Genomic DNA, 71,054 nt, shown 5'->3' on the forward strand with positions numbered 1-71,054 from the left:
GATACACTATGTACCCTTTCGAGGAGGCAAGGCATTAGAAGCCTTCTCTGATTTTGGGACATTAGAGGAAGAGAAAACAACAAAGATTGGTTTCTTGGGTATAGAGGAGACGAGGTGGTAGTGGTGGAAAGGAGGATGCATTTTTCGAGTATTGGGACGCACCCTGAGTGTTTTTTTTTTGAGGCATATATTGGCTTATGTCAAGAAGTCACTGCGAAGTTGCTGAAAATCACGGAAAACTGATGTTTAGAAATGTTTATTATTTTACCCCTGTTGTGCGGGCAATGCCTTTAAGTTGAAATTAGGAAATACTTAAATTATTTTCAGTATGAAACTCTTCACTGGCCTTAAATAGTGTAATCAACATTTTAAATGAAAATGGTTCATTTCATGTATTTGCAAACCCCCCCTGTATGGGGATTGACCCGGGAACATTTTTGCTGTACCTAAAAAATGAACAGAACAGGAGGGTTAATTAATCAATAGATCCCATGTGCACCTGTGGGAAAACACGTGAAATAACATACGCAACGGCAGCAACAGTAACAAGTGTTTGAAATTTCAACAAAAAAAAAAAAATCAACGGGCAATTGCTGCCTGCTATAGAAAAGCCTACAAGTGAAATACATTGATAGGCTGATGCATTTACTCACTTAATTCGGTCCATCACAGAAAGAAAATGCGAGCTTTTTGCTTTAAATTTAACAGAACGTTGTTAGAAATTGCATGCTAAAATAAAACACGGTCAGCGTGTGTCCTTTTTTATCTCATTAAAGTTTGTTTTGGTATAACATGTTGTAGCCTACATTGCTAGGTTCGGTCTTTAATGGATCACCCCTTGTCACTGAATGTTACTGTATTGGGGGAAGGCGTCAAACATCTGACTGCAACTTCTGACCAGGATGGGAATCTTGAGCAGAGCGCATTTCAGAATCTGTATACAATGTTGCACTTCATTTCTTCCAGCATTTGGACATATTGTGAAAATGTGTATGCTTATAAAAATAATACTGAGTGACTGAATGGATCATAGGGGAACCCTGGCTCCACCAATGGGGAGCCAGGGTGGAGAAGCTCTGTGGTCGAGATGGGTGAGAACTATTCACACGAATGGCAGGAAGTGCAAGTCAGCCTGCTTCAGCAGAGCAGAATGTTCGAAGGGGCATATAGGGCAGTATTATGTCCTGTAGGTAGGAAGGGGCTGTACTGTTGGCTGCAGCGAAGGCCAGAGTCAGGACTTTGAACCCAACCTTAGCAGCCACCAGCAGCCAATGGATTGACCTCAGCGGGGGAGAAACATGCGAGAACTTTGGAAGATTGAAGACAAGCCAGGCAGCCACGTTCTGAATGAGTTACAATGCCAGTATGGCACAGGCTGGTAGGCTTGCGAGAAAGGAGTTGCATCTTAATGGGAAATGACCATGGCCTGGATGAGTAGTTTGGTGGAGTAGGTGGTCATGTATGGTTGAATCCTCCTGATGTTGTACAGGAGGAATCTGCAAGACCGTAATGTTGCAGTGATGTGCTCCTTGAAGTACAGCTAGTTATCCAGGACCACCCTTAGTTACTTCACAGAGGGAAAGGCAGCCACCGGTAGTACCATTGACAGTGATGGTGATCTCTCAGTAGCGGAGGACCTGTGAGGGGTGAAGAACAGCTCCGTCTTGTCGAGGTTGAGCTTCCGGTGATGCCCAGCCAACTATGTTGAGATGTCAAACAGGCAGCCAGGCAGATATTCTCTCATAAACCTGTACGACAGAGGGAAAGAAAGAGAGAGAGTCATGTATCATCAGTATAGCGGTGATTAGAGAAGTTGTGAAATAATGACTGAGCCAAGAGACTCAGTGTAAAGAGAGAACAAGAGAGACCCCAGTAAAGATCCCTTCAGGAATCCTGTAATCCTGGATGAGCTGCAGAGACAAACCCCATCCCGTTGACCTGAGAGGAGCTATCGGCTAGATAGGAAGATAACAAAGAGAGGGCAGTCCCAGAAATGCCCATCTCAGTTAGTGCGGAGATCAGTAGTTTGCGGTTGACCGTGTCAAATGTTGCTGACAGCTCTAGGAGGATCAGGGCACAGGAGAGGAATGAAGCTCTTGCAGTTGCATGGGCCTCCATCACAGCTAAGACACCAGTCTCCGTTGAATGCCTTTTTCGGAAGCTGGACCAGTGAGGGTCAAGTAAGTTCTTCTGATAGAGAAAAGATAATAATTGGTTAAGCACTGCTTGTTCAAGTGTGTTGGACAGAAAAGCTAAAACAAGATACAAGTCAATAGTTCCTGACATCAGAGGGGTCTAAGGTAGGATTCTTAAGGAACGGGGTAACACAAACCTTCTTAATGTCAGAGGGAACAGAGTCACAGGCAAAAGAGCTGTTAATGATGAAGGGCAGATAAGGAAGGAGGTCACTGGATATAGACTAGCGGACTGCTAATGGGATGGGATCTGGTGGACAGGTGGTTGTGCAACGAGTTGTCAGGTGTTGAACTATATCTGTCCAACATTTTTGACTCTTTTGTCATTAGGTTTGTTATGGCATAGGCATCCAAACCAAACTTCCTAACACCCAGAATATATTGCATGACAACGTAGTTCACCCTGACATTCCTGACCCATTTAGCTGAGAAACAACATATTTACAATTAGTTTACTTTATTCCTACTAAAATGTAATGGTTTAATGCTAAATCCATCACTAAATACTCTTTGATCTCATATGGACATAAAAATGTCAAGTTTCAAGGAGCTAGCTCATGTTTATCCGCCACATGAAGCTGATGAAATCTTTGACATGCCCAACGGCTTGAGACACATTCTCCTTTTCCTTTGATAGATGCAATCCCACAATTTCCTTTTTGAGCTTTTTCAAGATTTGTCCTAAAAAATAATATATATTGTGCTTTGGGATTCCTTTATTTTACAGACTGATACTATTTAGTCATTTGTGGTTATTCATTCAGATAACTGAAAGCACCTATTTATTTTTACAAAATTTAAATTCACCTGAACATTCAAGGGACCGTCTGTAAAGCTTGTCGTCTGCTTTTTGACAAGATGGTTTATAATGAGGATGCAGTTGAACAGGAAGCCATTGCATGTGCTTGTCCACCTTGGACTGGTAGTCGCACAGTATCCTTATGACTCTGGACTCTAGAAAATTAGCTTTTTCTTTCCTTAAGACAATATCTCTGGACAATATCCTTTTGCCTTTTTAAAAGCCTGTAGTTCTCTGTTTATGGCTATAGACTGACCATCTTCACTGCAGAAACACCCTAAAAATGTGTATTCTGTAAGCTTTTTAATTATCTGCTCCTTTTTAAAATACGTTCTTGGGATTGTAGGACTTCACATTAACTACAGGAATAATCTATACAAATTCTTGTGTTAAAAATAGTCTTGGCACCTAAATTATTTAAGGGAGCTCGGGAGGTGTCTTAACTTGGTTAAGAATTGCCAGCAGATGGCAGCAGTGTGTGCACAGAGGCGGAGACCACGCACCTTTCAACCTAGAACGGACATGTTGGAAATGTTTGGTAACAAAGCATTTGCTTGACTGTCAGGGTATTCAGTTTGTCACAGATCTTGGAACAGATGCTATATCTTCAACTGCACCAAATCTCACAGCAGAGATTACAGCTATGACACAATGGTTCTTGGCGACTGGAAAGCTGCAACAATGCACAAGTGATCAGGGCCGCCGACACGGGGGAACACCGGGTCAGCTGTCCGGGCCCTGGGTCAAGGGGGTGGGCAAAAGGGCCCTCTAACCTTTAAATAATCTGCTGTAATAATTTGTCAAAAATACCTATTAGTGAAAACTTTATATAGTATTTGTGAGTCACATAAAAGCTTGTTATAGGCAGGGTTCATACACTTTTTCACCAATGATTTTCAATGACTTTTCCATGACTTCTCCATAACCTTTAACTGAATTTCCATGACCAAAACAAATTACTCTCTCAGCGGGACGATTTAAAATTATGTATTATAACACTAAGTAAAATTAGGTCTGCATCTGAAACATATGGTGCCTCTCTAAAACAAATAAACACCAGACAGACACACTTAGATACATTCTCTCATATTTTAATTCGAATAGTTTAACATTTTTGTCAATGTCTCAAACAGGGCTCGAAATTGCGACCATTTTGGTCGCATATGCTCCCGAAATTTAATCTGTTCGACCTCGAAATATAATTGGGAGCATTTGTGCGAGTGCAAATAATTGGCCTGGTGCGACCTTTTTTTTGTTTCTTTTTCCAGTCGAACGTCTCTTTCGCTGTACATTCGCTAGCTAGTACACTCAGTATGTGCCTTGTGAGCTGACGGTGACCCTTCTAACCAATCGTGAGCTTGACATTCTTACCTTTAATGCTGATTTTAAATTGGTTAATATTAGCCTTCAATCACCCCCTTTCGCTGCACTCCACTGTCACGCGACACAGAGAGCTAACGCGTTAACTAATGTTACCTGAAGACAAAAGTTTATGTTCAATTTATTAGCGTTATCGAAAGCTGAAAAGTTGAAGCGAACGATTAGGCTACGGCATTTTTTTTTTTTTGAAACGTTAACGTAATGTTTTGTGTAGCGACCCGGTTGAAACAGCTAATTTCTCCGATGCAGTTTACTGCTATTGAATGTCTCGTGATTTAATTAGCGGTATTAATGTGACGAGAAACGCTTTGTAGTTTGAATGCATAACACGCAATTCCTTGAAGAGTCGACACATTTTAGGCGTGACAGTTTAACTGTTACTTGTAAACCGTACTGTTATATTGTCGTTTATCAATAAAAAATCTATTGCATATATTGTTGGTGCTCCTTACATTTTGGTGGGTGCTCCTAACTTTTTGAAGTTGGGAGCACCAGTGCTACCAAGTAAAAAAGTTAATTTCGAGCCCTGATATATTATTGAAGCTGCACTTCCCTGGCATATTGTTGGCACAGTAGGGCCTACGTTTACTAACTGCTACATTAGCAGAAGCGTGCCTGTTGGGCGTGCCTGTAAACAGACTGAGCCAGACCGAATTAACTTCTCACACCACCAAAATACCGTGCCAATTTACGTTTTATTACTATACATACTATTTTTATGCTTGGATTAATTAGTAATTATATTTGATGCAACTTTAGCTATATTTCCATTACTTTTCAAAAAATATAATTTTCCATAACTTTTCCAGGGCCTGGAAATTGCATTTTAAATTTCAATGACTTTTCCAGGTTTTTCATGACCGTATGAACCCTGTATAGGACTATGGGGGGGGGGGGCTTTTGAGATCATCTTGTCCTGCGCGCGAGCAAGACGCATCGCGGGCCTGCAAGTGATGACTCAGTCCCATCACAGCCAGCAATTAGTAGAGCCATAGATGCTGCTATCAGGGCTCTGACAGCAGCAACATTGTCAGGCAGTTCACTGATTTCCCTACCAATCAGAACCATCGGTCAGAACAAAGCTGCTTTTTAGGAGGATTGCAGGGTTGCTGGAGTTATTGATGGCACACACATGCTTGCCAAAGCTCCTTGAGAGAATGAGGAGATATGTCAACTGGAAAAGGTACCACAGTATCAACGTGCACTTCGTGTTCAATGGCCAGTATAGGACACTGGACCTTCAGTCTAAATTACCGGGATCAACACATGATTCAAGGGTACTACCCGAGAGTGGTCTCACTAATTTGAGCAGAATTATGTACCAGTTAATGTCCCACACCCCTCCTGATCTCATTTCACTGGCTATTGGTTACAGGTTGCATCAAGTTTAAAACCATGGTGACAGCATACAGGTAGAGAATAAAAAACACAGACCCAATTTGTACAAAAAGGGTTTATTTTAAAATGTTAAAAGCAAGATAAATGGTAAAATACTGTAGTAAAACACAGCAGACACCAGTCACAGTCAAACAATGGGCCCCAGTCAACTATTGCAGGGCGGACTGGTTAACAGAATTCCATGGGTACACCAAAAGGCTCAATGTTCTCACACACAAGCCAGCCTGCACAGCTACACACACACACACACACACTCACTCATATGCACTCACACACTCATTTCACAATTGTACTGAGAATGTTTGCCTGTGGAGAGGAGGTGGAAAAAAAGATAATTAGACACAGCAATCTGGACAGTTTTCCTTCATCAAAATTAATTGATTTCAATAAGAACTATATTTATCCCTCAAACAGATCGGCCAGTCATAATTACAACAAAGCAACCCAAACCTTGACCTCTTAATCTTACCTTGATAAAGGAGGAAAAGCGTTTGGCTGTGATTCCTTCAATCTTCTGCAAGTCCTCCACCTGGCAGAGAGAAGACTTTGAACAAGGCTGTCCAATGACCGTACTTTAGCTAATCAGACAGTGTGAAGACACAGCAGTAGTGTACCTGTGCAAACTGGCCGTGGACCTCTCTCCAGCCCATAATAAGCTTGGCCTTCTTGTCTCCAATGAGTTGCAATGATTTCACGTCCTTCAGGGTGCCAGAGTTGAGAATTTGCAGGATTTTCTCTCTAGACTTTTCCAGTACAGATGTGTCCAGATGGGATTCCCAATCGGTGTCAGAGACAGAAAATTCTTTACCCATGTTCTCTTTGCCATCCACAACCTGAGTGAGAAAGCAAGAGCCAGGTTAGGAACATCACAGTACACCGACAGTGGTCATTCAAGTACACACCAGATAAGAGTACAGTCCATTTCCCTTACAGGGGCAGTTCACCCAAAAGTGAAATTAAGGCATGTTTCCATTTACCCAGAGTAGTATCTGTCAAGTTTTTCTGAGATTTGACAAGTTTTAGATATCCGCACCAGCTCACCCCGATACAACGGCGCTCAAAAGATCCCTAGATTTTGTGGCCTCAAAGCGCCAAAAATTTTAATTCTAAAAACTCAACTCATTCGTCAATCTCTTTTCAAATATAATGCTATGATTACAGACGAACATCCACAGAGCGTAATTCAAGCACTGTTTCATCGAAAAGCATTCTACGAAGTACGTCAACTGTCTATATCTACATGAAGTCTACACCAAGTTTCAACCAAAGCACGCAAGCATTCTGGGGTGGTGTCAACATTGATAGTGTGCCTGAGTGTGCTGGCTGAGACTTTGTAACCCTTTCCAGACAAATCTCTCTAATACTTTTCCCCTCATCTGTTCTGGAATTTTTTTCATCATGACAGTGCGCTTGTAGAAACTCTGTGATGACCACTTCACTCTGACTGTAAGGTTCAATGTGAGTGAGGTTCAGATTCAATAGTGCAGACCGCAATCAAGCCTGGCGGTGTTCAATTTAATTATCGATTAAATTTGGTTGATCGAGTAACTAAGGGGGCAATTACTTGTTCCCATGGGTGAAATGGATGTTTCATAACTTTTTAAATTAAATACATGAAATAATAAGGTGTCTTGGCTATTGTCTTATTAAATTAACAGACATATTTAAAACAACATTGGGAGCAAACCAGGCCTGAATCTGGAAGCAGACCCCAGCCTTTGATCGCCACTTCCGATAGGACTCTTGTGCCATCATTCAAAGAAAGACACCCAAATTGACAACAGTTTTGCATAAACACTGCAATCAGCAAAACCCTGTGGCCCAAAACATACTAAACCAAGGCGTTGCTATGTCATCAACTGGCTGATTTACACAATGCCAAACCCAACAAAGCCAAAATATTTACAACAAATGCTGAAAAGCACAAGTTTGTCTAGTAACCACATACAGTCATACTGAAAGTTAAGTGAATTTTCTTAAAGCCTAAATGTATAATTATTTTCCAAACCACAGTTTTGCGAAATACATTCAAGAGTAATGTTTAATCAGCAACTTCTTAATGCATGACAGAAAACTGCAATAAATGTTCGGTAAGAGTTTCAACCAGCATTTACAAAGTTATAACTTCACCTTTCTAAAAAGAAAAGAAGGTATGTCTCAAGGATATTCAACAAAAATATTTATCTGATCAGTTTATTACATATTAAATTAATGCAAGAGATAATTAAACTTCCGTATTGCCCACGTTACTGTTAGGGGACATTTAGTAGGAAGAGGTTATTAATAAAAGCAACTAATGACAAGCATTGATGATAATATAAAGACCCACAAGTGCGCAGCCAAACCCAGTGGGGTATTTTCTGCTTTTGGATTACCAGGCTAATCGTGCACTGGGGAGATGGCACGTCTTTAGGGACTGCACAGACATGGTGCCAGAGGGCAATGAATGGAAATTATGTTTGCAGCCAATGCTGAAGTCAGCATGCCTTTTCTGGGATTGCTAGGGAATTTCCTTACGCTAAATCAACATGAACAGGAACGTGCAATTTATAAACATTCAGCATTCATCATCTGATATACCTGCGATATGCACAAAACTGAAGGACTCTGCATGTTTCTTGAATGTGATGTTTTGGGAATGAGGCCCATTCAGTACAGATTCTGCTTTTCAATTAGCAAGGCCTCAACTACAACAGAACATGAAGGCAAACTGCATTTAAAGTGACCCAAAGCAAGGCCTGACCTTAGCGTTTTGCTTATGCTTCAGGCTGGGACAGAGGGATGGTTTAAACACCACAGCACACTGCTGAATCGGCTGAACTTCGGACACTGAGAGAGACAGGAAGAGAGGGAGACATGCAGTATCGGAAACATTAGGCACAAGTTAACAGAATTAAAAATGCATGTATTAAAAAAATGAAGAACTACACCTATGAGCAGATGGTGCAGTTTTAATGCTTTATTGTAAAAACATTTTACAGATATTTCTAAATATTGTGCCTGCATCCTTGTTCCATCAGTTCTTCTGATATGCAATATTATACCATCCATAAGGGGCGACATAGCTCAGGAGGTAAGACCGATTGTCTGGCAGTCGGAGGGTTGCCGGTTCAAACCCCGCCCTGGGCATGTCGAAGTGTCCTTGAGCAAGACCCCTAACCCCTAACTGCTCTGGCGAATGAGAGGCATCAATTGTAAAGCGCTTTGGATAAAAGCGCTATATAAATGCAGTCCATTTACCATGCAACAAACAACCCAGAGCATGGAGAAACAATAGTGTAATTTGCTAAATGTAAACGAGTTAGTGGGGTTGTCTTCAAAGGCAGATGTACAATGTATGGAGGTAAGGCAGTTTTAGTTCTTGTGATATCCAGAGTTTACAAGAACCGATTAATTACAATTAACCGTTTTCAACTCTGCTGTGGCTTTACTGATCATAAACACAAATAAATAAATGGTCCTGTTAGCTGGCAAATTCTAACAACAACCTCTTATCACCAAACTATTCTTTTCAGATCAGACAAACATGTTAGTATTGGCAGGAAGATCACTACAGGCATACAAAATGCAGTTCCATTCAGCGGTAAAGCACTGTAGAGAATAACCACGTTGGGTTACTCACCCTGTAGAGGAGTCACCACTGCCTGCTGTCTTTTGGGCTTGGCTGCAGTGGACTGCTTCCTGTGCAGCGGAGGCAGATTGGTCCTGAACAGTCCTGTGTCCTTCATGGGCTCCACCCCCTTCTTAGGGTGCACCAGCCCGTCTTGGTCTTGCTCCTTTTGATCCACTGGAATTGCTTTGAAACCTTGCGCCTTTTTCTCCAGCTCCTTCTGTTTCTCTTTCAGTTTCTGCATGTAGGGAAAGTGCCACGTTTTAGTCATCAGCATTTTGAGAGTGACGAGAACATCTATCAAATGAATGGAGACACGTTATACTTCGGCTTGTAGTAGATTGCCTAACAATTGCTTGAATGTTACCACTGAAAAAAAAGAATGGTACCACCACTCAAATTTTTAAAGAGAAGTTACAGAAATAAGACAGTCCAAGCTCCCAGTTTTGTTCCCACAGCCTACGTATGCAGTCATTACTGTACCTGGATCTCTTTGCGGGACTGGGCAACAGTCTTTAGCAGGTTGAGTCTCTCCCTCTCTGGGGATCCCATCATCAGCTTCTCCAGTGCTAGCAGCCTGCTCAACACAGAGGAGCCTGTAGGGCTGAGACGAGGAGGGGGAGTGGTTAGCACAGAGCAGACACGTCAATCAACTGCACAACACTGCATGTACACACACAAAAAAGCAGTGCTCAAAACAGTACCAAAACAGACTAAGAAAATGACAGATGGGCGTCCGTCCCTCCACCCTCAGTTTTGGATCTAGAACCACTGTGAGCCAGCACTGGGGAGCAGGGACATTGCTTACTGTCGGCAGAAGCTACTCGTGCGAAGGCCACAGCATCGGCTAGTAGAGACAGAGGAGGAGGAAGACTAATGTGACATGTACAGTGTCCAGCTCAGAAAGGCTGCAGAATGGACCTTTCCAGTGAAAATGAAGTACTAGGCATAAAATAGTGTGGGGAATTCCAGAGATGGACCGTTATACCTGGGTGGCTGTGATGGCACAGGGTTTTCCTCTTGTTCTTCGTGCTGCCTCTCCTTAAACCTCTTCTTCTGTGGCTCAGTCGCTGCTTCGGAAGCCGGTTCCTGCCTGGCCCTCTTCCCAGATTCTAAGACACAACACAGCATGTAAGAGGTTAACTAATATGCTTTATTATGGCCTTGGGCAGCACTTGAGTGGAAAAAAATGAGTTTGGGATGTTTACTGTATTTGATTTGTGTTGTCTGGATGCCAGTTCAAACAATATTCAAACTTGGCCTTAAACAGACCTCATTCCAAACTTAAATATTGACTCAATTTAGGCCGGAAACATACCCATATGCAAGTACGTGAACGCAAATGACAACCCCAGACCAGCACACCACAAATGCATGTCCTGGTTGTGCATACTCAACTTGCGTTATGTTCATGTGGAGGTAATAAACCCAACAACTGAGCGGAAGACAGCTTCATCCTGATGTTATCTGCTATAATGCCCCTCTCTGCGATGCTTGACACTGCAGGTCTCGCTGGCGTTGCATTAAGAATTTCAGATGACACATTTAAGAACGCAACTACGTGTGAAACCAACTTAGCTGCGTAGCCTGAAGAGTCTGCGTTTGCGTACATACATAGGGTATGCTTCCAGCCTTATACTGCAACATGGAACTGCAACACTAGCTAAGCATGTGTTAATTACCTACACAAGTCAAAACTGTGTGGTAAGAATAAGCCGCATGCACTCAAGGAACAAATGACAGAACTCCACAGCCTTACTAAATCCCACCTCATAACAGTACAAACATGCTCCTGTGTGCATTCTGTGAACCTCACCATTGCTGGACACAGTCTCTCTCACAAACGGCTTGTTGACAATGAGCTTGGACTTGGCAGCGAAGTTGAGGGCACTGAAGGTGTCGAAGTAGTACTTCTGCTCAGGGGCAATGTTGGTGATCATGATGGAGTGGGCGGAGCCCCCCAGGGAGTCCTGCAGCAGGCGGGTCAGTTTGCTGTCCCTATAAGGCACACGGCCAACGCCCAAGTTGAGAGAGTCCACCACTTTGCTGAGGGTGAAGAGGGACAGGTTAATGGCTCCGCTCTCCTTCAGCCGCAGACCCTGGTTGCCGGTGCGACGGTTGTCCTCGGAGCCGGCCAAGTCCACCAGGTACAGTTTCCCTGTCTGCTGTCGGTGAGGGGGAACACGCTGGGACTTCTCCACCTTGAGAAGAGAAAATGGAACATTTCATCAAGAGTTGTTTCTCTCTGACAAAGTTTATCATGGGATTTGCACAACACGGCAAGAACAATATGCATCTCTGAGGTCCTACTGTACGGTTAATTGATTGGCCCTGACAGTGTTTGTGCAATTTGATGGGTATTTCGATAATTACAAGATGATCTGTTGGCTCGTAGTAGCTGGTGTGAAGGTCATTGAAAATACTTCTAAACAAAAAAATAAAAAAATTAAAAAAAAATAAAAAGTTGTTTAAAGAGAAAACTGGTAATGTACACATGTACATCATCTGGAGGAATAATGTTGCAGTACTGGCTGCTTTGGAGTCTATACAGCCAAAATATACTTAGTTGCACATAAGAACTGTCTGGGACAATCAACATACAATAAAAATGAAATACAAAAAGAAAAAACCAGAAACTGGTTTTAAGAGTACAATTTGGCCTTACTGGACACCAAGCCCATATTCCACATGTACATCCAACACACTAGTTGGACATTTTCTTAATAAGAATGTGGGTTTGGATTTGGTTCTGAAGCTCACCACCCATCTGACTGGGTCTTCAGTTATAGAACCATCACAGATTATACACCATGTTCAATTAATACAAGTTATCCATTAGCACTAACAGAAGGTGAACACTGCTGAGCACCGAGACAGAATGGTGAGCCAGGGGCAAAGGGGGCAGGCACCTTGATGAGGAGGATGGCGTGACTGCGGCTTGACCGGTGATTGAGCTTGGTGGAGGCAGTCGTGCGATTTAGGCTGGCAGGGATGAAGTGAGTGTGGAAATCCGAGAAGGAAGAGAGTGTCGTGTGGGTCAAGCCGGGGATGAAGATATTCCTGTCCTTGTCCTCACGGATAGGCAGGTCCTGTGTGCTTGGCGATAGCAGGTCCAGCACCTGGAAGAATGTTAATTGTGAAACTTATATCAATGTTTTTTTTTTCTTTTCTTTATTGCTGGGCTTAAAGGATGCTCATGTTCGTAATACAAGCCACCAATGCCATCAGAGAATAAGCACCTTCTCGTTGTAGATCTCAAGGTAGGACATGCCAATTGTGTAGTCCCAGTCATCTCCTGCTTTCTCCTGCGCTCTCACAAGCTGGAACACCTCCCTCACAGCTCGTGGAATAACCCCTGGCTGCTCCTGAGTGCCCAGCATAGTGTGGGTCTTACCTGGGACACGACAGTGGAGGCAAGATAAGAACAGTATATGTAGATTGAAAATTGGGGCAGACACAGAGAGGGTGCTGGTATATTATTCATCCCATATCCTGTCAGTTTGAATCAAAGGCATGCTTTGTCACGCTTGCTATATATCTAGGTTGAGCACAATGCACAAGACAAGTGACAACTGACTGGAAACGAATAGTCCATATTCAAGAGTATCACGTTAATTCATGACACCTCATTGGTTAATTATAAACACAAATTTATGTGGGTGCACAGTGGTAACTCAAGAGAGGGGATTTGATAACCGATGCATTTGGATTCAGTACCCTAGAACTGACAGGACATTACAGTGCCTCTTCATAGTGAGACAAGAGAATGGGCAGGGACACACTAGGGCGGGAACAAAGGTTCAGAAATAAACACATGAGCACATAAGATTGGAAAGCAGTACCAGCTCCAGTGGGTCCATAGGCGAAGACACTGGCGTTCTGCCCATTCAGGATGTGAGGTAGGATGGGCTTCACCGAGGTCAGAAACACCTCCTGCTGGGTTGTCTGCTCCCCATAGAACACATCAAATCTAAAAGACATTAGCTCACTTTTTAATCTCCTTTTCAAATCCGGTTAATTTTTTTGTACACTTGTTTCTCCTTTAACAACGATTTAACATGATCAGGATTTAAAGTGTCATGTGGCCTCTTCTTGCTGCTAATATGTAGTAGATACATTCACTCAATTGCAAAATTCAAACAGCAATATTCAGACACATTCAGGTTTTAGTGATAGTGTGTATGAGGCGTTAGACTACAAGATTAAACGCTATGTATTGCTAATAAAGTTATGACAAACGAAAGCTAGCACAAGTATACATCAACTATTGCCATCTATGAACTTTTGTGAACAAATGGCAGTAGGCCTCCTATCAAATTTACCACGAATGAACAGACTTATGAATTATTATCACTAGTGTTGAATCATGCACACAAGTTGACAGGGGTGAAGGTTACAAATTCAATGTTCTTCCCAACTTTTACATCAAATTAGAAATCATAACAGTTCATCTCCCGTTTTTACAGTCTCCCATTGCCAAAGGAAAATTTACTGGCAGTTACACAGACCAAGACTGACACTACAGGACAGCAATGAAAGGAAATGCAACAGCTGCATACTTAGGCAATACAACAAGGACAAAAGACACTTACTGGTATTGCAAGGTCTCTGTGGAATTTCTCCAGTTAATTATCTCCAGACTCTGTGGCCCCAGGCCCCTGACACAGGCCCCTTCAGCCTTCTCGTCCTGCTTTTCCATGTAGGGCCTTAGTCGAACCGCTACCCTCACCCTGGACGTCCGCTTTGAGCCTCCAGCAACATCACTCACAGCCACACGCTGTGCCATGGCTGGGAAGAAAGGAAGGCAGGGGGGAATCTGATACATATTGCTAAGCAAAATGAAATTATAATCACCTTCCCACCGGAGGGGTAAAAAAGGCACTTCAACTATATAACGTTAAGCACTGAATAAACAACATATAAAAGCACTCAACTAACTTAGCTAGCTGTTGCTAAAAAATAATGACAGAATTAACCCTTGTACTAGGTGCATCCCTAAGTGCAGTTACAGCATTGACATAGCATAAATTCACCGCTGTCCACATTTTTTTCCAATAGATACAAAATATTGAGTGGGGTCTGTGGGATGCACAGACAGAAATGATGCACACTGAATGAGCACAAAGCACATACAAAAAAGCAAAATAAGAAAGATAAATTGTTTTGTTCATTAAAGAGACTTAGTAAAAGTACTGTAAACGGTTTAAAAATGCTAACATCGCATGCAGTGTTAACAATACAAATTAACACGACTTGAAAAATGCAACCAATTGTGATGTTAACACAAATTTCATTAAAAACAATATGCCTGGATTGTTAAGCAAGTTCCTGAGCAGCCCAGAAGAATCCGCTGGTGGACTGCGCATAGAGGAACGCTTTTTGGGTTAATTGACATCCTGGCACTTCGGTGGCGCTACTCGTACGCTCCGGTTCTGATGGGACTCCAGAAGACTACCTCATTGCTCCAGTCCTCCAAGTCTGCCAAACAGATACAGCTACTACGTGCTACGACTGCGGTTCGCAGTCAACGGGCCAAGTCTTCAAGAAACTAATTTGTCCACATATACTGTGCGTTTTTTATGTGGATAAGTGCAACGCGATAGTATCAACGTAACTTCATTTTGTATACCCTAAATTTTAGAATAATATTAGATATATCGCCCAGTCCTAGGTGAAGTGTGTATAACTTTTGGGTGAAACTTTATTTTAAAAAACTATATTTAGCTAACTAGTTAGCAAGTCAACTTGCTATGCAATGTAATGTAATGTCAACGCCATAGCGTTAGCCACGTCGAAGAGTGGTTTCACTCAAGCGCTCTAACTAACCCACTTTTGATGCGTTTTGCTTATATAGCTTGCTCTGTGAACCATTAGATTTCCGTCACGACAATTAGTTTCCATAACAGTTTTTCCCGGCTTACGGTGCTTTGGTCTTTGATGGGCCAGTGTCCGACCTTTATCAGAACGTCGTTAGCGAGTTAGTTAAGCCGGGCACCCACCGCACGCGTCGCGTATGCGTCGCGTAAACAGCAGGGCGAAGCAGCACGGCGCGACGCGTAGGGTGTCTCCACTGGTTCCGTTTGTGTCGCGCAAAGGCTTGCGTAAAAGCTATATATTCCTAGTAGCTCTCGCAGTCTGCAGTGGGCTTTTACATCGTGTATTTCACGTTTGTTCACGACTGTTGATTATGGGTTAAGTGAATACTTTGGTGAGAGACCTTTTTCAGTTTGTTAATTTGGTAATATTTCGTTAACTCGTAAATAGCCTACGTGAGAAAGTAAACGCTTTCAAGAAGTACCATAAACTTAAATCGCAACGTAGCCTGCATAACAATCAATCTCAAACTGTATTAATTTATTTGCTTGGTTAACAAGCGTGCCAATTTCATGAAGAATATGTAATGATCATAATAATAATAAATAATCCGTAATCAACCATTGGGAATTCCCGTGTTGTCTTGTCATTCACGTCAAAACATTTATAGGATCATATTTAGTAAAATCAGCTAATCATGAAAAAGACAGTAACAGTTTAATCTTGAAGAGATATGAACACCACAACGCCATGAACACCGGAAGCTTTGAAGTACAAGTGCGATAGGCTACGTCTTTCTGTGGTGTATTTTCAAATTTACCCCACCCCCTCCGCAAAATAAGACAGCGAAACTAAGTTTGCCTTTTCCCCAGGTTCCAGTTATTTATTTATTTTTACAAAACGAAAAGGCTTGTATTTTTTTTTTTGGTGCTTATAAAATATCTGGGAGGTAACTAGGGACACACCCCCAGTAATATAAGGATGAAATATAAATCAGAGCATGTATACCTAGCATTTTAGAGCATATTTCTGTGTATAAACAGGCCATCGTGACGCGCGACAAGCCGAAAAAATAGAACTGAAGCGAAAAACTACGCTTCAGTTCGCTTGTGTCGCGCGAGCTTCGCAGCCGGTACGCGACGCGTTCGCATCTGGTGGAGACGACGTCGCCCGCTGCCGTTGTAATAACAGTACTTCAACTACGCTTCAGTTACGCGCGTAATACGCGCGTAGTGCGCTCGCGGCCGATACGCGTGCGGTGGGTGCCCGGCTTTATACTGATAGGAAAGATAGCTCGTGCCGTGACAGTGCTGCGATCGTAAACTGGGTAGTCATTCAAACAATTCAGTAGACGACTAGTGCAAGTTATCGAACATTTCCAACATGCCCGTAACGTTACAACCTATTTTTATACAGTATGGTTACAACTCAAATTGTTCGTATACGCGTGTAATCTAACGTGTTATAGTAAACTAGCGTCTCTCCAGTGCAAGTGTAAACACATTGCATTTTATCCAACGAACAACCAGGTACTTAAAAGGGTTAAATTAGTCTAACCTACGTTTGTTACTCCGCCATTTATTTGAACAGCCAGCCTAGCGCATATAAGGAAGACGCTTACCTTAAAGTTTGTCTGAACAGCTGATAACTTCAGGGGTTTTAATTTCTGTCGATGTAAAATAACAAACTTGGCTATCGTGCAAGGAACAAACCTTAATCATTTATATCCACCGTTGTTGCGCGAGGGCCTCCCATCAAATATTTTTCAAATGTTGGAGCGTCAAGCGTCGAACGCTAAACTAACCAATAGACTCCCACGATAGAATACGTCAGGACGTACACTTCCGCCTACATATCTTAAATTCTAATGTAAATGGCATTAAATAATGTTAAATGTTCATATACAATTGTAATAGAATAATTACACATGTCCGCAAATTATATGGTTTAAAATAACGCAAACAAATTATCACAGTTAGTCAAAATCACACAAATATCACAGAGCATAGCAAGGAAGGCCAACTTCACGTATATAAAATGGCGCCATGTTTACATTTGTTCGGACAGACATTCTGGTGCTAGCTAGCTAACGAATAAAAAAAATTGTACGTAGACAGTATAAGTGACTTCTAGCTACATACACAAACTGCGAAACAAAAGGGCTGTACTCCTAACGTTTAAAACGAGGTCAGTTTTCAAGATTATTTTAAAAAGCGAATGTTACAGTAAACCGAATGAAGCTCTACTACTAGCAAACCAGTCACGGCAAAGTTAACGTTAGCCAATTTTAACATGGATTACAACGTCAGTTACTGAACAAACTCGCCATGTAAGCAAGACACAAGTTTGTGTGTTTATAGTGAAAGTACACACGAGTAATTAGCTAGTTGAAAACTGCTAACACGTAACTGTCTAGCTAATAACCTAAATCACGGGGAATGGGATTCGCTAATGTTACATACGAATGCGTTTTGGTCGCTACTCTTAATTTTTAAGATAGTTCGTAAAAATTTAAAAGCAACCTAACGCGTCAAAGCTTAATTTGGTCTGTGTCATTTATGGTACAGCAATGTCGCGTAATCACTATTATAATACTTAAATTGGTCGCTTGTAGTTTTTACTCTATTTTGCATGAACTCTTGATATTTATTTTAAGTTGATGCAGTGCCAGAGTGCAGAAGCAGCAGACTCTTCCCTGAGAGATGGAATGGAGTCTCTGGGAGTTAAGGAGGAAGATAAGGCTGCGGTTATGAGACAGGATGAAGATGATACTAAGGGAAAAGAAGGGATGGATGCAACAGCTGGAACAAATGAGGACAGAGCTGAAGATAAAGAGAAAGGTATGGTTTTATATTGATGGTTTTAGATCGATGGTTTTTTGTATCTGCAAAACTAAATTCCCCACTTTCTCACCCTCTAACCTTTTTTCTGTTAGATGGTGACAATGATGAAGATGCCATGGAGGAAGAAGAGCATGAAGAAAGAAAAGAGGAAGATGGGACAGAGGTGGAGAGAGATACCGAACAGGAAGAGGAGGATTGGGAGATTCCTTGTAGTGATGAAGAGATCGAAAACCCTAAAAACTGGACACCACCACCTGCTGAAATTAAGCGACTGTATGAAATTTTGGCCAAAGGGGAAATGCTGGAACTGAACTGGATTCCTCTCCCCCGACGACCCCCTACCCCACAGCAAACCCCCTCCCCAGAGAGAGATGATGATTCTGAGGAGGAGAGGGAGAGAGAAAGGGAGGAGAGAGCACGCAAGTGAGTAATAGACTAGAGGTTTTTTTTTGTTTTTTTTTTACTTCTTTGCAATATGTGATGAATTTGCTTACATCAGGGGTTCCTAAACTTGGTCCTGGGGCCCCTTGTGTATGCTGGTTTTCGTTCTGGTTAAATCGCAATCCCAGAATATTAACAAGCTGTTATTTTTTTCTTAACTGGGTACTTTTCTCGTTCAGAGGGATTATTTACCCTCTTAAGCCAAATTATGTCAGAAATAGCTATGCATGCCAAAGAATAAAATTCCCATGTACATATTGTGCTTATTGTGTTATATTGCAAACAATTGCATAAAAAGAGGCAAAACTTCAAATTAAAGAATCAGTAGGCTCCTAACTGGTGAATGTGTGGACATGAAGTCAGAGACAAAGCAAATGATTATGAGTGAAACCTGCACATATGTTTAAAGAAAAAACAAGAAAGAAATTAAACACGTGTGTGACAACCTAATTAGGAGCCTGTTGATTTCCCTCTGTCTTTCTTTTTTTTTTTTTGGTTCAAAAAAGTTACCTCTTTTGATGTGATTGTTTGCAATGTAGTGCAATAACATAGGAATTTTATCCTTTGTGGAGCAAAACTATTTCAGACATAATATGGCTTAAGAGGGCAAATAGTCCCCCTAAACAGGAAAAGCACCAAATTAAGAAAAATTAGAAGCTTGTTAAAACGATGGGATTGTGATTGTGGTCGGAACAAAAACTAACATTGGGAGGAGGGGGTGGGGGGACTGAGTTTGGGAACCACTCCCCTATATGTATGTGATTAAATGTAATTTTGCTCTCTTTCATATCTCAAAGCTTGTTTTGCGAGACACCATACTCTGCAGATATGACAATACTGCACTTGTACATAGTTAAAATATAGAAGGCTAGTAGACAAATTACATGACCACAACCTCTTCTTTTTAATGTATTCATCACAATGTTTTTTCCTCTTCTCTCAGAGCTCCTTCCCCCACTGAGTTTGATTTTGATGATGACCAAGCTTCTGTGACACCCAAAACCAGCTACATCCATTGCCGCACAAAACGAGGTGATGAGCTCTATTTGTCAGTCGGGTCACGAGTCCCTCTGTGCACGGCAGGAGTTTCCATTTCTGCCTCATCAACATCAGGTGTCCAAAGATGTCACATACGTTTGTGTTCCTGTATTCTCACCCAGAAAGATGCTATTGTGGCTGACAGGGTCTGTTTCCCAGTACTGAACGCGTAAGTTAGTGAATGTGCTGCGGTGTCCTGAGTGCACGCTGGCTATGGATGCTGATGATCTCGTTTCTCCACCGCAGGGTCCTCCGCTCGTTCCGCGGTGCGAAGGGAGGCCAGGCTGGACAAGGTGCTGTCTGACATGAAGAGGCACCGAAAGATCGAGGAGCACATCCTCAGGACAGGCCGTGACCTCTTCAAAAGCGAGAACGGGAGGGCAGCCGGAGGAGGGGAGAGGCAGGCCCTCTCTCCCAACTCCCAGAGAGAAAGGGAAAAGGAAAGGGAGAGAGACAGTGACCCCAGTACGATCTTTTCACCCAGACAGAGGCGTTATTGAGGCTGAGAGACAAACTGAGGGAGTCCTCAGGTCTTACTTGCCAAACCAGTGGTTTGTACTTGTAAATAATGTTTTAATTATTGATAGTTAAAATAAACCTTTTACTGAAATTGGTTATCTTGTCTCTTATCTGTCACAATGTGCTTGAGTCTGTGTTTGGGTATTTGCGTTCACTGAAATCCAGTGATGCTTTACATTCGAAAATGGTCATTCTTGAATGAACAATTGTAATTTAAATGCAACTTACATTCAAGTTTATGTATAAAAAATAACTGCCATGATTGATCAGCCAAAATGTTTTTATTTTGTGTTTCAGTGGAACAAGGATATGTATTTAGAGAAGGCATGTATTGTTTTTTCCCTCCAATGTTACACCAACAGCTATAGCTCTCAAAGCAGTCTAAAAAATGAGCGTAACTTGCATATATGGTTAGTTCCTTCCCATCTGATTGCATTAACATGATTTGGCATTTATTATAACAATTCATTACCCATGTTTGTATTATGTATATAGGACGAGTGGGACAGTGGGTAAGAACTGCATGTAACCAGTCGAGGTTCATCCTCGTAGGCACACTTGCGTTGTACCTTGAGCAAGGTACTTAACCGCATGCTTCAGTATATATCCAGCGTATAATGATACAATGTAAGTGCATGTAAAAAAAAAAGAAAAAGTTGTGTAGTCTCGGTAAGAGCGTCTCAATGCTGTCAATGTAATGTAATAATGTAATTGGACTATACGATTCAAGCTATACTGATGAGATCCCCTGCTTCTCTCTTTTCTATACCAAATCAGTCAAACCACTTTCATGTGTACTGGCTATTATAAATTAAGGCTTAAAGAGATATTTGTTCAGAGTTTGGTCTTCCATCTCATTTCATGTTGATCTCACTATCCATTTCTCCTTTCCTTCATGTGTTTTCACTGCTGTCCCTCCTTTTCTCCACCTCACCAGAGCCCCAGCAGGCCATTAGCACACACTGCCAAAGCACATCATTATTAACAGTGAAAGATGAATATAGGCACTTCCACAAACTGAAAGCCAGACTGATGACTGGAGGGAGAATATTAATGACATTCATAGGAGTTGTACATTTCATTTTAAATGGCAGCAGATAAATCATGTAGGAAACGTATGAAATGTCTGTGGATACATGCGTAATATTGTCCGGAGGTCAGTGATTAGCAGAGAGGTGGACGCGAAAACAGACTAATAATGACTATAGCAATGGTATGACAGTTCTGTGAATCGAACTTAACCTGCCTGGACTGAGATGCCATGGGAGGCCTACCAGTAACTGCATGTAATTAAACATGCATCATTAAAAATACATCATCAATGCGGGATTGTATAAATATAAATATGCCATGTGTGTGAAAAAGAAGACATTGTTTTGTGTTGTGTTATTTTTACACATTGTGTAACAGGCGAAGTTAGCACTTACCTTGCTTGTTTGTATTCCATTTTTTTCAATGACTATAGAATCCCAGAGGTATCTTTTGACAGTGTAGTCCTGGAATGAGCATTCTAACTCAACCAGTGAAAGCTAGAGGACCCATAATAAGGGTGTAGCTTCCATGCACTGAAATTTATGTTTTCTTTTTTTGTGAAGTATATTGTTTTGTTGCACCGTGAATATTATGCTTATGAGCGGAGTCAGCACACATCTTGAAAATAAACCTTGGTGATGGGAATTCCTCAACTCTCAGGTGCTTATTTACTCCAAGTGCCGAAATTCTAACTGGTACATTGACTCTAAAAAGAAAGCATGCTTTCTCTTCCCCAGAATTTCCCAGCAGATACATTTACAGCCACATTTAGCCATGGGCCCAAACCAATTTCCATCAGCAGCAGCTGAAAAGTATTCACATACTGCACTGAGGCCGAGTCATGTTAGGCCACCTTGCAGCTAAGTATTATGATGTATGAGGTTGGACGTCTTTGTAAAGGTCGACAGTGCCAAAAAGAAACAAGGCAAAAGTCTAGGTGGTAATGTTAGGAGTGGACAAATGCTGTTAATACATATCCCTCCCAAAAGAGAGGGTTTGAATTTGGTTGGGCATTGGAGTGTCGCATTACCTGCGGCTCAAGTCTAGCTCTGGCCACTTCCTTAAGTGTGTCACTGCCCAAACTAGCCACAATTTCCTTGAGGTGACCAATTTCAGTTTCTGTCAATTTCTCCTGTCACTCCATCTCCAGCGTATTCATTTTCTCCTCGTATGACAGCTCCTGTTCCCTTGCCCTTGAAAGGTGAGCCAGCTCTGCGTCCTAGGAAGAGGAGAAAATGGTAAAAGCATATGCATACATTGGCTGATGGGACTGACCACTAACAAATGCAATATTACTGAAAGAGAATCCAACAAACACTAAAGACATTATAAAGCTATTGGAGCATGGTGTTTCAACACATGCATACACACACAGATTATAGTATTTATGCATATACTCCCACCATGCTCCATGAACAGAGAAGTATACTGTAAATACCACTCATTTATAGCAGTTTTCCAGGGTCAAATGAAGTGTTGTGACTCACAGCCTCAATCATCTGGAGCCTCAGCCTTCAGCTTGGCCTCATTCACAGCTGCCTCTCCCTGAAAAAGGTCCACCTCAGCTCTGCAGCTCTTTCCACTGCAGTGCTGAGAGAGCGAGAGATACATTGCTCTGACACAATGTTAACACTGTAATACAGAGCAAGATATGCTGAGGATGCTCAGAAAATCTAGTGTGTGAGTAGCATTAGATCTCACATCTCTCCCTGGTACCCTCTTAGCAGCAGGGGTGAATTATTTCTGGGTTGTAACGGAGCAGCAAGTGCTGCAGTTATCCCTGAGAGCCTCCAGCTCCAGCAACTCTTTCCGGGCCCTCTCAGCCTCGGCCTGATCAGTGATCTTCTGACTCTCCAGATGGCCCTTGGTTTCAAATGCACTGCCTCATGGCTGGAGGAGAGGGGAACAATATTATTACGATTGTAAAAGAGAGAATGATAGTAATGGAAAGGCAGTGTGAGCAGCAGGTGCAGAGAAAGAAAGCAAAATGGGCACAGACCGGGCAGCAGTCTCCTGTGAGTTGGTGGTGATCTCGATGGCCAGCTAGTCAGTCTTCTGCAGGGCATACCAGGTTCTCTGGTCCACTGGCTCCTCAGATTGGATGTCCACACTGCTGATAACCAGCCTATTGAGTTGGAATTCTAAAAAGAAAGAGGGGTTTGTGCATGTTATAAAATGGTAGTGGTGAATGCTTTCGATGGTGCTGTACATGCCTTTCTCATAGGGCTCGTTGATAAACCATAATGATAATTATGGAATATTTATTTTCCTGATACAGGAGTAAACCTCTAAACTTCAGAGGCCATGTGAAATGCTTTCAGGAAAAACATCCCCCACTATCTATTGGGCATTGATATGACAGCTATTCAGGAGCAAGGTCATACAGCTTCCATATGATCATGTTATGTGTTTTAGTTGATCACATGGAAGCTGTTTTTCCATGCCAAACTGAATTTAAATCATGTTTAAAAACCTAGATGGTAGTCTAGCCAGCTGCCAGTTTATCATTAAAGCTACATTTTTAAATGATTTGTCTTCAGTAGCCAGCTCTTTGCCTATATGGATCAGAGTCAATCATTAAATCTCTTTAATGATACAATCCTAAATAGCACACAGAGGCACCTTGTATTGTACTGTTCAGGTCTGCAAAAAAGTCTATTCATTAAATGAGTGCAATGATCAGGAAAGGTCAAAGTGGCATCCATTATTCTTATGGTGAAAAGGTCATTTATTGACACATCCCTGAAGTCTCACATGCATCACACATGCAAGTTCAATCCATCCTTAATGAAACTAAAAAGAGCAGAAAGAATTGTGGGCAATGTAGTGCCAATGCGTCAGATGCAGGACCCCACAAGTTGGATATCTAGACAACCACAACTCTGTTCAGACTTCAGCAAGTCCAGTTCTGTTTTTTCCCACTTGCAACATAGCTTAAACGATTTAGAAGTGTGAACACCTAAAAATGACATGGAATTGCATCTTCACTTCTGATCTGTGCCACATCTAGCAATGCAATTTGCAAGGGATTTGCGACTCAAATCAGAATTATTCAAACCATGTGTGCATTTAGATTGCCAGTTGTGTGGGGTATGCTCTTAATCAAAGACACAATTAGTACATGCCCTGCCCAGCCAGAAGTACAGCAGCAACAGCGTAATGTATTCATAATTAAGCGCAGTGGCAGTATTGTTAGGTCACTTTCAAAAATAAATATCAAAAGTAAAACAATCTGATCTGAAAACCAATCTAAATGGAGGATTAAAGCCTGAATTCTGAATGTAGTCGTGACTTTTTACAAATTCAAGAAAAATCCATAAAAAACAATAAGATTGACTTATGTTGAGGTTCCCTCTTAAATGTAATTACATGTGGTAGCACATAATGTACATGATATCTATGATCTTTTCATTCATTGAGAAACTCCACAAGTAAACAGTCCCCTATCATATCAAAACAATACAGACTGGAAAACATTTTCCACAGAAATAAAGAACCTTAGCTACTCATATATAGTAACATTATATAAATATGCCCAGATGACCCCTGAATCAAACTTTTGGAATACTGGACTTGAGAAGGCTAACATTAAACTAATTAAAACTGCTCATCCAGCCTAACTACAAACTATAGCTACATATCTTACTACGTTTACAAGTTGGCTTCCTAATTGCCTTGCTATGTGCACCCGAGGATGGATAAAATAATTTAGGTATGTTCATGCCTTCTTTACTATTCTGAAAGTTTGTGTCGACAGTGTTGCACTCTTCCCAGGAGTTAGGTTTTGTTCCCGTTTCCTTGTCTACCTCCTAAATCAAATGTTATTGTTTGGCCAGTTAACACATCCGAACACTGAACCTGAATCAGAGTTAGGCTTTGTGGAATGTCCATCACTCTGATGAGGGTTAAAATGGCTGATCATGGCACATATCGCATAAAGCCTACATTTTCCAGGCATGGTTGTGATCACAGTAACCTGCAACTGCAACTTTCAATGGCTGCTTCATTGTGGTATGACTCACTTACACACAGTGCTCGCAAAAAAAACCGTGTTTCACAATTGATTGTCTCTCAATGTTGTTATTACACAATATTCACCTTGGGGGGAATTTTTTTTTCTTTTTTTCCATTTTAACTACTGTAACTTCAAGACAGTACCATGAAAACTCATGAAACTTTTCAGGCTAGTAATGATTGGCAGAAACTGATAACCATATGAATGACGCTGATGCTGTGACACTGGTACAACCACATTCTCTTAGGTATATAGATTTGAAATTTTGCACATATTTCCTTCTCCTCATGACCAGGGTTACCATTTTTCCACAAAGCGGTTTTCTCACCTGCATTTCAGTCATCCTTCAGCATGAGGTCAGTGCCTTCTTTGATCACAGGTGTACATTTGGATCACATTACATCTCCACAGAGATCAGCAGAGGAGGTCGGTAGAGCCTTTTTTGATCACAGGTGATAATTACCACATTACACCGCAGTCATCCATGTTGATAAATCAATTGCCTCTTAAAAATGATTGACAGCAATGTTCCCATGCTGACACATGCTGCATTCAGTTTGGTGATTAGAACTGTAGGACAAAGTGTACTCCTTATCAGACCCCCAAAGGAAGGCAGACTGTGTTTACAGTGCTGACAGGGAGTCAGCAGGTTTTGATAAAGAGACAGTGCACAGTCACAGAACATTTGTACAGGATCAGCATTATGTAAACCTTAGGTTCTCCATAATATAGCGTAATCATGTTTGGTATTGTTGGAAAGCCGATGTTATGAGGAACAAGCTAATGTCTTTGGTGGTGTGGTATAGTGGGCGCTGACTAAAGATATTGATACCCATGGGTCAGCATCGAGCCAGATAACAAAGGTTAGCGTAAGCAGGATCATTTATGTTGTTTTGTTGAGATTGTATCTCTTTTGATGACATGGGGTTTTTATTTCACCCTTGGGTAAATCAGGGGAACAGTGGAATGGTTCGAGCAGACTCGTCAACACGATCTCCTGCGCACCATTTGTGTATAGTCCTCCCACTACACACACATTTTGCACCATTGTATATGGCATTATTGAACACACTGTGCAATAAACTGCATTCACTTTAACCTGGCATTCCTTTGACACTTACCACTGCATACCTAGCAGTGTTAAGGTCCTAACATACACATAGAACTCAGGATATCTGCTCCCCATAGTCACTAGCCTATGCACTAGTGTTGCAAGGTACACAATTATATCAATGCAGGCTACACAAGCCAGAGGCTTGATCTGTGTCTTCCAAAATAGATAGCGATCTGTATAGAGCCACACTATTGCTGGATCATTTCCAGTCTCCTTCTATGTAAACCTGTTAGCAGAAAGAAAAGGTTCATTATTTTGGAGTCAGATAACCAAGATATCTTTAAATTAATCCCGTTCCAGTCGTAAGACTACAAGAATTCCTTTGATGCACAGATACTATACTGCTGTTGGGTATACCTGAGGGGATTCTTACAGTACCAGACATGTGGCAGTGGCATATTTTTGTAGTGTAGTAGTTGTGGTATATTGCTTATATCACCTGGACAAAAAGATAAATAGAAGATTATTTATAATACATAAACATTCAGTGTAGTTAGTACATTTGCCTGTCCGTCAGTACCAGGAAGCCCATCATTGATCCTTTAATGTGTCGGACAACCACCAAATCTAAATTAGTGCAGCAAAGTGCAGTGTGTGAGTCAGGGAGTCCTTCAGTGTCAGCATTCTGTGCAGTTAGATTTGCAGTGGCTATCTCAGTCTCTGGACTTAACCCTTATGAAAAACCCAGAATTGAAGAGAACAGACAATAACTGCAAGCCTATGGATATATAGAGGAAAAAGGTGTCAGGGGATGTTGAACCAAGAACCAATCTAACGTGAACCCAATCATTTTTTTTGTAAATAAATATGTATTAACTAGTAATTTCTTCAGTGGTCAGTCATGGTCTGTCAGTTAGTTTCAATCACACGTGTCATCAGTCAGCAATTTGGACCACCTGTGCAACACCCTCCACACAAAAAATGAGTTCACAGCCAAAGGGAGGACATCAGAGTATATTTTTGCCAAGAGAATAAGAGGTACAGTACAGCCTTTAGGTAGCAATCAAGGAACAGAAGCAGATACAGTATATTCAATAAATATGTATAAATATGTACATTCAGAACCTTCCAAAACAAATAAATACATAAATAGATTATGGAAGATACAGTATATGCGTTTTAACACTTTTCATGACAAGCACCAATTATCATGGTAACTTGGCAAAATTAGGGGATTTTTTTTTTCTCCAGAGAAATACAGGTAGAGCAGTCTCAATGTCATCGTGCAAATTGCAGAGTGCAAAGCAATAATGGGCAGTATTGTACAGTAGGTTATTATTGAGTTAGCTTTAAAATGGAGGGTTCCCTTGTTTCTCAGAGGGCTGCAGTGTATTCTTAATCACATCGACAACAGTCGGTACCTTGGCTATAATAGTATGCACCTGATGGAAAATGATTCAGATGTGCATTATGTCTTGAGGGCAGAACAAATCAATCAATAGCTTTGGCTCCATAATCAAGATAATGAAAAAATCCACATACTGGGCAGCTTGCACAGCACAGTTTTAGTATTCAAACAACATTTTGTTTAAATGTAAGAAAACACTATTTTGACTCGCAGTGTAAGTCAAATTGTGAGTAGTTCTGTGACTTTTCAATGCTCCAAGTGTTGCATGATTTATGTACCGGTAAATACAAAGTAATGTTTCGATTATCCAGTTATTGGGTAAGTGGAATACAACATCATTTTATAGCTCTTCAAACAATACCTGACTTTGGGAAATGTAGTTTTTGTTTTAATTACGAATGCTCAGTTGAATCAGGTGGTTTGTATGTACCAAGCTGGAACAAAGCTTTTGGACATTACAGTCATCGAGTACAGTTTCTGATCTTTTTCAGCACACTGCAGTCCACTAAACATAGCTTGTGAACTGTATTTACTGCAGCAACTCATTTAATCTCATTTGCTACATAACACTGCATTATGTTACAATGACATCCACTGTATCAGAAGTTTAATCATAGTCTTTGCCCCAGATTAGTTATAGCTTTTCCTGAGGGAGCCCATTATAACCCCATAATTTAGTACAGTTTTTCTGTGGAAAAGCTGCAAATAATCCATGGCCTCTAAGCTAGAGTCCAGTTGAAACTGTTCATCATTCTGCCTTATTCCTCCCACTGAATGGGTTCCCTTCCCTCTTTGTCCCTACCGTGTATTAAAGTAACTGGGAGCAGGGGCATGGATAAGCCTTGTGTACGTAAATGACTACCCGTACTAAAATCCTTTGAATCCATAAAAAAATAAAAAATAAATAAATAATGAGTATCGATCAAACATCACATAAAGCTTTTACATTAATAAAACGAATAAAAGCAAGGGACACAAACAATAACTGTACAATAAAAGTGGGCATACATTATACGAGTTGCGGTCTCCTGATCGGTTTTTTTCCCTGATCGGGACCAAATCGTAAGAAAAACATTATGTCAACTGGCCTACGGGCTCCTTATTGTTTTTTGACATGTCACAAAAAATTCAGGCACAATCGGCTTGAATTCGTCAGGTGTGAGAGGTCATGTGAGCCGATTCTGAGTTTTAATTCCCGTCGACCAATCAGGAGGTGGCACCGTATATGATGTTCCGCCCGCCGTGCTTTGCCGACTGTAACGTCATCTGATCTGGTCGGGAGCTTGTATAGTCTATGGCTATCATCCGACCTGTTGCCACAATCTGAACCTCGTTAAGTGCGAGAGGGCATCCGATCTCCTGATATCATAACCCGTGAGAAAATCGTATAATGTACGCCCGCCCTAACAAATGCTATGTACACTTGTCACATGCCCAGAATAGTACACTTCAGCCCCCTTCTGCAAATGAAACAATGTAACAGCCAGACTAAAACAGAGAAAGAAAGGGTGAGGAAAATATAAGGAGGGATAAGGCAGCATAATATGGAATCATTTGAGATTATCTTTTTCCTGCAGAGAACAATAATCTTGACAGCGACTGACATTATGAATGATGGTGATTACATCGGAAATAAACACTAAAATGATGAAATACTGTTTGTTTTCTTCTTTGTTAATTAAGCTGAATTGGTCATCTACAATAATTTACTATCATATACAATATAATACATTCCTAAATCCTGAAACCCCTTACATCCCCTAACAGGATTTTATCTTTTAAAAGAATACAATCTGTTGGCTATTCTAGTGTTCCTTAGACCATCTATCATACTCATCGACTCACTTGCCTTTCAATCATTTTCCTCAATGTAAGCACTCTTGTACTTTATCACCCCATTAGACCCTGCAACTGACTACCATAAACCTCCCAGTTGGCAGGCTCAGCATAGCATTTAACAATTAGGCCATTTTGTTCTGCTAACCCAAATTTTCTTACTTTCAGTTGCATGATGAGCATCACTATATCATCAGTAGTGCTTTACCTCCTCTCTGAATCTAGTCTAACAGTGATTGCTAAGAAGAAAGAAGAGTGAGAGAAAACATTTTCTGCTTCTACTTCTCTACCATTCATTTCTTCTCCTTACTTCTATTAGTGCTATGGCCAGCTTTGCTTCACCTGTATGGATACAAGCTGCAGTTCCAAAACCCAAAATACAGTACAACCCATTCACCCCATTCGTCCCTCCTCTCCAGCCCCCACAGTCCTTTGCTTTATCCCACTTCCACACCTCCCTTCCTGCCCATCTCTCTCCTTTCACCCCCTGCCTCCCCCGGTCTCAGTGTGTATCTGCCTCCTGCTCCGCCTCCCGGGTGCTGTAGCCGTTGGCTGGAGGGGACAGGGCATTACCATCCCAGTCGGCCTTGGCCGTAGGGGGGTGGCGGCGGGACCGAGAAGAGCCGGTGAAGAGGCGAAAGGCCCCCCGGCAGATCAGAGAGAACCAGTAGACTTGGGGGGCCATCAGAAGAGCGGCTCCTAGGTTACACTGCCAGGGCACTGAGAAAGGGACCATGTAAAATGGGATTGAGGCGTACCTGGAACAAAGCAAAGAGAAGCCTGTTGTATGGGGTACAAACCTGCAGTTAAAGTGAACACTCCAGAGAGCAAAATACACTCAAGACTCTACAGTCAATTAGTATTTATACAATGTCGGGACATTTAGTCTGTGCAAGATGTTTGTGCTTTCACAAATGCATATTCATTAGTGGTTTGCAGAGAAAATGTTCTGCAATCGTTTACTGCACACATTAACTCACTTGGATACGGAAAACATTCTTATGTAAATTTGTGAATATTACACACAATTATGAGTGGGAAAATTCATGGTTGATCCCATGCAATTGATTTGTTAATGTGAGAGTACACAAGAAATGATCATTTAAATAAGTCACAAAAATCTCCAATCTTATCCTGATCAACACTGTTAATCATAAGTTAATCATAGCACTAAAAATCTAAATTGCTTTTTATTTTCAGCCTTGTACAAATTCACATTCACAGCAACCCAAAAATGTATATTACATCACAATTGTTTATAAAGAAAAGGATACGGACATAAAAAATCTGCTCCATATAATACCTGTACAAATAGTACATTTATAATGTTGTTGTGCCTGTATTCTTTAAAGTGTATTTTTAAGTCCACCTGATGAGTTTTACTGATGACTTAAAAATAAATGATAAAGCATGTCCTTTAAGCATTACTGTTAGCTCATTAGTGCTGTAACTCACAAAGACAACGGTAGAAAAGAGAGAAACAGTGTGGGGGAAAAAGACTGGTCTCTGAAAGTAAAATTCCATAAAGCATTCCCTCGAGGCAGCCTGTGGAATTGAGTGGCTATAAGTATACAACTATGCATGCACAAGTACTTGCAGAGAAAAGAACCATTCAGTTTTGTAGTGAAAAGCAATCAAACAGAAGATTTTGCTAAACCATCATGAGTGTCTTCCCTCGGCAGAGATGTCACTAAAATTCTACATGGAGCTTTCCTTTCTTTGGTTCCTGACAGTTAGCCTTGTAAGTGAGGTCATAGATAACATTCAGCTGGATAACAATAGCTGGAGCAAACTCAAAATTGTGTAAGCCTGGGTTTATAGGCTGTTGAATCACTTTGCTGAAATGTGGCTTGCACGAATGGCTGGACACTGAAAGAGTTGTGTGCTTCACAAAGCTATGCAATTTGAGCAGCAGAATTGTAGTACTCCAGACCAAGTCTTGAATCGATCTCAGATTCATATTCTTTGTAGTCATAGATGAATAGTAGTAATTTTGAGACCATATACTACAGTGTTTCCCATACATAAGTTTTACTTGGACGGGTTGCCCAAGTAAATTAACGGCCACCCAAGTATATTTGGAGACTAGTGCTGAGCAAATAACTGACATGACTGTGTTTTTTCAGTGTTTAAATAATCAATGTCAGTTTGATTATTTGAATTGCCTTAATTTGTGAATAAGCATTGTTTTTCCCAGCTACGACACAGTTTGCGCAGAAAAAAGCTTGGAAATGACTACAATGACCATAGTCCATTGCGCCTACAGTCACAAAACACACAAAAACTAGTGCTCACACAACACAAACGACATTAGAGCTGGACCAAACAGGTAGACTGTGCGAATGTACCCAACAACACTGTATATTCCATAACAACACTTATAACAAACAGGTAGTTTTTACTCAGCAGAATGTCACATCTGTCTCAAAACTGGTCTAATGGTTTTGTCAACATTACTAGTTAATTTTCTAATGTGTCTAATGATGAACACTGAAAATAGTAGGCTGGTAACATTCAATGGTGATGGAGAGATACATTTAAAAAGGTAGATAAATAAAAAAATAACACACACTTGCAATATTCTTTATTCAATAATATGCTAAAGATTTTACAAAACTGAATAGCTTGCTAGCTTTAAATGTATGTTTAAATAATCGAGCGAGTTAGCAAAGTTGTCATACCTGGATATAGCAAGACAGTTTACAGAATGAGTAACAGCAACACTCACCTCCTTCAAAACCATGGTTCATGCATTACTAATATAAGGTAATGTGTAACATTGTCATTATCATTGCCAGGGATACCATATTTTACATGCTTCTGCATTTGTACTTGAAGGCTAATTGCAAGTCCATATCAATCCGTCAGTTTCCCAGCTCAACACTCAAAATACTACAAATGCACGTAATGTGTTCAAGCTACATAAAAAGGTCGTAAAATGCCAAGGATACATTATACTGTATTAAATGGTACTAGACAAATATGTTGTTTGGTGGTGTTGCAGTGTCTGGCCCTATCAATATATATTTAAAGGTAAATATACATATTTTTTTCTTTTATAAATTTGGCACCCAACGTGGTGCTAAGCATGTCCAATTACCACCCTGATTTGGAATGGCCAACTTTCTGCAACCTCAGCAGCATTCATGCACAAACCCCACTGTCGATTTGGGAGAGATTAGACAACCATGGTTCTTTTCACACTGCAGACCACAGCTAATTCGTACAAAGTGGAGTCAGAGGAACACCTTTCATATGTGGTTTCAGCATGCAGTCTATGGGTGCCCAGTTGACCAGTGAGGGGGAACTATATAGTGATAAAACATGGACCCCAAACTGACTGAACCCTTGAATACCCTGGGCAACGCAATCGATCTGATCTGAGTCAAATATACATATTGTATACCTTTTTAACGTACAACTTCTACTCAAGAAGGATTCCCATGCCACAGTGTAAACTGCAAGACATTGTTTTTCCTTGAAGACACACTTATTTGTCCTCAAATGTTAGGATGTAGGCACCATACTGAAATATGCATATAGAAATACTGCAAGTCATACTTTGGGCATTATGGTTGCAGTCTTGAAAAATACACAATTACATTCCATTTCATATCACTCAAATTGCACCAGCCTCAGTCGAACGTGAATCAAACTTGCTTGAGGCAGTCTAGATTACAGCTCTGCTGAGCAGTTTCAACTCCATAAAGTACAGCACATCTCAAAACTGTACTCATCATAGGTGCCCGTGGTTCAGGATGGCGGTGTAGCTGATGCGCATTTTCACAGTGAAAAACGCAGAGACACACAGATTAGTGAAAGAGAGCCAGGTAAGATGGACAGGAAGAGATAAGAAGGAACATACCTGCCATAGGCGTAGTAGAGGTAGGGGAAGAGAAGAACTCGACAGATGAAAAAAGTGACCAGCATAAGACCTCCATTCACTTTATGCAGGAGAGTGTGCTGCTGCTTGTACTGAGAAAGGACGAGCAGGATTGTATGCGAGAGAAAGAGATAGAGCATTAATACAGTGCTAATTGCCAAATTAAAAGAGAAAGTGGGAAAGGGTTAGTATAGTAAGTGGGTAAAGGACATGCTACCCTATGCGGAGAAATAGATAATATTCAATTCAGTATGGTCTTCTTATCTGAATAGTTTCACAAATTACATGCTGAGTCACAAATGCTACATGAGGCAGGTGGACTAAACAGTGGTTGCACAGCAGGTGTCATAAGACACAAAGTTACATTTTTTATTTGTATTGTACCCTTAAAACTAAAGTCATTTAAATCAAAATTGTAACAATTTTTGCTTTTATATACATTTTTTGGTGGGACACATATGTTAAGGATCTCAATAGCATACACCTATTCTCCAAGCCGAAGACAAACTTGGTAAATTGTCCGATGCGGATAAAACTTTTTGACACTTGCAGTCAATGGTGTTGACACACACTACTCGCTACTTTTGCTCCTAGGTTAACTGCATTCTGCCTATTAAATAACATTAAATAACACGTCTAGTCTATTGACTGAAGTTAGTGGAGTGATCAAATCAAATAAGTGTTTATTTGTCAAATGCACCGTTAACAATACAGCAGACTGGTCGTTGTTAGCTGGCAATGAAATGCTTAAAGTTAGCCTGCGAGCACTGATGTGTAGCTACGCAAAGAGAAAACAGTGTTGAAACAAGAAGAGAAATAATAAATGAAAATAACAAAAGACAAGATAGATAAAAAAGGAAGTATGAAGAGAACTCCCAGTAGGCAGGCTAGATACTGCATGTGATTAATGTTAGGCTATGTCGGTGCAATCTTCAAAAACAGTGTAGAGTAAATGGGGCATACGTCAGCCCTACAAATACTGAAAGTTACTCACGCTTGGTCAAACAGCTCTAAGCTAACATTAATAGGCACTTGTTGAGCTTTTTTTTGCAAATCTTGCCATAGTATTGCTATTCCAACCAACTATTCAGTAATGTTAGCAAGCTAGGCTAAATGGCAGATAACCTTCTGTAGAACTTCATCAATGAAAGACCAAACAACGTCTTCATTTTTCAGTATTTACACAGATTAACGCATTTCCTATTTATACATTATTTACAATTGTATCAAGCCAAACTACTTGGATTATTAGATACTGGATTATTCTTTCAAAAACCATCTGTAATTTCTTGCGGCAATTCATTCAAGCAAATGCTGCCAGCTGACTCCATCTGCTTCCTTTGTCGTACATAGCAACAGTCTCTAAGGAGGGCAGGTCTTGTGGAGATTTTGCTAATGGCCAATAGAGTGTTACAGTGATGTTGTCTTTCTGTAGGCCAACTTGGAAGTTTCTTCCACCATGGGTTCCCTCTGCAGATTTCCAATGCTTTTTTCCCATAGGGATTTTGTTGTCAGCAGAAAATAAGGTCTGCGGTTAACATAAGCCTAAGAAGGTTTCACATTTTGTTGCAAACAAGTTGCTATATTGAAACTACAATGGTTGTCAAGTGCAGGCAGACTAGTATGGAAACTTGAGTGGCGGTTGCTAGAATGTGAGCGATGTTGTAGTTTCAGTGTAGCAGCTTGTTAGCAACTTACTTTTTTAAAGCACATAACAGCTTTGAAATTCACGGTTGAGATATTAATGGGTGCAATTTATCTCAAAGAACAAAACGTGAAACTCCTGCCTGTTTCCAAACTTGGTCCTGGGGACCCATGGCTAGTTATCATTCCAGTCATAATTGCACCTGCCAAAACCGAAAGAGCTGTTAATTGTTCATAGGCACTTTTAATGTCCACTAAAGGAGGATGTACTCTCTTAAGGCTATATTATGTCAGAAATAGCTTTGCATGTCATCAATAATAAATGTCCGCAATTCACATCCCAGGACTTCTCATTTATCACTTCAACTGTGTTCATTTTCTACAATGTGCTACATGAAAAATGGTTACTTTAGGAAGAGGACATGTGGTTTCATTGGATAAACTATAGACAGACAGTAAAATCAGTTGGATTTCAACTGCTGGAAGTGCGCATACCTGTTCACTGAAGCAAAAACAGTAACGGACAACCATTAACTGTTTGTGCTTTGTGGAAAATTTGATTAGTGTAAGTGGCAACTTGCCAAACCTACATTGCTGCAGGGCTAAAAATAAGCAGGAATACATTATAGCAGACCGTAAATACATTTTCTACAAACTGATTAAGAGACTGGTTGTATAAAAATAAATAAATGAATCCCAGTTGGATGTTTAATTGTAAAAATCTTAACAGTGAATCTCAGTACAAATGGTCAAAGAGTAATAGCTATGAAGCAAAATTCATGAAAACATTATAAAACATAAATATAAACCAAAGCAATTAAAAGAACCCAAAATATTGAGGAGTGATCACAATGTGTGACTGATTTTGTGAGATTTCTTGAGATTTTACGCAGTTAAAACTTAAAACTGAACAAACTGAGGAGATAGCTCGTGTCCACAGTTCTATAGCCAAGCCCAGCAGGCTTTTTCATAACAAAACAGTTCTTTGATGGAAAAGCAGGTTAGGTGATGGCTCATTTGAAATTCATTGCCGTCTTTCCATCCTTCAGTCATTGACTCACTTAACTGCTACACAGGACAATGTCCAGTGTTAATTCAACTCTAACAGAGCACATACGAGCCCAACGGGGACCATATGTACGCTGTAAGAGTGGATTTAACACTGAACACTTTACTGTGTTGCTAGTTAGCTGGGATTTCCTCTTGCCTTGCATACTCTTTTAGTTCTCCATCGGCACAGGGTACTCAGGCTCAAAATGTTCTCACTGAAATCATACATTACTAAACGTTTCACAGGAAATGGTGGGAAAGTTGTCTATACGAGCACATGATCACTTTCCCTGGAGCAGGAGGGAGGAGCTCTGCCTTACATGGTCTAAGAAAAGTTCAGTGCTTTTTGGGAATTACCAGCTCCTGAGTGGACGTTGCTGCTAGTAAAATGCATTACTCAGGCAAATTCTTTAAAATGTGGAGACAAATATCTAAAAACAAGTATGGTTAAATATTGACATTTATTAGTCATATTAGTTCCCCTCTAAGTGTAATCTCAGGGTAAGTGTGATCTTGCTTTGTATTGTTGAAAAACACATGGCTACCCAACCCTGTTCCTGGAGATCTACCATCTAGTAAATTTTCAGTTTAACACTAGCAAATAACACCTCATACAACAGCCAGACATCTCACTGAACTGCAAATGAGTAGAATTAGGTGTGTCAAATTAGGGTGAAATAAAAACTTACAGGATGGTAGATCTCCAGGAATAGGGTTGGTCATCCCTGACACAGACTATGTACGTGTGTATATTATACATACAGGAGATATGATGCAAAAGAGAAAGAAGTCTTCTGTACCTGAATAAGAATTTTTCCCAAACAAACAGATGGTGTGCTGAGTTCAGCCAGGAACATGACACCCTGAAAATAATCTCCCTTTCCCTGGCGCCAGAACTGAAAGGAGACAGACAGGGCTGTTAGGACAATATTTTGGACATATTAATGTTATGCAAATGAAAGTAGTCATGTTTAGTGCTTTGTCGCATATCTTTTGCATGCAATGACTGCTTGAAATCTGTGACCCATAAAAATCACCAGATGCTGAGTATCTTCTCTATTGATGCACTGTCAGGCCAGTACTTCAGCCATCTCAAGCCTTCTGTTTGTTTTGGGGGCTAGTTGCCTTACGTTTTCTCTTCAGAATATGAAATGCATGTCCAGTTGGATTGATTGGGTGAAGATCTTGGCCAGTAAATAATTTCCCAGTTTCTGGAACTCCTCTTTTTGCCTTAACAGTATGTTTGGGATTATTTTATTGCTGTAGGATGAAGCGCTGTCCAATGTTGTGTCGCTATTCCCTTCAATTTCATAACCATTTCCAGGACTACAGGATCAAAAAGAAAAAACAGACTGCCTATGGGAGAAATGAATGGTGTTTTCCCAATTCCTTCAAAATAATTTATGACATTTGGACATTTGTTTGTATATGACAAAAGAATGCTTTTTACCATTTCAAAATTTAAAAGGCAAATAGCAAACGGCTAAGTGGTTAGCAACCCGTCGAACAATTACAACATCACACAAAGGGCTATATTTCCAGCTACCATTCACACAAGTTAGCAGTTTGCCCTTGCCTGTTAGCGTAATAAATCATACATTTGTTTTGTACAGTTGTATATATGTCTGTAAATATCTTTGTTGTTGCTATCGCTGCTGTTCTCACTAGTAATTTATTAGTCATTTGAGTATTTTTTAAAAATTTTATGCTGGCAAACGGTAGCTTTGACCAGTTTGACAAGCCAGCAGGCCAGCTGTGATGCAAATAACGTTCCCAGCAGTGTCAGCTTGCTGTTAGCAAACTAATTATATCAGTTGGAAAGCAGCATCAGAGGTCAGTGGATCCAGTGCCATTCAAGAGAAATGTGTCTGGATAAAAACGTCCAGGATTTAAACGCTAGTTTAAATTACAAACTGTGACAGCCATAGGTATGGGAAACTCCCATTCATTTTCTCCATAGAGAAAGTATGCTTTGATCTGGAAATCCATGTATGGGTAAAGGTTTTGCTCAGAATTACATCAGACGTAGGCCCATTCAAATCCTGAATTAAAATCTGTATGTCTACCTAATGATCGAATATTTGAATAGTAGGGGCCAGCCCTAGTTGGCCAGTATCTGTGGCAGTCATATGTATCCAAAATTACCCCAAGATCAGACTGTATGACACTCATGAAAGAGTAGCCAGGAGAAAACCCATTCTCTCCAAAAAGACAATTCCAGCAAGTTTACAAAACAGCAACTGAATGAACCACAAGGCTTCTGGATCACCATCATCTAGACAGATGAGACCAAACTGGAATCGTTTGGCTACAATGCACAGTACCCAATACCGCCTGCCACCTCAAGAACCTCATGCCAACCGTCAAGTATGGTGGTGAGGGTGCGATGATTTGCTACTATTTTGCAGCCAAAGGACCTGCACACCGCACAATCAAGTCCACCATGAATTCATTTCTATATCACTGAGATGTGCATAAATGAATTCCATCAAATATCATTGAGCTGAAGCAGTTTTGTAACAAGGTGTGGGCCAGAATAAACTTATGATAAACTGTCTGATAAACTAACATAGAGAAAGATTACTTCAGGTTACTGCAAGCAACTAAATCATGGGGTGCACTTACCGTTTCAGCTTTCTGCATGCTGGCTTTTTTTGTTTGAATAAATAATTACAGAAAAATCTGTAAAACCATACAGGGTGTATTTTCTGACATCATGCACGCACGCACGCACGCACACACGCACCTTTTCTTTTTGCTCATTAACCTTATTCATCAATTCTCACACCCTCTCATTATCTCACCCTTTTCCCTATCTATTGAAAACACATTACACATTAAAGTCATGCTGATACTTGGTTGCTATGCAGCCACTAACAGCAACAGTTACCACGGACACAGGGAAGCAGATGGCGACCATTATGGTTCACCAAGGGGAGCAGACTATGGCTATGTCATGCAGACTCTGCAGTCTGCATCTCTAATAAATAGGACTCACTGCATGCACTTACATTGGACAACATATCTGCCATTTACCTCATCTTCTCCATATGCAATCTTTACTTCGCACTACATTCCTTATCACTGCATTCTCATATACACACATGGGGTGTAAATATTAACGTAATTATATCAGGCAATTAGAAAAACAGAAATTTTATCAAATAATGATTGCAAAAACTCAAAATATCAAGGGTGTTTAAGATATATAGATCAGGGGTTCCCCACCCTGGTCAAGGAGCACTGCTGTATATTCTGGATTTGGTTCCAGTCAATCTCTTGACACACACGCACACACACACACACACACCTGCTCATGTATTTAGTGCGCGGTCCCTTGCTGTTTTAGTGACCTGGGAGAGCTATAGGACCTTAAATAACATCAGTCCTACGCAGTCACAGGCATGGCAGCAGCTGTGCCAAATTGCCAATCAGGGAAGCTAACACCAGTATTCTAATTATTAGGCTCTATAAAAGGCCTAGGGCTCAGGCACACAGAGACCTTTTTTCCTACAACTGTCTGAGCTTGCTGCTCTGTCCCTCTAGACCTTCTCTTGCTGTAGCCAGAACCATTTTGTTCATGTTACTATTATCTTCTGTTTGCTGTTCTTTAAATAGTGAATAAAAAGGCAGAAAGCCATACAATATAAATGTATACAAAAACACACACACACACACACACCAAGCCTAATAAAGATTATTTTAGAAATTCCATGTTGATAATTACCACAGAGACAGGGAAGCAGACAGTGACCATGACAACATGATGTAGGACCATGAGGAATTCTCTTCGTAGATAGCTGATCAGGGCTGCACCAATAGGCTTGGGGCCATGGTCATCTTCATGACCTTTGACCTGCAGTTTGTGCCAATAGCACATAAACATGGCATAGATGTCATAGACGAAGTAGGGCACTGCGAATAGGATGTAGGTGCTTGTTAGCCAGTGTCTGGAAGAGAAACAGATCAAGAACGTGAATATATAAAAACATAGTTATGTTCACGAACATATTATATAGAAAATACAGTTGAGTTTACTACAATATTTGTTTCACTGCACATAATCAAGGGTTAAACACTGCTCAAAATACTTCGATGACAATCAAGAAAATAAGGCAAAGCAAACAAAGTCAAAGTTCATTTACTTTACTTTTTAATTCTGCATAGGAGATGGCAGGGTGAAGTTAAGGGTTGAGGGTACACGTATTCAGTTAGCCTAATCCTGTTTGCAGGGATACATTTTCTTCCTTACTTGTCTCCCAAGATTTACATTAAAAAGGCTATATCTACAATGTACAAAAAGAAAAAAAAAAAAAAACTCAAGTCGCACAATAAATACCCTTTCACCATTACCATATGTTCACAGATTTTCTCAGATATTCAGATGTAAAAAAAACGGAAAGTACTAGTATATCACCCAACGTTACCGCTTTAGTAGAAATTAAATTCACATGCAAACAATGTCTCATTTTTGCCTCCGGCGTGAAGTGGTGATTAGAACCCAACATTCACGTATATGCACTGTTAACTGAAAAAACCCTCTCATTTCATTGGTTTGTGTAATTAGCTAGTTTACGTTTCTTGACCCCAGTCAGCTCAGACAGACATTACCTGTGGTAACTGGAGACACGTGGTTTCAAAATAGGGATGCAAATGAATATCCAAATTTAACACTGATAATTCTTATTCCCATGGAAATTTGTAGTCAATGTTAAAACTTGTCTGAAGGAAGAATACGCAGAAACTATACAGTGTAGCAATGCATTTAAATATAGCTTTACTATGCCATTTTCAGGTACACCCACAGACAATTAATTTCGCCAAGAGTGGTTTGTAAATGAACAGCAACAGTAACTTATCAAAACACATGTTAGTGGGTCCAGAGGAAAAAAGTAGACTTCAATTTTGAGCTGAAGTAATGTAGTCTTGTTTATGGCTACTCAATGTGCCTGCAACTTCATTAATTTATTTAAATGCCTCCTAAATAACATTTTAGTGCTACAAACACTGTATACCCGTGCAAGTAACGGCACAGTGGAGATGTCAGTGGGGTAAATTGGAGCTTGCTTTAGACCAGTGGTAACCAACAATGTTTCTGGACATCTGCCATCCTGTAGGTTCTCATTTAAACCCTAATCTGGCACACCTGATTACTAATTAGCAGCTCAACAAAGATCTCTAGCTGTTGAATGAGGTGTGCTTTGTTAAGGTTACAGTGAAAAGCTACAAGATGGTAGATCTCCAGGAACAGAATTGGTTACCACTGCTTTAGAGGAAACATGGGCTTGAGTCAGCCTGTCTTGTTTGTACTGAGTCAGAACAGTCTCCACTGAGCTCCCTTTTACGGCATCTCTCATTCACCCTCTTTTGCAAAATGCAGACAGACAAAATGAACTACCAGGCAAATACAGCTACAATTCATGGACACCCTCATTGGCACCCTTTTAAATCCAACAACCAAAATCAGGACATGATATCCAATGTCAAAAAACCAAGCAATAATAATGAATGATGACAGCGTTCTTACTGGTCCTCGATGATGTCATCACAGGAAGTTGCAATGATGTAACCTGCTGAAGAAGCCATGACTGCCTGAATGGAAGAGACCAATCTGAAATGAAAACACAACTGAAGGGTTTAAATAGGTTATATTGTCACATTAATATACCATCTACAAGTCAGAATAGTTTCTAAACATAGCACAACTATAGCACTGCTACAGAAGGAGCTGGAATTAATGTTACACATAGGACACATTTTCTAATGGAAAAGGCATTATTAATTAAATATTCTGTTAAGTAAAGAATGCACTTAACATAGAAATGCATGCTACATTTAAAATAAAAAATTCTGTAGTAGGCAGAAACGGTAATGCTCAGAGGCAAAAAAGCTGCCACACTCCCTCTCAAGTTATTAAGCAATAGATTAAGGTTTCTTGGAAATGAAACACCTAGCAGTCTGATCTAAGAAAGGCTTCAGTCAGCTTAAAGTCCTTTAAGATGTGTAAAATGCACAGCATTTCTGGTCAACACACAACTCATTTTGATATCCAACTAAATACAAAAATAACAGTGGCGTCGAAAAGTATTAGCCCCATCCTAATTTCCTTAATGGTTGCATATTTGTCACACTTAATGGTTTCAGATCTTTAGACAAAATGCTGAAATAGACAAAGGGAAACACAGAGTGCGTTTTTTTAAATTACGGTTTCATTTATTTAATGAAAAAGGAAAATCAAACACCCATATCACCCATGTGAAAAAGTAATTTCCCCCTTAGATACTCAATTAACCAAATTTAATTTATAATTATATTCAGCTGACTGAATGCAGCCAGCACAGAAGAACTATAACCTCACTCATACTGAACGTTACCATCAAGTGAGGTAGTCACCACAAAGTTTCTACAAGCACACTACGATCAAAGAGAATTCCAGAAGAGATGAGGAAGAAAAAAAAGTTGTTGAAATATATCATCAGCCTGAAAAGGGTTACAAAGCCCTATAAGGATCTGAGACTCCACCGAACCACAGTGAGATCCATTATCTCCAAATTCAGAACACTTGGAACAGTGGTGAATTTTCCCAGGAGTGGCTGGCCAGCCAAAATTTCTCTAAGGGTGCAGTGACATCTCTTCTAGGAAGTCACAAAAGATCCCATAGAACAAAGAACGGCAGGCCTCTCTAACCTCAACTAAGGTCCCCAAGCCTTTTAGGATAATGTTCTATGGACAGGCGAGTCAAAAGAGTAACTTTTTTAATGACACAGGTCCCATTTTGTCTGGCATAAAGCAAATACAGAAGTTCACAGTAAGAACATCATACCAACAGTCAATCATAGTGGTGGCAGTGTAATGGTGTGGGGATGCTTTGCAGCCTCGGGACCTGGACGACTTGCCATTATTGGAGAAATCATGAATTCTGCTCTGTACCAGAAAATTCCGGTCATCTGTCCATGAGCTGAAGCTGAAGGCTGAAGCGTAACTGGGTAAAGCAGCAAGACAATGATCAAAAACACAAAAGCAAGTTCACAACTGAATGGCTGAAAAAATTAAAGTTTTGGAGTGGCCTAGTCGAAGTCCTGACTAGAACCCAATATAGATGGTGTGGAAGGACCTGAAATGAGCAGTTTATGCTCGAAAACCGACCGATGTGAAAGACTGATATCAAATTACAGGAAGAATTTGGTTGCAGTTATTGCTGCTAAAAGTAGTGCAACCAGTTAAGTTTAAAGGGGCAATTACTTTTTTACATGGGTGTTAGATAACTTATTTAATTAAATAAATGAAATAATAATTTAAAAAATATTTTCTACGTTGTTCCCTTTATCTAATATGACATTTTGTTTAAAGATCCGATACCATTCAGCACGAGAAATATGTAATAATAGAGAAAATCAGGAAGGGGTAAATACTTTTTCACTGCACTGTAAATTCAGTAAATTCTTTAGGACCATGTCCTCTATTCATACCTGGCAGAAACAATAACAGCATCCCCTTCATTCCATCTTAGTCCTGGGATGTGTTTAAGACAACGCTTCGACAGCAGGAATAGTCCTGGGAAAAAGATGGATCCCGCGGCTAAAATACTCAACATGGTCCCACGGATTTGCTCTTGATAGGGAAGATCCGCAACAGTCCACCGGTGCCAGACTAGGTCGTGCTGTTCCCTCTGAAAACAGTGGCACTATGTCTTCAAAAATCCTAAACTCAACTAAACTGCACTCTATTTTTAAAAAAACAACAGTTACAAACATGTTTCCAAGAGGTTAAAGAAACCATCTTATCGTTTTATCCTTTTATGTTCACAAATTGGATCCTTATCAAGTAGAGTTTATTTAGGGATGAGAGCATTATATGGTAATAAAAAACATAACATATAGGCCTAATTGATATAAATGCGTACTAATGAATGGGAAAATTACATTTTCCATTTTGTCTTAGAAACTCGGGAAATGTGATAAATTAGATAAAATGTGATCTCTCTAAAATTAATTTGTTTGGGGGAGGTCATTAATGCTTTTATAATGGATTAAGAAAGCCATAATATTTTCTGCTTTCTTTCCTGAATATGCTTACTTCACAGGCCCTCCCTCTCCACTATTAACCTGATAATGAATCCTTATTAAAGCCAACTACTGTTTTGTTCAACCTACAGAGCAAGAGACAGAGGAAGGAGGGACAGAACAAAGAATGGAGAGGAAAGAAAATTAATTAGACAAATATTGTCAGGATATACTTGAAATGCTCTAAACCCTAAACAGCTGAATATTATTAGAAATCCACTTTAAACAAGACTCATAATATGTATAAGCAAAGTGAATGAATTCCAAAAACACACAACAAAGAGAATGTCAAGAAGTGAAAATTAAAGTTTCCCACTCCTCTCTTTTCCATCAAACACAACAGGAGTGAGAGAAAGGGAAAGAAGTGAGAGGAGAGGGGGGAAGGGGAAATGTTAAACCAAAATAGATTTGGCACGGATTAGAGAGCAGGAGATTTAGAAAGATTACAGGGAATGAGAGGGAGAGAGGGAGACAGAGAGAGAATGATTACATGCATGGAGAAATGAATACCGAGGACAGAGAACAAGGGCCTGACGAGAGAAATAGTTACAAAAGAGACAAGCAGCAGAATAGTTTTGTTGTCCCAAGACGGTCTAATTAAATCACTGGGCCTGTGCTGTGCTGCCGACTGATATTTATGATATGACTAACAAAACAAGACTGATACAATAGGTCGGACGGCACATACGTGCCAGTTTAAAGCACAAATTAAAACATAGCACATGCAAAACGGCACTACCATAGACATATTTAGGAAACAATAACTGATCAATTTATGGGCCCCAAACAAGCCACTCAGTAAGTGCTGTATTGGTGAAATGCGCAATGCGCTAATACCGCTAGATGGATACTGTTTGTAGAATGAAATAACGGCGCGCTCTTATAAGGCAACCATGCAACGTAACGTTAGCCGTAAGCTAATAGGCAACAATTATACCGCTGGACCTGCATTTTGTCTGTTCGCTAATACTAAGCATGAATATATTTAAGCTACGAAATTTGCTTACAATACGAAATCATTGGCAAATATAGAATTGCCTACACAGCGACAGTAAACTAACCATCTACTAGTAAGCAAGCAAAATGTTTGGGGTTTAAAAAAAATAATTATATCATAGCTGGCTCATATTGTCCTACTGATGCAATTTGAATTCGTGAACTAAAGGACGCTATAATTTGTTAGCTAGTTAGCGAACCAACACATCTGGGGGAACTACCATAACCAGCAAGCTAATAATAATGATAACGTTATAGCGTTACTTAAACTGTTACCATGAACGCTAGTTAATACATGCATACCATGGGTCAGACAATGCAACATACACAACTAACAAGCCAAAATAGCTGAACAACTATGATATCACTGCTAACCAAGTGGTGAAATCAGGCCCCTCGCTGCCCTGTCAATATTAGTAGTGTGAAATTTGTCAGCAAAATGCCAGTTACCTTTCAAAAACACATAGAAGCACAAAATGGGACAGAGGATGAAAGGATGACGGGGAAGGTGGGTCGCCCATAGGGAAGAGGGGTTTACAAGTGAGACAGTTAGAAGGAGAAATTTACGTCGGGGTTCCGTGGCGTCCGGTCAGCGGCCCGAAGAAACTCGTACCCCAGGGAAGGCGATTTGCAGGGTCCGGGCGGTATCCGCTAAGGTGGTCCACATGGTTTTTGTTTTGTATTTTCAATAGCTGGCTAGACAAAACGAAGAAAACCTGGGAGGCGCATGAGGCAACAAAATGTGTGTTTCCTCTCTGCGCTTTCTTACGTGCACACCGGTCTCTCGTCGTCAGAATTCAGTCTTTTACTAAGCTCGCAAATGCTTTCTAATGCTTGGCCTTAGGTTTAATTTGCATGGTAAGCGGTCACCTTTCAGTTGACTGCTAGACTACGTGTGTTTGCTGCCAGCCAATTGCCTATGCCGCTTGCATGCTTGCTTGCCTGCCTGTGTGCTAGATAACTAACGTTAGCTAGCTGTAATTCCGCGTTATCGATTGATGGGCTAGCAGCCAGCAACCTAGCTTGCTGTATGAGATTAGCTAGCTAGACTATTTAACATAGCTAGCCATGTTAGCAAATGTTTCACCTATAAAACATTTGCATTATTTGTTCTATTCCGTTGTAATCTGTATATGAAAAACTGGTTTTTTTTCTGTGGGGGAAAATCTAATCGTCGCTTAATGTTAAAGCCTCTATCCAGTTAGCTAGCGAACGTGCCCTGCTTTTGCCGTCCTCCTCCCTCTCTCTCTGTCCCCTCTCTGACTAATTCAGGTATGCTTTATAGAGATGAATGGATTCTTGTGTTACCAAACCTTCCATATTTCACCTCCTAATAAAAAATTAAATTCAACGTCAAAGCGGGATCAACTTTAGTCAAAACGCCAATGTGTGTATGAATATGGAATATTCCATTTCCCATTCAGTCATTCATTGGAGAGGTGCCAGTGGTGACTTTGTTTCTCAGCATGTTTGCTTCTAAGCTGTAAAGGTAGGTTTTTTCTTCCCACGGCAGATTTGTAAAACGTGAGTCGAGCTCTTTGATATTTAGGGGAAAAGGGTTTCCATTGTGTGAATTTATTCTCTTTTTGCTAACAGGTGTATTTATTAAATGCACATTTTACAGAAAAATAATAAGCTACAACACAGTCAGTCACAAGGAGAAAGTACAAACGGCAAAAGCAGTGTCCATGGAAAATATCTAAATGCAAATACAGAATTGTGTCTAAATATCCATTTAATTCCATCTATAATTTATTTAGCTAGTTTGAAATTGCAGTAGCCTACAGTCTGAGAGATATTTTGAATAGAAATAGTTATATAACTGAATATCGTAATGTTATGGTCTGTTTCACCATAATAAGACTTGCTGAAGCTAACTACTCTAAAACACTAAAAGCAAACCATACTAAAAACCTGGTTTAAAGCCAATCAAACATGTAGTCACTTACTATGGTCTGTGCTTGACCTGGTCTTTAGTGCACATACTTTGGACAGTTTTTAATTTTGCAACTCTACACATTTCAATGTCTAGTGTTTCTTTTCATTGTGGCCTAGTATTATGTGTATCTGTATTTGATTTTTTTTATTGTGCGGGTTGCATGTATGTATGTGTACATACATACACAGTATGTACGTAAATAAATAAATAAGCATACTCTCCCAATGTGGTTGTTTTGGTCCCGACCCATGAAAAACTGTTGGCCAGAGTGCCATAAAATAAACCTTATAGATTACAAGGAAGGAGTAAATAATACATGAATAGAGCACAGCGGGTTGTTTCCTGCAATAAATTTGACCAAATAAAGTTGTGTCAAATGATTGCTCCCTGTTGCAGTTTATTTTTTGAGTTGTAGACAAGTTGATGGCTTGTATTGCAAGTGGATAAGTGAAGTGGTGGTTATGGGGAGCTGGGGAGCTATTTATTAAATAGAAATAAAAGATTTGTTCTGTTAATTTCAGCTCAAAAGATCTAAGGAGATAAACCTTAAATATGTGGATGTCAGGGCCCTTGTGTGTGTGTGTGTGTGTGTGGACACGTATTACTATCTTTGTGAGAACCAAATGTCCCCACAAGGATAGAAAGATGAGGAAAATTACGCAAGGTGGGGACCTTTTGCTGGTCCCCACAAGTTCAAGAGGCTGTTTTAGGGTTAGGACTTAGGGTTAGGGTTACAATTAGGTTAAGGTTAGGGTTAAGGTTAGGCATGTAGTGGTTGGGGTTGGGGTTGGGGTTAGAGTTAGAGGTTATGGAATGAATGCAGTCAATGGGAAATCCACACAAGTATGGCAATAAATTATTGTGTGTGTGTGTGTGTGTGATGTGAGAAGTGATTTAAGTGTGGCTGTCAGTGGCACTGGGATTGTCAGTGTTCAGCCTTGATAATACTTATGTGTAACTCTGCACTCACTAACACCAAACAGAATTGCATTACAGTTTGGTTTAATGCCACTATGGGGTTTTCTGTGCTGGGGAAGACAGTTACGGTTTTGGAATGAATGCACAAATACATCTTTGATGTTTTATATACATCTGTCACTATGGTTGCAAGGCCCTTGGCTGCTCTCAGGACACCTGCATCACTATAGGTTCTTACACTGTAAAAATTATTCTGAGGTTATACACAAATCACAAACGAAATTTACTTTTAAAAATATTGTTTTTGTATTCTCCAGATATTATTACATTCATTAGACATAAATTCCAAATACTACACTCAACACAGTAAGTCTTTAAAAAATCAAATAATTAGAGAGAGAATACGACAAATAATAAAAAACCTTGGATTAAATCTTATTTTTATAGAGGGGTTATAGGCCACAATGCTAATTTTGCTTTAAAAGCATTCATTTTTTTAAAAAGTTCAACTAACCAGACAAAATCAGGCTTGAATATTAGCTTCACTTTCACCACAGCAGGCCTTGGAAGGATATGGAGTGCATAAATTTAACTTGCATGACAAAAACATCCTTCACACACTGTGTAGCAGCTGGACCAGTAAGCAGCCTGAAAAAACGAAGAGAAAGCGATGTGCTGAAGTGGGTCATTGAGAGTGCAGAGAGGCATATTAAAAACCAACCTGCCTGTGGAGACTAACTGGATTTAGACTGGCCACTAAGCCAAGCTAGGCTATTAAGAGACTTATCAGAGTGCCACAACAATAAACACAAGGAATTTGGTTTATCTTTGTCCAGAAAGGTAGGTTACCAGGCAGCTTGGGTGCTATAACTTGCAGGCATTGCTCTGTTCAGCAAACAGAACTTTTCCCATCTGGTACTTCACCATGTTGTTTCAGCTGAGCACTGGGCCAGATTTACTAGGCCTTCTGCGACAATTTTCAGACGCAGATATGACGCACTGTACCCCAAAAACGTGTCTTACTGTATGTCTCAACGAGGCGCATGGGGCTGGAAGTCCAGTATGCATGTGATCTATGTGAGTCATTGCAAGATGTGCTTCTCTCCTTAATACATATGCATTTAATGAATGAATGGATGAATCATTGCATATATACAGCACTTTTCCAAATGCTCAAAGTGCTTTGGAGTGATTTAGGTTTAGAGTCGGAACTTATCTCGCCTGCTGCCAGTGTGTAGCATCCACCTGGTTTTACCTGCGTTTAATAGTGGATTGCGCAAACAACGGGGGGAAATATTACAGGTGTGGCTGATTATGTATTACACCAAACTTAATAAAGTCTGCACAATTAACAAGGGTCGATTTTTGCTTGAAATTTCTCCACCTGGAAAGAGCTGGCATAGTAAATCATGGCACAAACAAGACAGTGACACAGGTACAGTCCTCGAAGATGCATGGAGAGAACCTTTGCAACAAATCATTATTTCAATTCCCAAGCAAGAAATCATTATTGATGTGAATTATTATTAATTACTTATTGCAGCCAAGCAAGAAAGGCTGGGTGGTTAATTTACACTGGGAGTTTATGCATGTAAATCTAGCCCATAGTCTACCCCAGATGGTAGGTAATTGACAGTTTCAGTGTGAGAGGTGATGGGTTGGTTGGTTGACAGATGGGATGGGAAAAGTGGCCACCAAGAATACAGTTACACCAAGCCACCAACTCCGACCAATGCATTTCGCTATCTCATTTATAAATCAAGCTTATTCAGGTACATTCATGTTTGTGTACAAACTTACTTGTACAGTTTGGTTCAAACTGCACAGGGAGTCATGAATTCTTGCAAATGAAACAGACACAGCAAAATGCTACTCACTTGCTAAATTTACTGTAGAACAGGTGTGTCCAATCTTATCTGAAAAGGGCCAGTGTGGGTGTAGGTTTTTGTTCTTGCTGAGCACTATGACACCTGATTCTACTTGTCAAGGTCTTGATTGAAGACCATGATTAGTTAATTAGTTGAATAAGGTGTCGTAATTCTGGGCTGAAACAAACACCTGCACCCACCCAACGCTTTGTATAAGATTAGACCCCTGCCGTAGAACAATGCACATTATAATAGCGCCAGACAGCCAATTAGTGCATCTATAGCATTCAACTCCATCCTGGAGGAGGCCTTTTGAAAACACTTTCTGTTGTTCCAGATAAATCTTCAATTTCTCCTGTTCTTTACATTCTTGTAAATAGGGGAGACCTAATTTAAGCCTGATCTATGAACCCATTGGAACTACAGCACATACAGAACGTAGAATGGCCAGGACCAGGGAAGATAAATTTTTTATAAACAATGTGCACTGTGAAAACGAAGTACAGTAGTCTACTGCAGAGGGCAACATTGTGCATTATAGCTGAGTGTAGTATGCAGTAGGACAATACAGACAATATAGTATGCTAAGGCCATAAGACAGACAGACTGTACAGAATTTAAATGAAAATCAAACACTGTTAAGTGGTTTCACTTCTAAGTGCATTACATTTTTCTACTTTAGAATGAAGAGTAAGACTAGACCAACTTCTCTGTGATACCTGTATTCCTGTGTACAACTGGATTTTTAGTTTTAATGTCTCATTATTGCATAGTGCTTGCTGTGATACCATTTACCTTAACAAGATCCCCAGGAGCAGTAGACACAAAAACTGATAATACCAAAGATCCACTACCATCTTTCACTGTAAGTATGATGTTATTTTTAACATAAGCATCCTTCTTCCAACACCAAACCCACTACTAGTGTGTGTGGCCAGAAAGCTCAATTTTGGTCTCTGCTGACTTTTTAATGCCCTCAATAGAGGCCTTTTCTGGCAACCTTTCCAGAAAGCCTATTGACATGGAGGTAGCATCTGATGATAGATTTGGAGAATTTGAGAAATTTGATAGGGTCTGCTAATTGTTTTGGAACAATTTGGATTTGGCAATAACTTTATCAAAATGATGAACATATTCTTCTCCCAAAGCTGCCATAAACACTAACAAATATATAAATCCTTTCCAGTGGCCTGTGTAAGGGATGTTCATTGTCACCTCTATTATTTGCAGTATTCATTGAGCCACTAGCCTGTGCCATATGGAAAAACAACAACATCTCTGGCATTAATGTTGATATCAGCAACCATAAGATTAGTTTATATGCACATGGCATATGTCTATATGTTAATCTTCCACAATCTTCCCTATCTCAGATTCTGTGACTCATAGATACTTTTGGAAATTGCTCTAGTTACAAGATTAATTGAACCAAATCAGTTATACTTCCTCTCAATTAAATTCAAGTGGGATTGCTGTGCACAACCCCAATTCAAATGGACCACCTCCTTCTTTAAATATATTTGCATACACATCCCATAGAATATAAATCCTTTTAAGCTCAGTTCCTCTGAATGCTACAGTCTATCAAGGATGACCTCAACTGCTGGAGAAACCTACCAATATCACTAATGGGGCACATTTCACCAGTTAGAATGTCAATCATTCAAAAAATAAACTCTCTATTAATCTATTTTCTATGATTCCTCTGATACCCAAATCCAATTCCTCTGATATCAAAGAAATGAACAGTTTTCATTGGAAAGGCAACCCCACATATGACACTTCATACTCAATAAAAAAAATAAAAATAAAAAAACAAGGTGGCCTCTTCTCTCCAAATTTAAATCAATATTACATATCATTTCAGTTCAAGTTCATTACATATTGGCTAAAAGATGGCTAAAATGATGGATCTCAGCAGAACAATTTACATCCTCTTCACTCTCCCTCCGTCACCTGCTGTTCATTGAGAACAAAACTAAAACCTTTATTTTAGAGGGTACTGTATGCAAGGAAATATTCTAATTATTGATGCTTTCAGATATTTTAATATTTCATAAAATAAATAAATTTATCACATCTAAAATAAGATATTACAGTAAACACAACTCCATAAAGGAGGGTCTTAAATTTATATTTTGGTGGGCCAAATAGCAATTATTGGTGAGTTTTTACCAACCAAAATATTTGTTCTTATCACACATGAATTGTTTCAGCATTTACTTGGCTTTCTCCTCAGCAGTCCATGACTCTTTGCTGATTCCTAAAAAATGTATCAATTTTTCTCATATGAATATTTGGTGGTGATACAAGGCTGTGTTACTGCCTATTTTTTATTTGGCAATTCAGTTGTGAGTTCATTTTCATGCTTTGGATTTTCAAAAGAAGTGATTCCACAGGTGCCTATATCAAAGGAAATGGAGATGCTTTGAAATAGTTCAGAGCGCATCATGCTCACAATCACACTAGCAGGGCACCACAGAGCGTATAAGCAGAGTCCTGTACAAACTGAATGAGTGACATGTGTTCTAAGCAGGTATCAAAAGAACTGCAACAAGTGACCTGCCAATGTGACTGACAAGCTTGACAGAAGTAACCTAACCTAACCCCATTTTACATTTCTTCTACATTTGGTGAGCAGCTGGTTTATATTTCATATTCTGCTCATTTCCAGGGTCAAAATTCACACACTTCATACGAGCAACACTAAAAAATAAGTGATCTCATAAGTGATGTTTTCAATGTAAAAAAGCCAAGTGACATACAAATCACTCAGTTATACACACAAAGCATTCTGCCAAGTTATTTGAACAAATGTTGAAAAATATCAGGAGCATTGTTTTTGAATAAGCAGTATTTAGTTTCTGTAAACACACTGATAAAAGGTTGTAGCTTCATTTTGATACCACTAATAAGATATGCAAAAATATACACTTTTTAATAGATGTATTGAGTATGTATGCAAGTAACATTTTTAACATTTCAAATATTTTTAGGAATTGGCACCAACAAGTATATACATCACAAGACACATCTGTCTTAACTGTTGTAATAACACTAGGTCAGTCCCCCATCAGATGGCAGTGCTATTTTCATGCCCTGAGTGCCAATGGCTATGTTCCAAATGAAACAATGCTGGCTGCCTCTTTCCTAATATATTCTACATACTTTAAGCCCTCCGTTTGTTCTATTTTGCTCTAACCATATCCCATTCCTGTTCACCATGTGGCAATATAACATGAGCATTTATTTTAGGCTTATGAGAAACAGTTGATGGCAGCTGACATCACATGCTCTTTACATCCCAGTTTAGCCACATTTTTATTTTGTGATCAAAATAGCATTTAAAATGTATATGCTGAAATGTACTTTTACAAAAGGATCTCCTTATCCATATGGAGTCATCATTATACCACCAAATGAAGAACGGCCCTCCTCTGATACATTCACGCACAAGCCGTTGACCATTTTCGACATTACAAACATACAGTACAACAGAAGTGCTATTATAAGAGATACTTATCATCATGCTTATCAAGAGTGATGTGGCATGTTGGTGTTGCAGGCAACCAGAGGAACTCTGACTTAAAGTAAAGCCACCCTACATCTTTTTATTTATTTTATTTCACCTTTATTTCACCAGGCAAGTCATTAAGGACAAATTCTTATTTACATCTAGGTGGATGAAGCCAACTCCTCCAATTCCTGCACTGGTTATGTCTGGTCATCGTTGCCCAATGACACAGGGCCTTAAGTCCCTAACATGTGACTTGGGAAAATGTAAACTGTGCTTCAGCCCTAATCTTCAAGGTGGTACTGTAGGCATGCTAAATACAGTATTGATTGGAAAGCAGTAAATATGACCAATTATACAATTAAGGACAATCTTGTTGGCGCAAGGGTGCAAGTCTCTAAACTAGCGGTTCTCTAATTTCATCTGAAAAAAAGGGCTGATGTTATTTTGTTGGACCTCCAGATACCTTCAGGGATATGCAGGGGGGCATTCCTCCATGCACCATCCCCCAGTTGTTTCTGTACTACTCTTTCTACAATTTAAGTTCATCATGGCTAGCTAACTTGCCTAACTATCTGTCCAAATAACATTTCTGTAAATGGAGGATAAACTTCAGTTATAAAGAAACTATGGAACTATTGAACTATGGAACTAGCAATGAAGTCCAGGGGGTTAAGAAAACTGAAACTCCCATTGCCTTTCAATGGGGCTGTGAAGAATGTGTTTGTCTTTATGTCGGTACTCCTCCAATATAACATTTACAACAGTATTCACCCATTTGAGTAACACTGACATGCAGCCAGGGAAAGGTGAACCACTAAAACACTTGCACAGAACAACTAATCTCACCACAGAGAATGGCACGCTCGCAGTTCTGCACCTAGCTGCATTTAACCCATTGTCTTCTTAGATGACAAACGAGGCAAAACCATTTGGGGTGTGTAAGGGGCAGCACCAGACCCTCTTTTTTGTGCCCTCTTTTAAAGATGATCCCAAAAATAATTCAGGACTTTGTAAGTGACAGGTCAAAAAAGGAGTGCCTCAAGCAACCCTAACCTCTATAGCTGCACCTGGAGATACAAATAATCAAGGTCTACAGACGCTGTAGAGCCGGGCCAGTTCCAAAGCTTGATCCCACATTAGCCCTCAGATTGGACATCTCTGCTAGCTGAATGCATAATTGAAATGATTAAAGTATTGTAAGATGTTTATTACTTTACAACGGGCTTCAAAATATCCTATATCAACCTTTAGATGTTGGGATGGATGGAACAAAATCAGGAAAAATAATCCATGGTGTGATGTAGTTCTATTTAAAATGTAGAATCCTGGGTCCAAGACCCTATATTCCAAGCAGGAAACGAGGCATACCAATGGCTGCCAGTACCATTTATATTTCCATGGGACACAACCAAAAGCAGTTAAAAATGTTAAAATCACCTTGCCTTTGGGCTGAAACCTGTCTCCTTCAATACAATGTACAAATGGACAAAGAGACCAGTTTAAGTAAATGTCATTCTTATTGATGCAGTGTGTCTGTACAGGAATTAATGGAGCATTGTATTACAGCAACACAAGCACTGGGGCAGTGAAAAATAAGCTTGAAGACAGACCGACAATTATGGTCACTCTCCCTCAGTCATACCATCTCACACAGAGGTATTCACAACATTAGAATGTTTAGTTATCAGCTCATTTCAACCTTGTCAAAATTACAAAATAACATCATTATAATCATGGTCTTAGGAAGCATTAAAACAATACCTTTTTCAATCTAAGTGTTTCTAGATACATACTGTTGAGAAATATACAAATATAAATATATATGCATCCTATTAATATTGTCAAATAACCCATAACCTACAGTGTAAAATAGTTCAGAGTAAAATATTATATATGTATTACAGTAAGGCATTAAGATGTGTTTTCAGAGGTGGAGAGGCTCCTAAAGGAGAGGTATTTCATAGTTTGATCTGATAACAGCATGGCACGAACATTCCCTTCTGGTCACCTTGTTAGCCCACTCTTTTTTAAAATTATTTTTACTTTACTGAACTGACTAAATGACAGAGTTCATTCAGATAAACAACAATCCATACTTAACACTGTAACACTGACCTAATTCAGATCAAACAAGAACACACTTATTGATATATTCATAAAAATGTATTTTGTTGGGAAAATATTAGCTGGGTTGTAGCAAGTTAACAAGTACAGTACCTCCTTCAGGGTTCAGCAGTAACATTCTGCTTACATTTGACCAATACACCCTTCAGCCTTCCAGTCAAATTTAAAACAACTGCAAAATCTTTGCTACATTAAAAAAAAAACAACAACACACACACACACAAACAGACAAACTGAAAGGCATTGTCGATGCAACAAATTAATTTGGCCCTTATTTCCTCTTTTGGCTCCTTATATTCAAGAAATAGTGTAAAAAAAAACTCATTGTATGCTAAACATCTGGTGTCCTTTTATGTGGTACAATGATTTACATGGTGGAAATATGCATGCTGAGGATAAAAATGACAAAGACCAGTTGCCTGATCCTTTGACGGGTCAACAATATTATGCCAGTATCGATACTTTGAAATGGGACCTATGAGTCAATGACAATAGCCAGGATAGCCATGCATCGCAATCCCTGTCAGTGGTTGCGTTTACGCAGGACTCTGCAAAAGCCAAAATGCAGGGAAAAACACGCAGTATTTTAAAAACGCAGACAGACTTTTTTTAAGTTTTTTTTTTTTTTTTTTTAAGATAACAAGGGCTGATGACCCAGACTTGAACCACAACAAAACAAATTGTTTCTTTGAGCCAATCAGCTTTCAGTGACTGACATTTGTGTGGTTTATTGATCATAATATTTACACAACTGTTGGAAGCATTGCGAGATTCAAAGAGAAAGTGCATAATTTTTAATGAAAAGTCAACTGAGATGTCACACTCTAGGTAGCCTGCTCAGCATGAGTGAATTAAAACAGATTTCGCTTCTCTGGTTTTTAAAAAATATTATTAACCTGTGGGGCAATTTTATTTTATTTTTTTTTAAATGCAGATTTGGAAATCTATCTTGCGTTCCAAAGTTGCAGCAGTCCAGGGGTTAGCGCGACCACTACCTGTACAATTTCCAGCCAAGGCATCTCCAAAATCCACATATTGTGCAATCACAAAGACAACTGGATAATACCAGCTCACAAACAGCAAGACTGCAGCTCTGGGGTAAAGGTACGGAATCGCGCCTATGCTGTCTGGCGTAGGACAACACAGCAGGGGCCTGGACACTGCAGTACAAACTGACCACATATTGGCACAATACTGGGTTCAGAGATAAGTCAATGTCAGCCCCAAAGAGACAGGAAAAGGTACCAGTCAAGCTGTGTTGTGCAAGTTGACCGATTCTCAGGTGGATGTGTGATAGCATGGGTTGCAATAGTATACCCATGTAATAGTATGCCCACCAGCCACATTACACCTTACGTTCCACATATGTGTGCGCACCATTTTTATGTGACAGGGCCCAGTCATACATATGTCAAGCTATTCTGGCAAGAAAATAAATTCACATATGACATGGTTATGACATCCAAAAGGATACATACAAACCTCTCATTATTTCACATTTGCATGTAATGTTTCCTTTATTACTGTATCTGCCTAATAGAGAAATAAGATATATTGTCTTGGCAACAACCTGCTAGAGTCACATTTATTTGTTTCATTAATAATGCCTTTCAGAGTATATATACATACAGATATACCCCATTCAGTGCTTCCCCATACAATGCTTCTTTCTTATGTTTCCTTGAGGGAAAAAACACTAATAAATACATTTTAAAAATGAAGAAAATCCATAATCCAAAGATTGAGATTTCACTCACAACGCTCACCGCTTGCTGACAGCCACCAGCTCAGTTTACACGTGCAAGGGCTATGGACCTAGTTTTTTATTGCTAAAATGAAAAATATTAAGAAGTGAAATGAAAACCTCTGGTGCGTCACACCTCAAGAATGTTGTTTTGCCAAAACAAATGGTATGTGCTGAAGCAACATGTGGTACTCAGAGACAAAGCAAAGTTGGAATAAAGGAGCAAATCCAGACTCCACATGATCCTAGTGGTTTCTACTAACATCTGATATAAGCCAGAGGCACTGTGGGAAGACATGGTGCCAACCACAAAAACCTGGAGGTCTCCAGAAAGTCACGGGTGTGGAAGCCATGCACAGGGAAGCACACCGTAAGCAGTCTAATGTGTCTCTCCAGCAAAGGTGGGATGAAAGATCACACCAATTGGACTGATTTTCAAGCAATACATTAGACTCGGAGGAAAACACAGGATACACAAAGGGGATGTCAGAAGCAGCTTAAAGGAAGAAGGGTTAGGGACATGGCACAGAAATAAGGTTTGAATCAACAGATGCAACAAAGGGGAGAGATACCTTGATGGTGCAAAAAACAGGCCAGAAAGCAAAAAGAAAAAAAAAGCTGCCTCATAAGGTTCAGGAAGACCATTCACATGTTAGAAAAGGGGTGTACCAGGGAGAGGAAGGTACTGTAGGAAAAGAAGGGTGACCAGCAGAGCAGAAGGAAACTGAGGAAGGAGCGATGTCACCCAAGGCAAAGGATGGTGCTGGAGTGTGTCTAGGATATGGACATGGATAAGCACAGTAAAAAGTAAAAGCACAGTAGAAGTGGAAGTTTGATTCAATGGAAAGAATCGTATATTGAGGTAACATAAAAGAGAACTGGGGTTAAGTGCCACTTAAGTGTCTGGATACATGGCATTACGCAGACCAGAAAGACAGAACAGTGAGAGATGTTGCAGAAGGCAAAGGGAGAGATGTACAGTAATGTATTGACAAAAGTGGGTTAAAATTGAACCTGTAGATACAGATTAATCAATTATAGGGTCCTGGTGTTACAGTGGGATATGCCTATAACTGCGGCAGAGAGACTGGAGTCCTACATCTGTGGGGCTCTGCATCAAGTCAACAATGCTTTTCCTGCCTCCCACAGTGGCCCCGAGTTTAAAGTGAGCTGTAATGACTTTCCACAGCCAAGAAATGAGGCGGCGCAAGGTGCAGCAGTAAATTAGTCTGGCGGAAGGTGGTCCACACACAAAAAAAAAAAAATACCAGGTATGATTTGATAGGAAGGTTGGGCTAAAAAATTACTGAACTGAAAAGTGGAGCGAACTGAAAACACAGAGCGAAAAAATGGCGTACGCTGTGGTGGCAGCAGAGAAAAGAGGATGTGTGCCTGGGCTGCTTGGATGGCTGGCAGCATGTGGCAGCATATATGGAAAGAGATCTGGAAGGAGTCTACAGGGACAGAATTTATGATTAGACCTTTATGTTCCCTACATTGATGAATCGTAGCTGATGGGGGCTGCAATAGGATACAGCTGGTATAGAGGAGGGGCAACACTACAGGACATTCTCACAAGACTCCAGGTTTCAGGGGGATGGGCTGAATATGATAAGTACGAAGGCCAATGGCAGTAGCGTTGGAGACCCGGAGGAGGGAGAAAAATAAGCAGAGAGGGGAAATACAATGGATAGTTTTGAGAAAGGTGTTGGAGAGTGAATGGAATGAGGGATGAAAAAGTGTCTTAGTGCTGGACTAAAACAAAAACCTGCACCCACATCGGCTCTTTTCAGGTAAGATTTGACATTTCTGCCATAGATGTGCTGAAAATGTAAACATGATTTCAAAAATGCACCTCAAGCGTCTGCTTTTAATAGGTAATAACGGTTTAATTTTACATTTACAGTTTTAAGAATGTTTTGAAGGATATACAACACTAATAGTCCATTAGCCTTCACTGAGGTGGATCACAAGTCCACTATGGAGCACAGTTATTTTATTCAATACACTATTCATTAATTTTGGACTAAATATAAGGCCCTACCAATAGAGGGTATGCATTGACGTCACTTTCCCACCGGAATACGCCCCCTCAGTCGGGACTGAGTGGCAAAACATGCTGCCACATGGCTGTCTTTAGTAGAGGAAACTGCAAAACCAGGAGTAAAACAAATGATTATCTGCTTAAATTAAAGGCAGTTGGACAGTGATCCTTACAACTTACTAAAGAACCAGTGGTCCATGGACATTCAACAAGAAATCGGAGCTATCTTTTTACAGACTGCCGAAAGCTAAAGAAAAGAGAAGCAAATGCATCGCTGCTATTCGCAGAAACAGCTTGAATCCAGGCACCAAAACGTGGATTTGCGGTTGTTATTTTGTGTCAGGTATGTTGGATTTTTGGGTAAAATCATACCTTAATAATTTATACGCTTGGCTAGCTAACACTATCTAACCATCCCCCCTTTGTTTGTAGAACACAAGGCTCATCATGGGTGTTTTTTAATAAATGCTGACAAAAACTTTACAGTTACACAGAATATAAATGAAAGATCCTAAATATTTAATTGATGAGTAGTCAATACAGTAGCCTACATAACTTAAGGCATGATTTTACCCAAAAATCCAACATAGCTACCTGACACAAAATGACAACCGTAAATCCACGTTTCGGTGCCTGGATTCCAGTTGTTTCTGCGAATTGCAGCAATCCATTTGCTTGTTTTCTTTAGCTTTCGGCAGTCTGTAAAAAGATAGCTCGGATATCTTGTTGAATCTATTTGTACAGTCAATCGCACAACAGCTCTTTCCCATTTTAGGTGTGTTTTTTGTGTTTTCACGGCATTCAAGCTGAACGCTAATGCTGCCACTGATAGTCTTTCTGCCACTAAGTGACTTCCACTTACTGTGACGTCATGTGCATACCCTCTATTCACTGCTTTCACAGATAACCAGAATTGGCTCCCACTAAGCAATAAGCCAGTCTGAGACAAATGCAAATCCCTAGTCACGGTTTGGCTTTGTCAACCAGCATCCACTGATTGCTGCTGTAAGATGTGTTTGGGAAACATAACATTTCCAGGGAACGCCTACTTTCATTTTATCCTGCAGAAGCTTGAGTCTGAGAGGCTGGGGGACAGTCAGCAAGTGAGTGAGCAAGAACAAGTGAAGGTTTTGGAAAACTTAAACGCTTTATTGCAGATTCTGAATATAGATTGGCTGTTTTTTTTTTTACTCCCAAGTTTTAAAGAATTCTAATTACTGTGTTTACATAATTTAATGTGTTCCCGCATTTATACGCTTCTATGACGATTTGTAAATTTTTTTGATTCATCGTTCACCGATATGCCACAATTCTGCAGGGAACACATCACCAAAGTTAAAATTATGCCCTTATGCTCTGTTTCGGTTAGTGGTTCTACCCACTGGAATGCATACTAATTGGAATACGGGGTATACCTGCATACAGTATATAGCATTGCAATACGTAGTTTTGCTGTTGAACAAAACTACGCAGGTACCTCTCCAGAAGGATCAAGTCCCTTTCTAACACACCATTCTAGTAGTGTGATTTTATTCCATATAACAGCATATTGTTTGTTTCTTCCATTTCCATAACCAAGTTAGCTACTGTATTTCATGGTCAGTGACTGAGTTCAAATGATTTTCTACTTTCTGAGTCTTCAAATTCCTGCCTTTTCTTTTTCTGCAAGAGGTTGGCTGAGGGGGGTAGGGTACAGCAAATAGGATTCCATGTTGGATCCTCTGAACACCCTACCCTCTACAGCTGGCTGAGTGATCGAAGTGAAGGACATCAACAAACTGAGGACAGAATGAGAGAACTGGTTAGTATGATTCACACAAACTTACAGGACACATCAGTACAGTAACACTGACAGAGAGTGAGAGAGGTAATAGCACGTACACACTTGGGTAGACAATAGTTTCTCTAAACAGGGTGAAGAGAGAAAAAGAGGGGGTAGACAGAAATTCATACAGACACAAACTGACATAAAACAGATGGAAAAGCAGAGAAAGGACATGCCCTCCCTCACCTTGACTGTGGCCCATGGTCTCTCTCGCCCACCGGCTCTCTCTTCCCTATCCCCTTAGTCCTTCCTGCTAGCTGTGGGACTGGGGGGCAATGCCAGAACAATCAGAAACCAGCAGCCCCACCCCTGTGTTCCCACTGACGAACACACTGGGGCCAGAAACCATGTTGCCCAGGGAAATGGAGCTGCTGGATACCGTGGTGGTGGCGATGGGGCTGGGGGTGGTGTGAGGGCTGGTGTGAGTGCCCATGTGGCCTTGCAGTTGGGTGGGGGTCTTGCAATGCACCCCACAGAGTTGACACAACAGGACACCTCCCGGCCCGGTTCCCCCAAATCCCCCTCTCTGACCCGCACTCTCCTTCCACTCCTGACCGTGGTGCTTCTGTGCATGGACACGCAGGTACGTAAGAGTAGTGAAGCCTGGGGAAAAGGAGGGGAGATGAAACATTATACTGCATGCAGTGCAGACCCACTGAGAGAGTTCTTCCAGTACACAGTACTAAAAGGACTGCAATTATCTTGGCGAAAATCAAAAAATGGAGTTGTTCTCCTCTAGTTTTAAATTAAATACTGAGAGCCACATATGTAAAACAGCCAAAACTATAGATGGACCTGAATCGTACATCCCTTGACCACAAGTGTGCAAAATCTGAGGGTGATATACAAAACTACTGAAGATCTATGAAGCAAAATGTAAACGGTGTACCCTTGTGCCCTTTAGTGTCTCCATATCTATCCAAAATGTCTGAACTGTGCATTGCTGTACATTAGAACAATCATATATTTCACTACAAATCAACTGTCTTCACTCATGAAACTAACTTCTGCATAATTTTCAAGTGGGAATTACTATCATTTCATCAGTATAGGGGTCTATGATTTCTAGGGGACCAAAAACATCTCTGAAAATGAAATGCTTTTTGTCTATTATAAAGCATATAAATTTGCCCCTTATGATGGGTTAAGATGAATCATTGATGTCACATTGAAAAATAATGCAAAAACATTGTGACACACCGTGGTACACATGCCTAAATTACTATTTATGATCACTCCAAGGGAAATTTTACATTCATCAACCACATATTAGCATACAGTAAATTTGAACGAGTATTTTCCATGCCCTTGGTGTACAGTATAGCCCATGGAGATACCAATACCCTACAATATGAACAATAAGATTAAAATACAATATTACACCGTCAGAAAAATGTTGGTGATGTTCTGGCTTGACAGTAAACTAGCGCATCAAACATAACACATAACTGAGCCACCCATGAACGCTTACCCACATTAGAGAATAGCTGTGGTAAGGTCTGTGGTTATGTATGCCTAAGACAGTTTCACGTTTTGTTCTACGAGATAAATTACACCCATTAATATCGCAACCATGAATTTCAAAGCTGTGCTTTAAAAAAGAAAGTTACTAACAAGTTGCTATATTGAAACTGCAATGGTTGTCGTTGAAAAAATTGAAATCCCAGTTTTTCTTCAAGTAAGGTAAACAAAACAAACAAGTGGGGTGAAAGAATAGTGAGCAAAGTTTTGAAATGGACAGAAGCACTCACTGCGGTTGCAGAGGTGGCAGGCGTGGTGCTGTGATTGGTTGTGCACCCTCATGTGATCAGTGATGTATGCGGCAGACAGCAGCTTGCCACAGATGTGACATGGCACCTTCTCTTCATGGCGGATCATGTGAGCTCTGAGCCGGTCGCGTGTAGCAAAGGCAGATTCGCATGTCTACAGAGGGACAAATTAAACACATTAAAAAGTTTTTTTTTAATTCTTGAGGGAAATGTTTCTGTTTGATATTACAAGTCATTTAATGTGCGGACCAACAGTTTTAAAGATACATAAAAGTAAAATTAAAATTCCTAAAAATCAAACTAAATTTGAATTAAATCATATACAGATACTTTTTATTTGTTATATTATTCTGAGTTTACCTCACATTTGAAGGGTCTCTCTTTTGAATGGACCTGTCTTACATGACTGTTCAGATGATCAGGCCTGAAAAGGGAAGTTCAAACAATGGAGTCACAACACAGCGGATCGCAAGCAATGAGGGGAATTCTGCAGGAACCGGTTCTCTGTGCTACAAAGCAAGCACGAGCATAGCATCTCTCTCAGTATGTCCTGCATAAACCAGTCTCGCAGCGCTGCCCTGGTCCTCACCGTGAGAAGCCCTTGGCACAGTGGGGACAGACGTAGGGCTTCTCTACGCCACCCTGGTGGGAGCGCACGTGGTAGCTCATGCGGTCCTTCCGCTTAAAACGCTGCTGGCAGATGGGGCAGGAGTAAGGCTTCTCATCTGAGTGGGACAGCCGGTGTCTGTTCAGGTGGTAAACGTCCCGAAAGGCCTTCCCGCAGGCTTCACACGCGTGGTTCTTGCGCACTGGGTTTGGGCTCGGGTTAGCCGCACGCTGCTATGGGAGAGAGAAAAACAAACTGGCTTTGGACCACATGGATGGATGAATGAATGAATGAGGAAGAACAGAAGTGGTTTCACTGATTCATATGTTCAAGGACCACAGCCTTTTAGGGGCAGTCTCAGTTGGCTCTTAAATGGTCTATAGATGTCTTAAAATATAATTTCACAGAATGTTCCAAAGTGCAGGAACAGAGAGCAAGCCATCATTAGATCTCACATTTTATTTCGGCTGACAGCAATTTTAACTAATCCATCAACCATTTAGTTGGGTGCTAAACCCTACTGTGCTTTCTAAATAAATAAAAGCACTTCTAGAATTCTAAGACTCATGTACAACCAGTGTATAGATTTTTTTCCCCATTTTCCTCCCCAATTTAGCCGTTATACCAATTCCGTTTGTATCACGGTCCTGGTTGATGCGCTATCCTTCTGTTGGTCTGGGGATGGTGTAGACTACCACATGCCTCCTCCAATACATGTGGAGTCGCCAGCCGCTTCTTTTCACCTGACAGCGCGGAGTTTCACTGGGAGAGTGTAATGCGTGCGGAGGTTCACACTATCTTCCCCAGATCCCCTCCCTGCTGGACAGGTGCCCCGAACCAATCAGTAGGAGTCACTAATGCAACGATCAGGACTCATACCCTCACCGGCTTCCCACCTGCGAACACTGCCAACTGTGTTCATAGGAACGTCTGACCAAGCCAGAAGTACCACTGCCGGGGATTGAACTGCGGTGGTAGGCAAGTGCTTTTACCTCTACACTACCCAGACGGCCCTCAACCAGTGTATAGCTGACAGGTCAGGAGTAATATGTGCTCTGTTGTTGGTTCTTGGCAGTATTTGTGCTGCTTGATTTCATATCAGTTGTAGTCATTCAATTGTTTGTTATGGAATGCCACAGAGGATAACATTGCAGTAGCTGAGCCTGATAGTAACACATGTGAGTATTGATCTCTCAGCATCTACCTGAGAACTGCAAATATAAATCATACCTGAGGCACTCTGTCCCAGGTTACCCCAGCAGAAGAGCATTACATTTGTTAGAAAAATCATACCCATGTGTTTAGCAACTGTGCAGTGTAGGATGTGCTTAGCAAGCATTTCCTCCCACCATATTCTCAGTGCAGGATTTGCACAGAAGGAAGATTGCAGAATGTAGCATTCTTGACTGCATGCAGCCACCATTAATGCCATAATAAAATGGAAATAATGAAGCACAATAGCTTCTTAATGTCTTATGACCTCGGTGCAAAACTGGGCAGCTGAGTGTGAATTTGAATTTTGATATTTGAAAAGTGCCAACCCACCTGTACTGTTGCCCCAGCAACCACTACAGCAGGAGGAGGAGGGCCAGCCATGGCAACACTAGCTGCGGTGACTGACATGGCAACCACGTCGCCTTCTTGATTTCCGAGAGTAGGTGCATGAGGAACTGACATGGCGGGAGGGGGAAGAGGTTGGGGGACAGAGAGATGGAGTAAGGAGAGAGGTACAGTCTGTCTCTCCACTCGTCCGACTGCTGCTGCCGCTCCATCCTTCATTCCCGCCTCCCTGTCTCTGGCAGCTCTGTCCTTCATGCGGACTCCTGTGTGGACTGACTGGTGGCGGCGCAGGTTGTAGCTGTTCTTGAACTGCTTGTTACACAGGGGGCAGATATGAGCAGCTCTAGCTGGGCGAGACGCTGGTTTTACTGAGCGAGAGAAAGAGGAAACAGAGATAGAGATTCAATTAGTTTTGTATGCATACAGGAAATGCATTGCATTACCCTGGTTACAAGCACATAAAACAACCAACGCATAAAAAAACAACACAACTATATTTTAAAATGTGGACAGTGTGTACGGTTTTTTACCCCTTGCAATAATTCTGCTCTAAGAAAGATACAGTTAAAGGAAATTGCTATCCCATTTCATTCTGCAGTGTCTTCTACCCCACCCTCTCTGTTAAGCCCTCCCCCTCTCACCAGGTAAAGGTTCTTCATTCAGAGCAGCAGTGTCCACTGTGGAAGGAGGTGGAGCTATGTGCTCTGTGGGTGGATTCTGGGCAGAGCCTGTGAGGACTGGGAGGAGGTCTGATTGGAGAGTTGCTTCCACTTGGGTTTGAGTGGGTGTATTCTGAGAAACAACAAAGGAGGTGGAACTGTCAGAAGAAATTCAAAAAGATCACGAGATGCTTAGAAACCTTACTACCAAAGGTACAAAAATAAAAATAAAAAGCAGTCACTCTGACCACACCTGTGGTCCTGCAGGAGAAACTGTGATTTTCACTCTAAGTAAAGCTCTGGTACATAAATGCAACTTGGTCCTTGAAGCACTGAAATCACCAAGTTATGAGTTACACTGATGACAAAGTTCTCATTTGACAATAAGCAGTGAAAGGGTAAATGAATAGCACTGTCCTAGAAGGGGGAGGGGGTGACCACTAGGTTTACGAACTGTACACTCCTAATCTAAGACATACTCACAGTGTCAGAAACTTACCTGAAACAGAAAATTACTCCAAGCAGCATCCATTTTGAACCACGATGAAGAGAATAATCGTCCAAATAGAAGTATTTATACAATGAACAATATCAACAAAGTCGATATAACCTACTTATCCTATAACTACCTAATACTATATACCTGACAGATCGGTTACGTCTTATTGAAATCGAGATTGATGATAATCGCCCTGTTCAAAATGACCTAGCTTGCTAGCTTATAGCAGTAGCTCTATAGCTGCTACTCTTAATTTACATGCAACACAATTTGTTATAAATTCTGCTTTCATCGAAATGCACCTAGTTCACTGTTTGCATGTATTAGCTATTGCGCTGACTAGCTAATCATATGCAATCATTTTAAACAGAAAGCTATCAATAACTAACCAGCTGGCTAGCTAGATGTTGACACAATCTAGTTAGCTTCTACGTTTTGGTTTGAACTCTTAGCCTGGTGGCTAGCTAGCTTATTTACTGATTGAAACGCACAGAATCCCCGTAAACACTACCTCGTTAACACTGTAATATTAGGTAATTGTAGACTTTGAAAGCTCATTTCGATACACTCGAAATAACAGTAATTGTTAGCTAGCGAGCTAATCATGCAAAAAAAGAAAAATCTGATTAGCTATTAATAATGAAATGCTAGCAAAATATATTTGAAGACATTATTTCAACGCTATGGTAAGTACTGGTTCTAAAGCGTATCACAGAACAATAGTTAATATTGTTTTTATTTTGTTTTCCTTAATAGGCCAAGGCGGGTCGAAGCCTCGGTATTGCGTTCAGTCCTGGCCTCAGCTAGAGCGCTCCCGCCCGGCCGCAGTTCGTCGTTCCACACCGGGTGTTAAATTGAGAAGATGACATCTTTCTTTTTTTTTCTATCTCTCTCTCCCTCCCTTTCTCTTTCTTCCTTTTCTTTTTTTAATTTCTTGTTTTTCTCCCCCCTCCTCTATTTCTCCTCACCGTTATGTCCCACTCGTTTTTAAAGGGAAAGTATTTTCGTTGAACACCCCCTCCCCTTTCTTTCTCCACCGTATACTACTTCTAGGCCGTTCTCTTTGCCCCCCGCCCACTACAGTTTCGGCCGACTTAAATTTTGTAAATAAAACGGTGCTTAAGCCGCGATAAACTGAACAAAAAAAACGTTTCGTGCAGTCGCTCCAAATAACCACGGACTGTTAAAAATTATTTTGCAGGTATTATAAACGGATAATGCATATATGCAGACGGGTTATAGAACCACATTTACCGCCACAATGTACGCATCTTAAAGGAAAAGAAACGCACAGGCGCAGTGTTGTATTGTGGCATTTGGGATTTAGCTACGTCAAAATGACATGGTTGCACTGTGATGTTTAGTCAGGTATGCCGAATATTGTGGTAACCTATATGTGATTGCATGTATATCTAATAAATTGTAGAAAATAATACCGGTATCTTTTACCATGTAGACATTTTTTTGTAAACTCAATTTCTGATGTCTATTCTTGTATATTATTGCATGCAAATAGCCTACTCAAACTAAAAACAAATAAAGTTCTGTACTGCGCGCACACACACAAAATGAGAAATTAAGACTTTGGCTCATAGATCGTTTTTATTGTAGCTCAATCTTTTACTATATTTTTAAACATTCGGAAGTTTACCTGCATGACAGAGGCACTGCACAAAAACAGCTTAAAAGCATAAACTCATTATAACATTCTGTATAATATAAATTTCTATATCACCTAATTAAGTGCATCTTATGAAATAATTGGAAAAATCAGCATAGCTGAAATTACAAGATGGGAATAAATATAAAAATAGGGGCCAAAAAAAAACTGGATCCAAAAAGTATTCATTAGAGAAAATTGTTTCTCGCAACAAAATGCTGCTTGGGAGAGATTTCACTAGTCCTGAAGCACTGGAGGGAATGAAGTGGTTGTTCCACCGTCATTGGCAGTTCAAATGACTATGAGAGATTCTGGACTGTGACCCTTGAGAACTGGAATAGTCAACTCTTTCTGAACGGCCATTCCACACTCTTTAAGCACAGTCCACTGAATACTGTGATGATTGATAGACCAACCCAAATTTGCATTGTGGCACAGAAGTAATAGTCAGTCTATTCCAAATGGACCCCTTATGAATCTAATATCTTTGCAGCCAATCTGTAGTTGACTGTGTGCAATTTGGTCTTTCCATGACGGGTACACATTTTTAGGATTGTACTTTTGATGCAGTTTACCCAATTTCACAAACTACCTTTATGTTCCTCAAACAATGACAGATGTGTTTTATACAAACCAAAAAATATATTACAAGTATAAATGCATGTGTAGAGCAAATGCATGTGTATTGTAATAAATGCATTTTGTTGTCACCAAGTAATCTAAAACAAAACAAATTCAAACAGTATTCAAATCACAAATATGGCATCTCACAGAACACCTACTTTTTGAAAATAACCAAACAGAATTATGATGATAATAACAGCAATAAAACTTGAAACATCAGTAGAGTCTCAGTATAATATGTGACTGAACAGTGAATTAAATTAGTCAAGATAAGAGGAAAAGGCTATTTTCACATTTTACATAAATAATGCAGTGTCTTTCAATTTGTATATAATTTCTCAATTCACAACCTTATACTGTTTTAAAAGTTGCACTAAAATGGTTATACTTTAATAGACTGCTGTATGTCTTCAGTAGACTTTCTGATCTTTGAATATAAATTAGAAAGTAACCAACTGCCCATGCTACAATAACTGATGAGGACTGCTCTGCTTTTAACAAAAGCAGAGGCTGCCAGTGCACAGAACTACAATCCAAACATTATGGTCAGTCATGGAGCAGGTAACTAGGTTAGCTTTAAATTTGCAGCACTTCAAAGGAATACGTTCACTCTCAAATTGTATTAAATACTTATAATGAGACTCTACTGCTCTAGTGGTCATTCAGAAATAAATACTTACAGTGACTGTATAATTTTAAAAAGGTCCCCTGATCTCTTTTCTCCATCCTCCTCCTACCTCTCGCACAAACTCCATTTTGTTCTTTCTACCATAACTCTCTTGTTCCCATAACCATGCCTGTTCAATATGGCCTTTCTATTAACCATCATCACACTCTCCATCCCCCTTATCCTACTGTCTTTCCACCTCTTTCATTGTTTCCCCCATACCCTTCTTTCACTCAGTCTTGCCCTTTTCCTTCTCCCTGTCAGCGACATCAAGGGCAGCCATGTTCCTGGAAGCAGTGATGAGATGCAGCAGGCTGATCCCAGATTTCAATGCACATACCACCCCACAGACTGCCAGCAACCCCTGTAGCCACACTGGAGAAGAAGCACATGAACATTCAGAAATGCATGGAAAGGAAGCCACATATTAACATACACACACACACCCATTCACACCACAATGCAACATACAGACACACTTTATGAATAGGAGGAAGAGGACCCGGAGGTAAAATACCTGTTACCCTGCACAGAGAGGCTCTGTATGTGTGTGTGCGCATGAGAGACAGAGAGCTGTCTTGTTTACCTGAATAGGCCAATTTGAACTTAATCACCAGCTAATGATTTTAGTTAAAGACTACATTTACATTAAGTAGACGCTTTTATCTGTGAATAGGTTTCAGAGTTCAGTAGACAATGTCAGGGGTGCACAAACGTTTTCAGCAATGATGCATATATTTCAGTCCATGCTTTTTTGCGACCCAAACTGAAGTCATTTTCATTAATAACAATTCATTGATCATTAATTGTTAAACTGCTGACAATAACTATGTTGTTAATACCCAAAAGCTAAATGAAAGGACAAAGTTACTAAAATGAGTAGGAAATCAATCACATAAAGCACAGAAAGCAATTAGCAGGATTTAAGGCTTTATAAATGAAGCGTAGCACAGGTAAAGTGATTAAATCAGCATGACAGAACACCGTAGGATAAATCAAAACATTTCCTCTCATTAAAGTGACAATCTCGAAGATTTCTGTTTCGTTCTCTTTGGTGGTACCAATGGCGAAAAGCAGTAATTGCAGGTGTGTTTTTGGACCTCACTTCCCAGAGATCCAACCGGATGCAACCAGTGTCGCCTGTGTGACGTCAGTCAGTTGCCACCTGGGCCACGCCAACTATAACACTTACTATTTACTGAATAAAAAATGGTTGTTATAAAAGTAACGTTATGTACACACTCATTCATTGTCTAACATTAGGCTAACTTAAGCTGCCTTTACACTGCCGAGCTGGGTTAAAATGCTGTAGCAGACTTGGGGTAGAATTATTTATGATCAATTTCCACAGACGTTCTTTATCCACCTTTTGCCCGGTATGAACATCTTTACACTGCAGAGAAGAATTTGCGGGATTCGCTGCGGCTCGTACAATTATGTATCTCATGCACACTAAACAGTCTTTCTCGTGAATGATTGTTGTGTGATATTTTTGAAACAACTGCCTTGCAAAATGTTACCGCTGGTGTTTCTGGTTTTGCTAGCAAACTGTTCGAGAATAAAGCGGAGCTGGGTGTTAAATTAGCAGTCAGAACAAGAATAATAAAACAAAAAAAAAGGAGATTTCATCAAAAAAGGGCAAGGCTGAAGGACCACATGAGGAAACGTAATAAAATAATAACGCTAATCCATGCTGCTGTATTCTTTTATTTAGTTTTCTCCGGTTTGACATCTTTACACTGAAATCAGACCTGGCTCTGCTCCACCTATATCCCTGGTTAATGCTCTGTGTAAAGACGGCTTTATTCCGATCATTATAATATACTGATGAACTTGATGGCAATGTAAATAACGGTAACGTTAAGGCCAATTCAGATCAATGATTCGCAACGAGACAAAATGGTTTTATAATGTTGCAGAGAAAATTGCAGCGGTGTGAACTGGTTAGTTGCAGAGCATCTGAAGTCGTTGCCTGGGGTCTCAAAAGACCCACCTTGTCAGTTCGCCAAGTG

General features: G+C 40.3%; 5 protein-coding genes across 16 annotated transcripts in view; 1 reads left to right on the forward strand and 4 right to left on the reverse strand.

The window, feature by feature from the left end:
- Positions 1-5,812: 5,812 nt before the first annotated feature.
- On the reverse strand, positions 5,813-16,971 carry kif22 (kinesin family member 22). Its single transcript, XM_064324566.1, has 13 exons — positions 16,818-16,971; positions 13,975-14,170; positions 13,225-13,352; positions 12,622-12,776; positions 12,292-12,501; positions 11,199-11,583; positions 10,371-10,494; positions 9,866-9,986; positions 9,395-9,620; positions 8,516-8,601; positions 6,387-6,605; positions 6,242-6,301; positions 5,813-6,078 (listed from the first exon to the last, which is right to left on the reverse strand). Exons 2-13 carry the CDS (start codon positions 14,166-14,168, stop codon positions 6,049-6,051), a joined length of 1,938 nt encoding a protein of 645 aa, XP_064180636.1. The 5' UTR covers positions 14,169-14,170; positions 16,818-16,971; the 3' UTR covers positions 5,813-6,048.
- Positions 14,928-20,128, forward strand: pagr1 (PAXIP1 associated glutamate-rich protein 1). 3 transcript variants are annotated; one of them, XM_064324657.1, is made up of 5 exons: positions 14,928-14,950; positions 17,853-18,036; positions 18,132-18,462; positions 19,424-19,512; positions 19,765-20,128. In XM_064324657.1, the coding sequence occupies exons 2-5, from the start codon at positions 17,856-17,858 to the stop codon at positions 20,016-20,018; spliced, it is 855 nt and encodes a 284-aa protein (XP_064180727.1). In that variant the 5' UTR covers positions 14,928-14,950; positions 17,853-17,855; the 3' UTR covers positions 20,019-20,128. The 3 variants fall into 3 exon arrangements, with proteins under 3 accessions (XP_064180727.1, XP_064180725.1, XP_064180726.1); XM_064324655.1 differs by lacking the exon at positions 14,928-14,950 and adding an exon at positions 17,160-17,383; XM_064324656.1 differs by lacking the exon at positions 14,928-14,950 and adding an exon at positions 17,390-17,525.
- Positions 20,129-27,137: 7,009 nt separating this feature from the next.
- Positions 27,138-46,284, reverse strand: tlcd3bb (TLC domain containing 3Bb). 7 transcript variants are annotated; one of them, XM_064324630.1, is made up of 8 exons: positions 45,632-46,284; positions 44,065-44,108; positions 43,429-43,628; positions 41,487-41,570; positions 39,687-39,909; positions 36,760-36,855; positions 33,248-33,357; positions 27,138-30,140 (listed from the first exon to the last, which is right to left on the reverse strand). In XM_064324630.1, the coding sequence occupies exons 3-8, from the start codon at positions 43,551-43,553 to the stop codon at positions 29,885-29,887; spliced, it is 894 nt and encodes a 297-aa protein (XP_064180700.1). In that variant the 5' UTR covers positions 43,554-43,628; positions 44,065-44,108; positions 45,632-46,284; the 3' UTR covers positions 27,138-29,884. The 7 variants fall into 7 exon arrangements, with proteins under 7 accessions (XP_064180700.1, XP_064180699.1, XP_064180696.1 ...); XM_064324629.1 differs by having other exon boundaries at positions 44,036-44,108; XM_064324626.1 differs by having other exon boundaries at positions 45,586-46,284.
- Positions 46,285-54,758: 8,474 nt separating this feature from the next.
- On the reverse strand, positions 54,759-67,389 carry mazb (MYC-associated zinc finger protein b (purine-binding transcription factor)). Of its 3 annotated transcripts, none has more exons than XR_010328614.1 (8): positions 66,092-67,389; positions 65,575-65,725; positions 64,919-65,301; positions 63,356-63,603; positions 63,127-63,190; positions 62,749-62,920; positions 61,184-61,600; positions 54,759-60,950 (listed from the first exon to the last, which is right to left on the reverse strand). XR_010328614.1 is itself a non-coding variant. In XM_064324587.1 (7 exons), exons 1-7 carry the CDS (start codon positions 66,122-66,124, stop codon positions 61,251-61,253), a joined length of 1,404 nt encoding a protein of 467 aa, XP_064180657.1. In that variant the 5' UTR covers positions 66,125-67,387; the 3' UTR covers positions 54,759-61,250. The 3 variants fall into 3 exon arrangements, 1 of the variants encoding a protein (XP_064180657.1); XR_010328613.1 differs by having other exon boundaries at positions 63,356-63,606; positions 66,092-67,386; XM_064324587.1 differs by having other exon boundaries at positions 54,759-61,600; positions 63,356-63,606; positions 66,092-67,387.
- A 285-nt stretch (positions 67,390-67,674) lies between these two features.
- The window catches only part of cdipt (CDP-diacylglycerol--inositol 3-phosphatidyltransferase (phosphatidylinositol synthase)), a 7,971-nt gene continuing 4,591 nt past the window's right edge, over positions 67,675-71,054 (reverse strand). For both annotated transcript variants that reach the window (XM_064324670.1, XM_064324669.1), the window contains exon 6: positions 67,675-69,417. In XM_064324670.1, the coding sequence (XP_064180740.1) occupies positions 69,272-69,417 (146 nt within the window). In that variant the 3' untranslated portion in view covers positions 67,675-69,271. The remainder of the gene's footprint in view (positions 69,418-71,054) is intronic.

This window comes from Anguilla rostrata, chromosome 2 (assembly GCF_018555375.3).
Source record: "Anguilla rostrata isolate EN2019 chromosome 2, ASM1855537v3, whole genome shotgun sequence".
Classification (NCBI taxonomy): Eukaryota; Metazoa; Chordata; class Actinopteri; order Anguilliformes; family Anguillidae; genus Anguilla; species Anguilla rostrata.

Bases quoted from the DNA above. Each gene is read 5' to 3' on its own strand.
- mazb (XM_064324587.1), bottom strand. From the start codon at position 66,124: ATGGATGCTGCTTGGAGTAATTTTCTGTTTCAG. The intron at 63,191-63,355 runs GTGAGGACCAGG...TTCCCTTTTCAG, and splicing joins TGTGCCAAGGGCTTCTCACG to GCCTGATCATCTGAACAGTC. The intron at 61,601-62,748 runs GTGAGTGCTTCT...CCTTTTCCCCAG, and splicing joins CTGCCACCTCTGCAACCGCA to GCTTCACTACTCTTACGTAC.
- pagr1 (XM_064324657.1), top strand. From the start codon at position 17,856: ATGCAGTGCCAGAGTGCAGAAGCAGCAGACTCTTCCCTGAGAGATGGA. The intron at 18,037-18,131 runs GTATGGTTTTAT...TTTTTCTGTTAG, and splicing joins AGCTGAAGATAAAGAGAAAG to ATGGTGACAATGATGAAGAT. The intron at 19,513-19,764 runs GTGATGAGCTCT...TCTCCACCGCAG, and splicing joins CCATTGCCGCACAAAACGAG to GGTCCTCCGCTCGTTCCGCG.
- tlcd3bb (XM_064324624.1), bottom strand. From the start codon at position 45,685: ATGTGGACCACCTTAGCGGATACCGCCCGGACCCTGCAAATCGCCTTC. The intron at 41,571-43,428 runs GTATGAATAGAG...TTTTCATTTCAG, and splicing joins GCTGTTATTGTTTCTGCCAG to ATTGGTCTCTTCCATTCAGG. The intron at 33,358-36,759 runs GTACAGAAGACT...GTCCTTTCTCAG, and splicing joins TGGGAAAAATTCTTATTCAG to TACAAGCAGCAGCACACTCT.
- kif22 (XM_064324566.1), bottom strand. From the start codon at position 14,168: ATGGCACAGCGTGTGGCTGTGAGTGATGTTGCTGGAGGCTCAAAGCGG. The intron at 9,621-9,865 runs GTACAGTAATGA...CCCTACATGCAG, and splicing joins AGTCCCGCAAAGAGATCCAG to AAACTGAAAGAGAAACAGAA. The intron at 6,606-8,515 runs GTCAGGCCTTGC...TTTCTCACTCAG, and splicing joins AGCATAAGCAAAACGCTAAG to GTTGTGGATGGCAAAGAGAA.